This window comes from Aquila chrysaetos, chromosome 10, assembly GCF_900496995.4.
Source record: "Aquila chrysaetos chrysaetos chromosome 10, bAquChr1.4, whole genome shotgun sequence".
Taxonomy (NCBI): domain Eukaryota; kingdom Metazoa; phylum Chordata; class Aves; order Accipitriformes; family Accipitridae; genus Aquila; species Aquila chrysaetos.
Window position 1 is genome coordinate 31110806 of NC_044013.1, and position 68006 is coordinate 31178811.

Here is a 68006-nt window from a genome sequence, read left to right on the forward strand (position 1 = left end):
CTCTACCCTCTGCTCTGCACGCTTACATACTGATGGCCTTCTGGGTCCCACAGAGAAAGCCCCCATCTCCTTGGGGCAGTGCTACCAGTCGGGCAGGGCATGGCTGTTGTGTGCCTCGCCAACTCGCTGGGCGGGCAGCCAGGGAGGGCTGCCTGACTCATGGACTCTCCCTGCTGCAGTCGCTGTGGGAGAAGTGAATTGTCCCCAGTTTGTCTGTGATACAGATATTCTAGGAAACATGAGTGCGTGGCAGCCATGGTCATTCTCCATCCATTGCCATCAAGTGACTTCTAGACAAGAGGTCCATCTACTAATCTTCTGAATCATTATGTCTAGGTTCTCTACAAAGTCCTTAGCTCAGGGGAAAGGAAAAAAGAGGTCATCCTGTTCTCTATCATTTCATGGTATCATATCATTATATAACATGCCACGTCAGGGCACTGCTCTCCTTGGGGCTCCAGGCACTTCCCTCTGTGGGACTGTGTGGCACCCCTGACACAGCACTTTTTCCATTGTGTCATGTCTTTCAGCAATGTTTCCGGCATGTTTCCGTCCTCGCTTGCTGTCTCCCTCTATAAAGTGGACTGAACCCAGGGATCCCACATCAGGCACAACAAGGGGCACTCTGCAGCAGTCTAGCCTGACTCCTACAATTTATCTCCACCCAACAGGAGCATGAAGACCTCCACAGCTACCCTTGCTGTACTTCTCATGGCTGTCCTCTGCTACCAGGTCTCCTCTTCTCCAAGTAAGTCCAAGTTCTCTTCTCTGAGGAGCTCTCTCCTCTTTCTTTCTGCTGTATAAGGTCTAGTGATGCTTGGCAGCTCTCCCTTCCAAGCATCTGCTGTGGGAAAGGAGAGGCATGTCTTGCTACTCTTTGGCTTCCTGAGGGAAGGATGGCTGTGGTGGGAGCCCATGGTGGGAGCAGCACCTCCTCAGTGGGGACCTTCTGTTCTTCTGACCCTGCTTCTCCCCACTGGTCCTTTTCCTGGTCTGGTTTAATCAGAAAAACTTTACTTCTCTTCCAGGGTCTGTCAACATGTCTGGTCCCTGCTGCATCCAATACAGCACCAAAGCATTTCCCTTGAGCCGCGTGGTGATGTATGAGCACACAGACAGCCACTGCTTCCAGCCAGCTGTGATGTGAGTAGATCTGCCCAAATCTTGGGGGGCCCTGCTCCACTGAAGTGTGGCAGTGCCAGGAAACCCACATCACACCCCATCCTGGCAAGGGAAAACACCAGGTTGGGTTCTCCCATGTTAGGAGAACAGCCTGGAAACATCTCAGAGGCCAGTCCCATATTCCAGGCAGCCAGTTTGTGGACCTCACTGCTAGATCTGAGCCAAAGAGCTTCTGCTGGTCACCCCCCTTAACCCAAGATAGCAGGACTCAGGCAGGATGGTGTCCCAGCTGGAGTAGGCATTCTGGGGGCAAAGTGGCTTACATAGCAGAGAACAAGACATCTGTAATGACATTAAGCCAAGCCCCCCCCCCCTGTATTTCCCTGGGGCTGTTCTGCAGCTATAGAGGTGTCTGGTTTGGTGGGGTCACCAGTGGCAAGGAGCAGGTGGTCCTCTCCTCTCCTCTCCTCTCCTCTCCTCTCCTCTCCTCTCCTCTCTTCTCCTCTCCTCTCCTCTCCTCTCCTCTCCTCTCCTCTCCTCTCCTCTCCTCTCCTCTCCTCTCCTCTCCTCTCCTCTCTCCTCTCCTCTCCTCTCCTCTCCTCTCTTCTCCTCTCCTCTCAACTGCATTTCCTTCTGCAGATTTACCACAATCACAGGCAAGAAGGTCTGTGGCAAACCTGATGATAAGTGGGTCCAGGACATAGTGAATCACCAAAAGGACAAGGCAGGCAGTGGATGAGCAACGCCTTGCTCCCTCCAAGCATCACCTCTGTGAGGACCTTCTCTCATGGACACCTCCGAGACACGTCCCTTTTTTTCTTATTGCCTGTGAATTTGGCAGACTATTTAATACAGAGTTTAGCTCTTTTATTTAAGTTTATGCAAAGGTATTTTTAATTTATTTGGCATTTTCAGTGAAACTTTTCATTCTAATTTGTACTGATTGTGTTGAAGTTATTTTGTGTAATAAAAAGGGGCAAAACTTGCAGCTTCTCCCACTGGCTCTTGGTTTGCTTCGTGGAGGCTGTGGTGGGCAGTGGTGGCTGGGGGGGGTCCAGGCTGACACTAGATGGGTCTGCAGGGTGGCGGGGCGGCTCCCAGCTGCCCCCCAGCACAGTGAAGTGGTGCTCATCCAGACCACTCCCAGCAGGGCTCTGGGCAGCTGCCTGTGCCTCCTACCCCTTGCTTACTGGGCTGTGCTTGAGCCCTGCCCCAGACGATGCCCAAGCTTGTGGCTCTCTGCAGTGGATGGGTGTCACGAGGGATGTTTCAGCATGGGCTGCGGTGTGGTAAGGCGCGGATATCGCCAAACTCGTCTAGCACCTTCAGGCAGCTTGTGAGCACGCAGCCGGCAGGCAACACCTGGGCTCACACTGCAGCCGTGGGCTGCTTGGTTCAGCAAACACCAGAGACAACCCTGTCACCTCTGCCATCCCAGTGCCCGGGGTTATCTGTGGGCAGGGATTATTTCTGGTACTTCCTAATTTGTCCCAGTCTCCTGGCAGGGTTTTTCTTTCTCTTTGACCTGCTGGAGCTGGAGGAAGCCCCAGCCTTTAAGGCTGACTGCAGCTGTCCTGGCCGGTGCAACGCTCCTCCCCCAGCCAGTGCTGAGGCTCCCGCTGCTGGTGCCGCACAACAGCTAGGCCGGCTTCTCCTCCGGCCTCCCGTGGCACTGCCAACGCTGCCTCGCCGTGAGGCTGCTGCAACCATGCCTGCCTGCAAGCCTGTGTTTGCTGGTTGACTCTGGGGGGAAGGAAGCGCGCAGCGAGGCCAACCGGCCACGGAGGCTGCCATGGCCCTAGCGGGTGCCCTGGAGCGGCTGCAAGAGGAGGCCATCTGCCCCATCTGCCTGGAGTACATGAGCGAGCCTGTCAGTGTTGACTGCGGGCACAACTTCTGCCGGGGCTGCATCGCCAAGCACTGCCAGGAGAAGGGTCTCTGGGCCGATGGGCCCTTCTCCTGCCCGCAGTGCCGGGCCTCCTGCCACCGCAGCGGCTTCCGACCCAACAGGCAGCTGGCCAACATCGTGGAGAGCATCCGGCAGCTGGGGCTGCGGGGCGGCCCGGGGACGGAGCCAGGGATGGGGACAGGGACCCCTCTCTGTGCCCAGCACGATGAGCGCCTCAAGCTCTTCTGCGAGGAGGATGAGGAAGCCATCTGCGTGGTGTGCCGGGAGTCCCTGCACCACCGCTCGCACACCGTCTACCCCATCGAGGAGGCTGCACAGGTGTACAAGGTAGGGGAGGTTGGGGTTCCAGGGGTCCATGTCCTGCCCTGATGCACCCTGGGCACACTGGCGCCGAGGGGATCGGCCGCCAGGACCCCATCGCCCCTCTCCCAACAGCCCCAGCGGCACAGCTGGCAAAGCAGAGGAGGGGGTGGCAGAGACGGTGGCACCCACCCAGCTGCTCTCATTGGAGGAATGAGGCTGGACCCACTGGATCCCAAATTTTCCGGCACCCAGGCTCACCCCTGTCCATCCGGGTGCACGGAGGCAGCCTGGCTCCCTGCCCCTCTGTGACCCCCCAGAGAAGTGGGGGTGGTGGGTCCTGCCCTGGTGACGTTTTGCCTTGGTGGAGGGGTGCACCCAAACCACACGTCCCAGCGATGCTCCTGACAGCGTGCTGCCAGCCGCCCCGCGCCCTGGCGTTGTGGGGAGCAGTCACTTTGTTCTCCAAAACCTAAATAGTAAGAAAAATATGGAGAAAACCCAAGGAGTGCGGAAAGGGTTAATGCTGTGAGTGGAGTGAAGAGCACAGCTGCTGGGTTCGGGTGCCAGGGCTGGCACTGCCTGGTGCAGGGTCACTGTCCCCTGGCTGCCTGCTGGCACCAGCAGTCCCAGGGCAGAGAGGGCCCGGCCAAACTGCAGCGCTCGGTGGGTGCTGCTGGGGTGAGCTGAGCCCGTTTCTTCTATTTTCAGGTCAAACTCCAGAAATCCCTGGAGCATCTTTCGAAGGAAGTGGAGGACGTGAGGAAGCGTGAGTCAGTGGAAAGGATGAAAACCCAGGAGTGCAAGGCAGGTGCCTGGCTTAATTCTTAAAGAATGAGCTTCAGAGATATCGGCAATTATGATCTTATCTGTGGCCGTGAATTTGGCATACTCCTCAGGATGGGACATGTCCCCATGTCCTGCTGTTGTATGGAGGACTGGTGCTGGAAGCCAGGCTCAATGACTGTGTGTGGCTCTACTAAAAAATTAAAAAGGTTTGCAAAGAAATGCTTTGCAAAGAGCAGCACGGCAGCTCCACTGAAACGACAGGGGCTTGTCTGCCGGTTAAACAAATAGACACCGGACATTTTTTATTTGCCTTTTGTTTTACAATGTGTGCTTGAGTTACAAGCCAGGCGTGAGCCATAGGGTGAGCTCTGCTTCACAACAATAGGAACTAGAAGTGTTTTCATTAAAAAAAGGAAAAGCTGAATTACTGCACCTCTGCCTGACTCCAGGCAGTCCCGGGGAGATATGACACCAGCAAAAGAGCTGCATTTCATGTCCCTCCAGGGTGGAAGCTGGAAAGTAAAAGTAACTGCAGAAAAGGAAACGAAACTGCTGGACCGAGTTATCCAGCCCTGAGCTAGAGTTGATGATTAATCAGCTTTGGCAGGGAAAACAGGTTTCTCTGGACTCCCCTAGTTTTTTGCACAGCACCTCTGCCTGCCTGCCGCAGCCCAGCCAAGTGGGTGGTGGGTTTTTGGGGTGCCCCTGTGTGCCCACCATCCCCCTCAAGGCTGGGGATGGAGGTTGTGAAAAAGCCATGTCACTCTTGCACCACCCACCTGACTCAGGGCTCCGGAGCCGCAGCTCAGCTGCCTCTGGCTTCCTCCCAGCCCAGCGTTGTCATCCTTTTTTAGTAAAAAGAAAAAAATGTCCCTTGTGAGCGGCAGGGGGGAGGTGACTGTGACCATCCTGGCTTATCAAGCCTTTGTGACTCAGGTCCAAGAAATCATGTGCTTGGACATAAAAATAAAGGCAGTTCACTTTCCTTTCATTTATCTTCTGCATTTTGAGGTTTCATGGTCCTAGATAACCGCAGTGTGTTTTCCTGGTGCTTCAGGTTTCAAGCAAAATGCCAATTTTTAGGGCTCAGGCAAAAACCCCTAAAGCACTGGCAGACCCTGCCTGTTGCTGGCTGTAGTGAGCGGTCTCAGACAATCGGGGAGTCCTCCCTGTCTCCCTCTTTCCATCCTCCCCAGCCCCGGGGCTTCTTCCACCTCTTTCCCGTTGCTGTGGGTTTTTCCAGACGTAGACCATTTCCTCTGGGCTGCCTGAGCAGCGCATTAGCCTAAATCTAGCTGGAGGGATGAGTTGTATCACATCTAATAAAAACCTGCCCCGACACCTGATGGCATGTCCTTGCAACCTAGCAGCCCCACCAGTCCCCTGTGCTGCACGGAGACATCATTAGACATCTGAGGTCCAGCTGAGCAGAAATGCCCCAGGCAAAGTCCTACTGCTGGTAAACTGAGGATGTCCAGCGGGAACTCAGGCGAGGTGAAAGCACAGCAGTTAGCCTCTGGCTGTTTTTTTAAATACATGCACTTAGCAAAAAAATGCGGTGGTTTCCCAGGGCCTGATGCTGGGCATGGGTGCCAGAGAATCTGGCTCTGTCTCAGCTGCCTGGCTAACAGTGCCTTGCTTCACCCAGTGTATCTTCTTATTGCAAGGAGACAGTGAAGAAAAAGCGGGAGAGGATTGTGAGCGAGTTCGGGAAGCTGCATCGGCTGCTGGCCAACGAGGAGAAGCTGCTGCTCCAGAAGCTGGAGGAGGAGGAGAAGTGGATTCTGCTGATGATCAGTGAAAACCTGGCCAGGCTGGTGGAGCAGAAGTCCTTGCTGGAGGAGCTGATCCTGGAGATAAAGGAGAAGACCCAGCAGCCAGCTGACGGGCTGCTCAAGGTCAGGCTATGCCACCAGCCCCACTAACTCAGCCTCGATGCCTTTGCCATCTGGGTGGGTGGCCAGGGCCAGGCTGGCTGGTGGGCATGAGGCTCTGGAGCCTCACACACAGAATGGTTTTTCTCTTCTCCTTCTAGGACATGAAAAGCGTCCTGAGCAGGTAGGTACCCGTGCTCATTCCCTCTACTATCCTGGCTGCCTTCAGGCTCTAAGTGAGATGTTCGTGTCTGCTCCATGCCAGCCACCCCCTGTCCTCCCTACCCAGCATCTGGTTTGGTCCTCCCTGGGGCTGACAAAGAAAGGACTGAGACCAGCAGGGGCTGGAGAAGAGACTCCATCCTCTTCTTCCAGAGCCAATGGCTTGCCTGGCCTTGTGGTGTGTGAGATGCATCCTCTCCTAAGGGACATGCTGCCCAGGTGGCCTTGCTCCTTCTTTCCCAGGGACTGGTACTGCCGGTCCCCACGTCGTTTAGCTCTGGTCCCATCAGGCTTGCTGATAAGCCAGCAGTTATCCCTAGTGCTCTTCACAGCCGAAGAGCTCAAGGGAGGAGATGCCTCCATGCAGCCAACAGAAAGGCATTAAACCCGACCCCAGCAGGAGACTGGCTGTGCTGTGGGCTCTGGATACAGCCCATGGGCATCACTCTCCTTTCAGGTGTGAGGGGGTGAAGTTCCAGTCCCCCAAGGCTGTGTCCGTGACCCTGAAGGAAAACTACAGCATCCCCGAGCACTGCCTTGGCATGAGGGAAATGCTGAAGAAGTTCAAAGGTAAGGGAGCTGCTTTTGTGCCAGCTCCTGGCTCCAGTCCACCCCCCATACCCTGGGGCACGGGGAAGTTTTTTCAACAAGCTTTGTCCAGCTGGTCCCAGTTTGTGTACTGATGAGCTCAGGCTGGTTCCATGGTGGGGACACCTTCCTCATTCTGGATGGGTTGTGAGGTGACCCTGAAGGCTAGGAGGTCACTCTGGAGTTTCAGGCTCTGTGTTGCCCACAAACTCTTGCTTTCAGTGTTGGCTGTTTCTGAAGCTGTGCCGGGGGCTGCAGAGCCACCCTTATTCTGTTCCTGCTCTGCAGCCAGATGCCAAATATTTTGATATGGTTTAGAGTTAGCATGATTTTATGTATTGCAGTTCCCCACTGCCAAGCAGTGCTGGGAGCTGTGCAAAACCACAGGCACAAGCAAATAAATGTAGGAGGTAGGAAGAGCTGGAAGAGCCCAGCATCTGGGTTGCAGACACCCACTCGTGCCTGCACCTGCAGACCCCTGAAGCCCCATCTGTCCTTCCACCCTTCTCTCGCTCCAGTGGATGTGACTTTGGACCCCGAGACGGCGCACCCTGACCTTACCCTGTCCGAGGACCGCAAGAGTGTGCGGCGCGGGGGCAAGAAGCTGCTTCTGTCCCTCTTCGACAACCCCAAGAGGTTCGGCACCACTCCAGCGGTGCTGGGGAGTCAGGTCTTCTTCTCAGGCCGCTGCTACTGGGAGGTGCAAGTGGGAGACAAGCCCGAGTGGGGCCTGGGGCTGTGCCGAGAGTCTGCTAGCCGGAAAGGCAATGTACTCTTCTCCCCAGACAAGGGCTACTGGTTGCTGCGGCTGCAAAATGGGGGCAACTACGAGGCCCTCACCTCTCCTATCTCCCCGCTGACCCTGACCGTAAGACCCCGGCGCATTGGGATCTTCCTGGACTACGAGGCAGGAGAAATCTCCTTTTACAATGTGAGCGACCGCTCCCATGTTTACACCTTCACTGACAAGTTTTCAGGGAACCTCAGGCCTCTCTTTTTCCTGGGTGCCTTTTTGGGGGGCAGAAATGCAGAGCCCTTGGTGATCTCCTGGGTCAGGGACACGCAGGGGACTGGGTGCATCATCCTGTGACAGCAGCTGCTCTGGCTTCCCACCAGCAGGCAGAGACCTTGGGAGCCCAACTAGCTCCTCCTGTGAGCAGGAGGGTGATGGTGGGGCAGCACTGGGGAAATATCTGTGTGCCTTGGTGAGAGTCATGGAAAGGTCCCCACATGGTCCTGGCTACGGGAGGTCACCTGCCGAGTGTGACACCCACCTCGTGCCATGCCTGTGCTGGAAAGGGCACTTTGCAGTGGGGATGTGCCATAACCCTCTGTGCCGCTGACGGGGACAGGGGATCCCACTGACCACCACTGCCCTGCTGGTCATCTCACAGACTGCTGGAGAAGGATACATGCCCAGCCTGCTGCATAGTGCTGATTTTGGTGTGAATTGTACTGGAACAAGGCAATAAAGGGTTGATTTGGGGAGCCTTGTGTGGTTAGCACTGTGGTTTTGCGGTGCATCCATCCCTGCTCGTTAGCCCCAGCTAATCTGCAACATCTCAGAGAGCAAAGGGTGCTGCTGGACCTGGTCATCTGCAGCCCAGAGAGGGTCCTCGAGAGATCCTGCTGTGGCATCAGTGGGACACCACAGCAAGCTGGGCACCTGTCAGGCAGGGATTCGGTAGCGGCAGCTGCCTGTGTAGTTGGCCACACTTCAGCCTTGTGGTGCTGGGGCCTGTGGTGAAGGCGAGGGGACTTCTGTATGGGTGTGGGTGGTCCCTGGGCTGCTCTCTCATCCCCTGGCAGGAAGATGACCTCTAGGTCTGGTAGCTCCAGCCCCTCCACCTCCCCTCACAAGCCCCATGGGTGGGAAATCTCCAAGCATGGGAAGCAGTGAGTTGCCCACCCCAGGTGGGGGCACGTCAAGGGCTGCAAAGCCCAGGGAAAGAAAAATAACCCAGCCTCTGCTGATGTCTCCAAAGGTCACCTTTGGTCTCTCCATCCCCTGGGACATCCCTTCTCCTCCAGGCTGTATTGCTGCCCGAGGTTCTTGCCTCAATCAGTCTGCCAACCTGTCACTGGAGGAAAAGCTCTCAGGTCCTTAAGTTCAAGTGCAGCATCAGCTAGTCCTACTCATTTAAACCAACGTGCCTGTGGACCAGGGCCAGGAGGCAGGAGACGCTGCCCTGGCGGCAGACAGGGTGGAGGCAATGCCAGCAGCTGTGGACTGCCAGCTGGAGCAGCTGCAGAGCATGCTCTTTAGACAAAAATAATGATGCTGCTCAATTTAAAAACCAATTCAATTCAAATAAAATGAGATTTGATAAAGCATGGTCTGAAATGCTCAGCACCCTTTCTCTGGGTGTGTCCTGGATGGTGCTTTAGGAGTCTCCTAGTGAAAAATGATGCTGGACCTGAGATAGTTCCTCTCAGCTGAGTTTTGTTGCATTTTGGGGAGTCCCACCCTCGTCCCTTCAGCTTCAGGCTCTTTCTTTTGGAAGCTGCATGGCAGAGAGAAGAGACCAGCTAGAAGAGCCCAGTCCCAGCTTTGCCATGTCCCAGGAAGAAGGGCAATGGGTCTTGGTGGGCTCTGCAGCTCATTGACCTCCATGGAGATCTTACAGAGGGTGTTTATGGAGCCTGAGAAGGTAAGAAAGGACAGGAACTTTGAGGTCTTGACAGAAGACTGGAAGAAGAAGCAATTTGGGGAGGGGGAGTGGTGAGGACAGCCAGGGAAACCTGTTGTACAGGGTGACAGTTGGGAAGGGACCAGGCTAAATGTCACTGAACCAGGGACAGGACAAGGTGGTGGGATGGAAACTGTCCAGAAAGCAAAAGTAATCTGACCATGGCAAGTTGACAGATGAGTGGCACTCGCTGCGGTGCCGGAGGGACAAAGAGCATTTCCAGAATAGGCGGGAGGAAGTGCAACAGTTTGGAGATCTTGCAAATAGGGTGAAGAAATGAATGAGCAGAAAGGATGTGAACTCACCCCAACACAGCACCCAAAGCATTCCTAGAAATCATGAATTTGCCTCTCCCAGAAAGGAGAGGAAAGGTTGAAGGCATGAGATAACTCTGAATATGCTATAAAATTTTCCATCTGGTGGACTCTCCACATCACTTGCAACTAAGAAACTGCTTGGGGCAGATACCAGTCTGCCCTGAGATGCCCAGACTAGTTGGCAATGGGCAGCTAGAGAAAAGCCAGGAGCACTGGGACCTGGCTTTTAGAGCTCCCTGCTAACTTAAAGCTAAAGCTGTTCCTAAAGCTATTTGCAAGCAGGTTTTCTGTTTAAGTCATGACAAGTGGAGCTTGCCCCTGTTCTCAGTGGAAACACATTTATTGCCTGGCTTTGGCCTTCACACCGACCCTGCCCAGCAAGGACCAGGTCCTGCTTGGACCACCTGCCTCAGCCGTGAGGGATGGCTGCACGGCATGGCATGGTCTGACCCGAGCATGTGGGTCTTCCTGCAAGCGCTCCTGCTCCCCAGCTCCAAGCAAGCTGGTCACCCTCACATGGCATCATAAGGTTATTTATTACCAAAGGGGCTGACCAGTATGTGCCAGACTAATCACAGTCACACCAGTTCCATTTGATTTCCATATGCTGAAGGAAGATGGGCCTATACATATGTTTTGCAGGGACATTTTGGGTTGAGACAGTCTCTTGCTGTAGTCCCAGGGTCCCAGGACTGATCTGCTCAAGGTGTCTGGTTTTACTGAAGGCAGTAATCTCTTGGGATACTACATGTGGCAGAATCGCCATGGTTTGGGGTTGGGTGATGAGGGAGCTGTTTTTCTGAGCAATCTAGATTAATGTCATATTTTTAGGCTTTAGCTCCTGGGGCAGTTTGGTCACCCAGAGGCATTGACAGTGTCCCCTGTTAAGATTCTCCCCAGGAAAATTTACAGACCTGCAGTTCTTTCTCTTCTAGTATAGTGGAAAATGCTTTGTTGTCATCTTACGGGGATGTGAGTAGTCATCTGTGCCTTTCTAAGAACTAAGCAGAAATGTTCTTCCTGGTCTTCATTGCCACATCTGCCTTATGTTGGCCGTTACAGGAAAGGTGATAACCAGGCACCATTTCTAGCATAATACTTCTGTGTCTTCCTCAGCCCTGGAAGAATGGGATATAGTGCTACTTTAGGGGAACATTACTTTTGTATGCAGCATGCAAAACTATCCACTTTTACATGCCTTTTTTAGATGCTGGCCCCCCAGAAGAGACATGGTCCCCCATCTTGGTGTCTCTGGGAAGAGCTGTTTCGGGTGGAGGACTGAGCCTCTCCTCCCTGCAGCAAGCCAGGGCATAGGTCCCTGGGATGGTGAGGAACGCACAGAGCTGGCACTTCTGAGTGTACAGGTGTTTTGCCTTCAGGGTGTCTAATTCCTCTGAAAAAGTGGAGATGTAAAAGCCATCAGACCATGAACCTTATTGCCATCAATCTGTATCTCCATCACCACAGCCCAGCTCCCTCTTCTGTGCAATGCCAGACTCTGACCTCCAACTCCCCTGGCTGTTGTTATAGCTCAAAAAGCCTACGGACACACCAGGGTGATATAAACAACAAATACCTAATGTGCATGTATGTTATAATAATGATGTTATCATAGTAATGATTTTACTTCTGTTCACAGCTAGGCTTTCCTGGGGTTTTTAAAAATATTTACTTTTATATACATTGCACAAAATACTCAGTAAACACCATGCTCTGGTTTCAGGATGAGTCTCTCTTATAGTAGTTTACACATTCTGAAGCCCTTGACACCATTGCTCTTGTCTTGGTCTGAATCCAGAGGAAACCCCCTGCAAGCCACTCTCTTCTTGGGTCCCAGCCTCTCCTTTCTCTTCATCTGCTGCCTTGGGCTTAGTGCCCTCTGCTTCTTGGGTTCACCTGCCCTGTCTCCAGTGGGTGCTCCCTGAGCACCCTGCGAGGCTGTTTCTGGGAGGTATGAGCATCATGATTAGCACCTCAGTCCCATGCATGAGCACCAGGGCATCCTGGGGCTCCTCCAAGGGCTGCATGGTGTGAGGGTTTTCTTGCACCACTCAGCTCTAGCAGTGAGGTCAGCATCAAATAGCTGCATCAATGTATATGGAAAGTATATCCCCTGCTCTGGGCACAGTAATCCCTGGGTACAGATTTGAGCTAATGGCAACAAGGGTACTGTAGCCCCTGCCTGTCCCTGCTCCAGGCCACCTTCCTGCACTCCTCCTCCTCCTTTGCAAAATGTGGCAGCTCTGAAGATCACCAGGGATGCTTGCTCCATGTGCACAATGATGCTTGCAGGCCTTGGAGGCAGCTGCCGGCTTGCTGAAAGCTGCTGGCTGCCTTTGCCTTGCTCGTGCAGGCTTCGTTCACACCTCTGTGCCTGGGGGTGTGGATTAATAAGTGCGCTGTGTTCCTCGCATGCACTTGGAGGGCTCCTCTGAGCTGTCACACGTAGGTGGGTGTAAGATCAAGAAAAACACGAGCAATTCAGGACTCCCTGCAGGCTCCCAGAATAGCGGTGAGGAGTTAGCTGAGGTACCCAGCGTAGGTGTCTGCTGTGGGTGGCTTGAATGTGACCTGGCTTGTTAAGGACGTTGGCACTTGGGGTTGTTTGCAACAGGCTCAAACAGTTCACGGGCTGGATGGTGCTCCCCAGATGATCCTGCACTGTGTGTCCTTTGGCAAGAAACCCCAAGGCTGCGGGACTGCTCCCAGTGCCACAGGGACAGATGGGGCTTGTATCCAAGAGGCACTGTGGAGGCTCAAGCCATTTTGGGATGATCCTGTTGCAGGTCTCCCTGTCCTGACCCCTGCTCCTGCTGTTCCCTGGAGCAAGGGCAGCTCTGGGCACCCAGCTTTGTGCAAATCTCATTCCTCAGGGTGAAGCTACCGGGCTCTGGCACCCAGATATGGGGCTGGCTAGTACCCAACGGCCAAGGTGTCCTCACCTCCAGCATGGCCACAAGAAGCCCTCTTCCTGGAGCTGGCCCTGGGGCATGCAGCGCCTGGGGAGTCAGGGCTGTGACCAAAGCCACCTCCCCCACATGCAGGAGCAGCTTCTTGTCACCAAGGCACAGCCACCTTCGTGGTGATGTCCACCTGAACCTCCCAGCCATGGGCTCTCTCCCAGCAGCATCTTGGGGAAGGGGTCCTGCTCGCTGGCACATCTCTCTGTTTCACCCTCCTCCTCCTCCCTGGATGCTATTTTAGGCTGGGTGCAGTCAGTGCTGTAGTGGGATGACTGATGGGGTGCACGCTGCCCCGTGGGCTGAGGAGCTGGGAGCTGCAGTTCCTGAAGTGACAAGGCTCCTGACATAACTGATATGCTCCTTCCTCCACCAAACACACCCACATCCCCCTGGTCTGTTCCAGCTCCACCTGAGGCTCCTCTCACTGCATGGCTCCCACATAGCCTCTGCCCTGTGTCTGCTCATCTTCACCCTCCCCAGGAGCCCCCTTTCTTCTCTGCTCCCCCGTGTCTCACTGATGTTCATGTTTGTTCCCTCAAATTCAGTATGAAAACACTGTGGGGTGAGCTGAGTGCAGACAGGTCTCTGACCTGACTCTTTTTCATTGGGCTGCCCTATAGGCATCCGAGGTCCAGGCAGGAGGAAGCCAAACCCTCATTCATCCAACAGCGCGTGTCCAGAGCTGATCAGAGCAACCCAAATGCTGTCAGTGGTGTGGGCTCCATCTCCTTCAGCACTGGTGACAGGCCAGCCCTAGGGCTGCAGTGGAGATGTCTCCTTGCAGGGGCAGATCCTGCCCTGAGGCTGGGCTCTGGCAGGGTGATTGCAGGGGAGCACTGCATCTCTGGACGCTGTGCCTCTGGGCAGGCATCTCCAGAGATGGGCAGATTTTGGAGGCATGGAGAAAAAGCACCTTTTCTCATAAGAGGGACATATCTGCTAAGCCTCATTTCCCAGCTAAGGAGAGTTTAATGAAATAGTTCTGATACTCTTGTAGTGAAACATATTTTTTCCATCCTCAGCTCCGGGAATAGCTGATCCATTTTAGCTGCAGCTCTCAGAAAACTTTCCCTGAAACAGCCAACACGTTAAATTTCAGCCCCTGAAGGTAACATTTTAATTGACTATAATGGGACCAGCAATGGAATTTAACTAGCTGCCAGTAGTTGTAATGAGTAGTGATTAAATACCTTATCAAAAGAGTGAGCCAAGCTACCTGAATATAATCTATGCTCTTCTCACACCTCCTCCTTCATGGTTTTTCTCTTCTTATTTTGCAAACCAGGATGTTCAGATAGCAAAAGCCTGTGGGGGTTTTGACAGCGTAGAAAAGGGAATAAAGAACGTGTTGCCACTATTATAATTTCAGCTATTGTCATTGCAACTAATTGTAATAGAGGCAAAGACAGAAAGTTCTTACAAAAATATTTATTTCTTGAAATTTGAATTAAATATTACATTAAAAATACAATTAATTAAATACAGAAAATATAACCTGAGCATGAGTCTTCATTTAAAAAAATATATTAAATAATATTCTTATTTGTCTGGAGTGGACTTATTGCACCTCATCCCTCCCCTATAAAAATTAAATATGTAAATATCAAAATACTAAAGTTAGATTCTGGAACATTTTCTATTGCTCAACTAGCTTTAAATGACATTGAAACATTTCTGACAGAGCCCGCAGCTGGCTGCGGCTCGCCCATCCCGGCAGCTGGGTGACACAGGGTGGCAGGGTCTGTCCCGGCACTTCAGTTCAGCTCCAGCTCGTTCATGTACTCCTGGACCCACTCCTGCTCAGGGTTGGCGCAGACTTGGCGGCCCTTCTTCGTGATAAACCTGTGGGGTGCAGAGAGGTAAGTTTTCAGTGGGAGAGTGCTGCATGGAGAGGAGCCCTGTCCCAAACCCAGCCTCTCCCAAGGATCAGCAGAATTTGGGCATGCAGCATGCCATGCTCATCGCATCAAGCAGCCACCAGTTAGTTTGCAAAATGGTGGAGCAGAACCGGTGCGAGCCCCCTGTGTGCTGAGCTCATGGAGCATCACCTTGCACCTCTTGTCCCCCTATCCCTCCCATCCCCTGGGGCCAGCCTCCATCCCTGTCTTTTGAAAAGGGGTCTTTCCCTCTCTGGATCCTCAGCCCAAAGGGAGAGCCCACCACCACCCAGGAGGAGAGGACTTACACGACGGCTGGCTGGGGGCACTGGCTGTTGGTCTCATAGTACTCCACCACGAAGCTGCGTGGCAGCTGCCGGGAAGTGTAGGTGAAGCAGCAGGAGGTCGGTGGGTCGGAGCCAACTGTGAAGGGCAAAGACAGTCGTCAGCAGTGGCAAGGGATGGGGACCAGTGGCAGGGAGCTGGGACCGCAAACCCCCGGGTCTGGGGAGTGGGGAGCATGTGGAGGAGGAAGAGGAAAGATGAGGTCTTTTTTCTTCTTCCTTCAATTCTTTCTCTTTTGGGTTCAACCTGAGTTGGCACTAATACAGCCCATCCCGTGCTTTGAGCTGTGCCTTTCCCCTGGCAGGAGAGCCCCAAAGGCCCTGGAGCACCTGCCAGAGGGTGGTCTGACATGGGAGAGGACCCAGAGGTGTAAGGGGGACCTGTCCCATTAGCAACATCTTTCCTGTTCCCATTTAGAGAGGAGGGGGAGAGCCTGACTTACTCGGTGCAGCGGAGGTCTGGTAGCAGAGAGCGGCAATGAGAATGGTGAGGGCAGCCACAAAGACCTTCATGTCAGCTGAGAAGTGGTGGCTGGAGCTGAAGCAGGCAAGTGGAGCTTGAAAGCCTCTTTTCTGTCTGATGCTGAGACAGTCAGCAGCTGCCCAATTTATGGGGTGAGGAGGTCCGTGCAGCAGCTTGCGTAAGCATGGTGGAATTTCCCACAGAGAAGAGGCTGCTCATGGTGCAGTGTCGTGGTGGAATGGAGCAGCAGCCCCAGCCCCGGAAGGACAAAGCTCCCCCCTCAATTCAGAGCCTCCCCAGTGACACAGGATATGAAACAGTCACCATTGCTATTTCTGCTTCTTTCATGCATGTCCCTTAGTAAGAAGTTCCCCTGTGGAGGTTCCTGCATTTGTCAGCAGGCCCCTATTACCCAACCTGCCCAAGAAGCTTGGAGGCAAAAGTGCATCCTTCCAAGAGCTGTGCAAATGGACTGAAGAGCATGGATGGGATGAGGCTGGTTAGGGGAAAGGGGGCTGAGGTCTCCTCTACCCTGGACTGTTTCCCTCCCACATCTGCACAGCCCGTGCCGCCCCAGTAGCACGAGATGTGAGCTGTTACCAGTGGGCTCCATGTCCTGTATGTGCTTCACGTAGTCTAAGGGGACTCAGGGCATGTCCTGCAGTGGTGACAGCACTGCAGGCACAAACACAGGTATTGGTGGGCATGAAATAAGAGTCCCAGAAGCTGAAGCACTTGAGTTTCCTCCTCAGTGTAAGGGAAAGAAGAGCTGAGATGGGGCGTTATCTCCTGGAGGTGCCTGCCATGCTCCAGATCCTATAAGGAGACCCTAACTGACCAGTTTAGGTTCGACACTTAAATTTCAGCAGCTACTGATAGGTGAGGCATTGCTTGGCATGGAGATGCAGAGAGCCAAAAGAACTATGGAGACCTTGACTGTGACTCTGAAGATGAGGCAGGAGGGGCTCCAGGAGCAGGGTGAGAAAGAACACACTGCTTCTGAAGACCAGGGGCAGATTAACTGGAGGACAAGCGCAGAAACTGGGATTTGCCAGAAGGCAAGAAAAGAGTATCCAGTCTCAGCAGAAAAGATAAAATTGTAATGACCACAGACAAGGAGGAATGACCACGTTGTATGGGAGAGAGTAAGAGCTCACAGCTCTCCAAGGGCTGGGTGAGGGCTGTGACCAAGGATGGTTCACTGGGAAGAAGTCACCATCCTATATATGGCCTGCCATGGAGGTCTACCAAACACCTCTCTGTCCCTGAGGAGGAGATGAAAGGCCTGGCCGGGAGGTGATGGATGCTCTGGCAAGAGTTGAGGGCTGTCCATCCATAACACTGAGTGGTGATGTTTTGGCAGATGCTGCCTGAAAGTCAGTGGAGGGACTATAACGTAAAGTGGAGCAACCCAACCACACCGCCAGCACTTCTGCACCCCTACCGCAGTGCTGGGCAATGACTCACTGTGTTTCTATTAAAGGCTCCCAGCTACCGACCCAAGCGCCTTCTGTAAATAACCTGGTGTTTTCCCAATATCACTCCAATGCTGCATGGCGTGCACAGTCCTCCACCAGCTGCAGCATGTTAGCTCCATGCAGGTTAACTGCTCTGCTCCATGCAGGCAGAGAGGAGTCTGGAGCACAATGTGGTCCTGGACTTGCACAGAAGTCCCAGAGGTGGTCCACCCTCAAGGAGGCTCCTGCTGGGAGCAGTGGTAGTGTGCCTGCCTCTTGCCCTGGCTGGGGAGGGCAGATCTACCCCATGGAGCAAATGTGGCTCTTGCCAAGCTGAGCATCACGTCCTTTCTGGCCACACCATGGCCAGTCCGGTCCCCTCTCCATCTTTCCTTTTTGTCGTTTGCAGGCACCTGTGAGGCACCTCGCAGGCTCACTAACCAGTTCAGACCTCACTCCCTCCTCCGCTTGTCAGCTTGCTTGTCCCCAAATATCCTGGGCAGATGAGGAGAAAGCCTGCCTCCACAGGCAGGGCGCCCAGCCAGGCAGGAGGTGGGAACCCGGCGTTCAGCCGGATGACTGCTGGACCAGAAATCGGCTCTGAGCTAGCGTCAGCTTACTTGGCTCCTCTGTCTGGTTGCTTAGGGAATATAACTTGTAGACGTACATAAGAGCATGGTTTGCCTCTGAGCTGTTCCCTGTGATTGTACCTTCATGGTACATGGGTCATGTCTTGAGATCTGCCACCTACAGCCATCTGGTCCTGTCCTGCTCCCAAGGCACACAGTGTGGGTAGGGCAGGCAGGAGAAATGCCATTTATGGTGCAGAAATGTTCTAATAAAAACCAAGTTTCATTAAAACAGAAGAATTAGTTGGAAATCTGCATTGATTATTTGAATGTTTTCAATGAGATACTTTTCTGTTTCAGGCAGCTGAAAACCTCCATGACTTTATACCTTTGTCGGCAAGCAGATGCCAAATTATTTTGGACTGTCAGGGACCATTTTTTAATTAATCAGAAAAAATTTTTCTCAGTTTAACTGAGTCAGTTTAGGATAACCTGTGTTACAGGGGCCAGGTGAGGGCTGAAACTTTTCTACTGCTGAAAGCCAAAAATAACCCCAAAGTCAGGGCGTTTGCTTCCTAGGGGTCTGTTTTTTTCCTTAGAAATCTGACAAAAGCCCCCCCTCTGCCAGGCTGGAGGTGGGAGGCTATAGTCATATCAGTGATGCCCTGAGATGTTGCAACATGCTCCTAAAAAATGTTTCCTTACCCACTCCCCCACATTCTAGTCATGATGAAGCGAGAAAGTAATTTCTTCTAGCTCTTCCCCCTTTCAGAAAGAGGATAAGCTGTGTGTCTTGGATGAAGGACCATCTAACCCGGGATGTGCTCTGAGATGGAGAGGTGGCCAAGGAAGAGTGGGCTGGAGCACCTCAGGGGGAATGAGGTTCCTAGCACAGCAAAACAGTGGTGTAAGGTGGAAGTTTTCCCACTGTGGCTCCAGCCAGCTTCAGGATCCATGACGCAGCCTGTGGTCTCCCCTTTCCCCTACCGCCTGCAGGCAGTGCTTGGAGTCAGCAGGACAGGCTGTCTGAAGCAGTTTATATAGAGGAATATGATAGACGTTTGCTGTAAGCCCCCAAAAAACCCAGGAGAAAGTGTTAAGGAAAGCAAATGCCCAAAATAAATCTGGTGATAGCAGCAATAGGGAAATTCTCAATCTTGAATGAAAGGGGAACCCTGAAAAAAATGGTGAGGCTGGCTGATGTAAGTTGCTATTTACAGCAGGTTTTAATGCTAAGGAGTCAGGATTTGCTCAGAAAAGGAAGTACTTAAAAATGTCCTGAGTTCAGAAACTGCTTCTAGGACAAGCTCCGCTTCTACCTGCAGCAGTCTCCATCCTGCCTTGCTCAGACCTTGGGCACCGGTGACTTTTCATCAGTGTCCAGAAATTTCACCCCCACCATTCTCGACATTTCTGGAGAAATGTTGGAATTTTTGAGATGATTTCATGTCCTGGAACTGGCCCCAGTGGGAACCTGTGCGTGTGGGAGTGACTGGGAACCATCTGTCTCCACCACACCGGGTGCAGGGGAGAGCATGGCCATCCCAGCCGGGCAGCGTGAGCAAGAGCCGGCCACTGCCAGCAGCATTGCACAAGAGACCCCTTCGTGTGTTCCTGAAATCGTGTCACACCAGGAAGATGTTTGTAGTTGATAAGAAAAATGTATCTCATTAAAGGTTCAATCCTCCTCCAGCAAGGGCATTTTCTGAAAAAAATACCCCAGGGAATACTATTGCTTTCTAATGGTTGATGCCTTAAATTTTTCCTGGCCTTTCTTTTGAAACAAAATAAAACAAAGAGGATTAAGTGTATAGTATTTCAAAGCAAATTAAAGTGAAATAAAAGAGCCTCATTGCTCCACACCCCTCTCCATCCCTGGCATGAAACGAAAAGAAAGAAACAGTGAAAACTTGAGTTTTAGCAATTTTTGAGCCTTAGGGAAGCAGCTGTGGGGCTGTGCTCCTGGCTTGCCCCGACTGACGGCTCCAGGGGCTGGGGCGCACCTGACCCATACTCCTCAGCATCCCTCAAGCCCTGCAAATGCCTGGGAGGACCAGACAAAGTGTCTCTGCCCGGGCTGCGTCCTCTGCCCTGGGGGACAGCTCACCTCACTCAGATCTTTGATGAGTCCTCCACAAAGAGCAAGGAAGACCAGGCTGAAAATTCAGAGCCATGCTAAGATGAAAAATAAAACCAGTTTATAAATGAACCCACTGGGCCTTGTGTGATCATCATAACCAAGTGAAAAGGAAAAGAAGCAAGCCACAAATTGATTGTTTTCATTTTCATTAGTGCTCCTGGAGCCCAGCTCTCCAGGAGGTTTGGGTGGGCTGGCTGCAAGCAGCCCACAGAGCCACGGGTGCTTTGGGGATTGCCAAGCATCATGACCTTCCCCTGCTCATGGAGTGGGCTGAGACCAGGGTTAATTACCACTGCCGGGGAACTTCCGTGATGCATGGGCCTTGGACCTCCCAAAGACCCCATGTCCACCAGCACCGGCTTGGTCCCCTTCTTTGCAGTGTGCTGGCAGGGATGTGTCTGGTGTTGGTTCCGTCCCCCCCCCCAGCACTCATAGAGGGTAGGAAATCCCACGGGAGGTGTGAGCCCCAAGCTGCCACAGCAAGGTGTGAGCTTTCCAGCTGCAGTGGTCATGCACGGAGACTGGCAGCGGAGGTCGGATGTTTACTAGCCTCACAATTTATTTTGGGCTTGCTGCAAGGCTGCAAACCACTTCCCATGTGTGGGGGCTGTTTGTAGGTTAGGGCGCTCTGCAGCGCAGGTCCCATCATGCTGCCTGTGATGCTGGGGCTTTTGCCATCCCAGATGGGCCTGTGCCCTTCAAAAGGGCCATTGTCCAGCCGCCCTGACCAGCACGGGCTCTGCCTGGCACCCACATCCCCTGGGGGAGAAGGGAGGGCTCCAGGAGCTCTGGCACTGCTTGCTGGAGTGCCATGGCCCTGCAGCCTCCCCATGTGGCCTCCTGCATCCCTTGGGGACCATGCAGAGATGTGCAGCCACAGGAGGGACTTGCTGAGGACAGTCTGTGAGTGGGAGCGGAGGGGAGCTGGACTTGGTCAGGGATCGCCTTTGCCCCAGGCTGCAAGCAGAGGGACAAGGCTGTGACCCCCGGGGCACTGCACCTCTGCCCCAGGTGAAACCACCAGCATCTGCCACATGAAGCACCCTACACCCCAGAGCTCGCATCCACTTGTGGGCTTATGGGCAAGAGGATCAAACGGCTAGTAGGAGTGACAGGGACGGAATAATATCCCTTTACGTGCTCCAAGGTGCCGGGGCTAGGGTGGTGCAGCCCCCAGAGACGGGCTGTACACCCAGGGGAAGGCAGCCCCATCAGCCTGGGGACAGCCCTCACCATCACCTGCAAGCAGAGTACCCTGCATCCCTCTGCCCTGGGAGAATGTGCTTTGTGATCTGTGGCTCTTGGCAAGGGCAGGATTTCAGGGGGGCTTGAAGGAGTCCCAAAGCCTCTGGGCTAATCCTTGTCACTGTCTATCTCAGGGGATGAAGACTGAGCACCCACTGTAACATCCTTCCCTATAATCTTCCTCTGCATAATTCTAGCTTTCTTTTTCTACCCTGTCTGCTCCAAAACAAATCTCATGCCCCAGTCTGGGTGAGGCTAAAATGATAAAAAGTGGCTCATTTCCAGGAATAATAAAGGAAGCTTGAGAGAGGCCAGCTTATAAATACTTAAACTGCAGGAACTGTGACAGCAGAGGACTCTGGGATTTGTCAGAGAAGTGAAAACCAGTGCACAGAAACAGAAAACTGAAAACAGAAGCTGGCCTTGGAAGTCAAGGAGGGTGAATTACTCTGGGAGCAGCCTGGCAGGAGCATGCAGCCGGGGTTGCAGCCAGGGTTGCAGGTGGTGACTCAAAGCCAGAGTCCTGTGGCAGGGGGTCAGCAGTGCAGAGGAGCAGCTGGGGAGGGAGAGGTGCCCCCCCTTCCAGGAGGCATCTCAGCACTCTGGTGGAAACAACATCACAGCTGACAAAGGGCAGTTTTGTAAGCACTAATTGGTTTGTGCTGATGACACAACCAAGTGACTGCAGCTGTAGCAGCTCTTTGCAGACCATCCTCCTCCAGCTCTGTCAAATTCATTAGCAGTAAATGATGGCTTCTTTCCTTCACTGACTGACCATCTCAGGGCTTCCAGATGGAGGACAGAGCTGCCTGATACAGATCACATCACACCTCCCCACCACCCCTGGTGCTCTGCATAGCGAACGAGATGGCACTGTGTGGGCCACCGGCCCTGTGGCTTGCTCCTTGCAGGCGGCAGGCTGGAAAGCAGAAGCTGTGAAGTTGCCATGAGCAAAGCTGTCTCTGGCTGGTGTTAGCCACAAAGCTGTCTTTCTGCAGCCACAACCTTTCTCACCCAGCAATACAGTGCCGGCAGCCGGCATTTGTCATTTCCCCATGCACACGCTAGCATGTGAGTTGCAAGCACAGAAGAACATAAAACTCCCACTGTTGGTTTCTGCATGATTTATTTCCATGGCAAAAAGCCATAATTTGGTTTTGCTCTGCAGCAATTCAGCCAAAAGCTGGAACCACTTCTTGTTCTGCCATGCACCTCTGCCCAGAGCTGCTCAGACTTACCCAGGGAAAGCAGAGCTGGTTCTGCCAGGGCTTGCTATGAATCTGGCAAAATCCAATACCTTCCCCGATACCTGTGTCAGGACTTACAGAGTCTTTGGCCCCAATAAAAGCACATTCTCGGCCACTCTGGCGATGTCTCTGCCCACTTGCAGAGTGAGCCAGCAGCCTGCCACAGCCGACAGCACCAGTGTCCTGGGTTGTAACACAGGATAAGACCATGCAAGGAAGCAGGAGTGCAAAAGAGATCCTCCCTGGGGGGGTAAGTGTGGGGAGGAGCACATCATCACCTATCTCAGGAGCCCTGAACCTTCTTTCTGTCTCTGCCAGAGACAAGCCAATTTGTGAAGGACAGTGTCTCCACTGCTCTCACTTGCAGCTCCAGGATAGCCAAGCAGGGGATTTGTACTTCTGGGGATGAAAATTCAGGTCCGGGAGCCCACCCACAGGCCTGAGGATCCTCTCTGCAGTGGAGGGGGGCTTCGACTCCAGCTGCACCCCAGGCTGTGGCAGGACGTCCGGAAGCCTCAGGTCACCTCTCTCCCTGCAGAGCTGCTGCTCTGCCCTACTCCCCAGGCAGGAGCTGCCTCGAGCCAGCAACCTGTGAAGGCTTGAAAGTCTCTCCCACACCAGGCAGGTTCTTCACCACTCATTTCTCACCTTTTTGGCCAGAAAAGCCATCCTGTACTGAAGGGACCTTTTGGAGGGAGCAGTTCAGGCTGGTAAAACACCTCAGGTGTGACAAACCACCCCTTCCAGAGAACTCATTGCTACCCTGGGGGCTGAGGTTGAGGTGGCAAAAGACGCTCCCGCCTGCAAAGACCCTCCAAAGCAGGGTGAGATCCTGCCATTTGATTGCTTTGTGGAGGCCTGTGACTGTTACTGTGACTGTGAGTAGTCGGATGCCTCACCAACCTGGTAGACTTCAAAGATGAGATGGCTCACCAGGTGGATGAGGGCAGAGGAGTGAGTGGATGTTGTTTGTTTTGTCTTTAGTAAGGGTCCCATAACATCCTCATAGGCAAACTGGTGAGGTATGGATTAGATAAATGGCAGTGAGAGGGACTGAGAACTGGCTGAATGGCTGGGCTTGGAGGGTTGTGATCCATGGCACAAAGTCCAGCTGGAGCCCAGTCACCAGTGAGGAACCCCAGGGATCAGTACTGGGGCCAGTACTGTTGAATATCTTAATGACCTGGATGATGGGATGAAGTGCACCCTCAGCAAGTTTGCAGATGACACAAAGCTGGGAGGAGCAGCTGACACGCCAGAGGGACATGCTGCCTTCCAGAAGGACCTCATCAGGCTGGAGAGATGGGTTGACAAAAGACTTATGAAGTTCAACAAGGAGAAGTGCAAAGTCTTGCCCCTGTGGAGAAACAACCCCAGGCACTAGTATATGTTGGTGTCCACCAGCTGGAAAGCAGTTTGGATAAAAGGACCCAGGGGTCCTGGTGGACACCAGACTGGACATGAGTGGCAAGGTGCCCTTGCCACAAAGAAGGCCAACAGGCTCCCAGACTGAATTAGGAGGACCATTGCCAGCAGGTCAAGGAGGTGACCCTTCCCCTCTGCTCAGCACTGGTGAGGCACTCCTGGAGTGCTGGGTCCAGTTCTGGGCTCCCCAGTATGAGACATATGGACATACTGGAGAGAGTCCAGCGAAGGGCCATGAACATGATTAAGGGACAGGAGCATCCAGGAGGATCCAGGGAACTACAGGCCTGTCAGCCTGACTGCGGTACCAGGGAAGATTATGGAGTGGTTCATCTTGAGTGCGCTCACACAGCATGTGCAGGACAACCAGGGGATCAGGCCCAGCCAAAATGGGTTCATGAAAGGCAGGTCCTGCTTGACCAACCTGATCTCCTTCTATGAGCAGGTGACCCGCCTAGTGGATGAGGGAAAGGCCGTGGATGTTATCTACCCGGACTTCAGTAAGGCCTTTGACACTGTCTCTCACAGCATACTACTTGAGAAGCTGGCGGCTCATGGCTTGGACAAGTGTACTCTTCGCTGGGTAAAAAACTGGCTGGATGGCCGAGCCCAAAGGATTGTGGCGAATGGAGTTAAATCTAGTTGGCAGCCGGTCACAAGTGGCATTCCCCAGGGCCCAGTTTTGGGGCCAGTTCTCTTTAATATCTTTATCAATGATCTGGACAAGGGGATCGAGTGCACCCTCAGTAAGTTTGCAGATGACACCAAGTTGGACAGGCGTGTTGATCTGCTTGAGGGTAGGAAGGGTCTCTAGAGGGATCTGGACAGGCTGGATGGATGAGCCGAGGCCAATTGTATGAGGTTCAACAAGGCCAAGTGCCGGGTCCTGCACTTGGGTCACAGCGACCCCATGCAACACTACAGGCTTGGGGAAGGGTGGCTGGAAAGCTGCCTGGTGGAAAAAGACCTGGGGGTGCTGGTTGACAGCCGGCTGAATATGAGCCAGCAGTGTGCCCAGGTGGCCAAGAAGGCCAACGGCATCCTGGCCTGTATCAGAAATAGTGTGGCCAGCAGGTGCAGGGCAGTGATAGACCCCCTGTACTCAGCACTGGTGAGGCCGCACCTCGAGTACTGTGTTCGGTTTTGGGCCCCTCACTACAGGAAAGACATTGAGGTGCTGGACCGTGTCCAGAGAAGGGCAACGAAGCTGGTGAAGGGTCTAGAGCACAAGTCTTATGAGGAGCAGCTGAGAGAACTAGGGTTGTTTAGTGTGGAGAAAAGGAGGCTGAGGGGAGACCGTATTGCTCTCTACAACTACCTGAAAGGAGATTGTAGTGAAGTGGGTACTGGTCTCTTCTATCAAGTAACTAGTGATAGGATGAGAGGAAATGGCCTCAAGTTGCGCCAGGGGAGGTTTAGATTGGATATTAGAAAAAATTTCTTTACTGAAAGGATTGTCAGGCATTGGAACAGGCTGCCCAGGTAAGTGGTGGAGTCATCATCCCTGGAAGTGTTCAAAAAATGCATAGACAAGGCACTTCAGGACATGGTTTAGGGGGCAGGGTGGTGTTGGGTTGACGGTTGGACTTAATGATCTTAAAGGTCTTTTCCAACCTAAACGATTGTATGATTCTCTCTCTCCTAGGAGGAGAGGCTGAGAGAGCTGGGACTGTTCAGCCTGGAGAAGAGAAGACTCAGGGGGATCTTATCAATGTGTGGGGGGCAGGCAAAGTAGATGGAGCCTGACTTTTCTCAGTGGTGGCCAGTGACAGGACAAGAGGCAATGGGAAAAATCTATTTAAACACCAGATAAAACTTTATTATGAACACTGAAACAGGTTGCCCAGAGAGGTTGTGGAGTCTCCATCCCTGGAGATATTCAAAGCCCATCTGGACACAGTCCTGGACAGCCTTCCCAGCTGACCCTGCTTTGAGCAGGGGCTGGACTGGACGAATTCCAGGGGTACTTCCAGCCTCAGCTCCTTGCTGGTCCACGTCAAGCCAAGCACTACGGGACTGGTGGGGGCAGAGCGCTTTGGGTAGCACAGAGCCTGCAGTCCAGCCACCCTTCAACTCCATGTGCTGCAGTTAGCAACCTTTGATAAATACCCGACACATAACAGCACGAGCGTGCTTTGTTTTATTTTTTTCCCAGAGTTGCATAATCTTAGGCAAACATTGTGTCTTTTGCTGTACAGACTCACAGGGAAAATCCTTCCTGCAGTTAAGATAAATAGTTCTCCTCTTTGTGGCCATGCCACTTGGCACATTTTAGTTTCCTTTTGATTTGATGAAATTGAAAATGAGCACTGAGTCAGAGCTCAACATACTTGGGTCCAGTGTGGACAATATCCCAGTCTTTCTGACTTCTCTCTTTTTTTTTTCCTAATTCCCTTTGGCTGTTTTACTTTCGTGACATCCTCTGTCATCATTCTGAAATTTCCACTTGGGCTTCTCCTGGCTGCCTCCAGGACTCCCTATTAAAAGGGAACTGAATCCAGCTGCTGCAGTCTGAGCTGCATCTGCCAGAGCTTCTAGTCCTGCTCCGACTGCTCTCACCCTATGGGAAGATGAAGGTCTCTGCAGCTGTTTTTGCTCTTCTCCTCATTGCAGCCTCTTGCTCCCAAACTTTCTCTGGCCCAGGTGAGTCCTACTTTTTCATTTGTGATGGAAGAACAGATCTAAGCCTTCGTTATCATTTCTCCATTGAGCTCCTCTGGCAGATTACTGGGAATTTTTCAGCATTTGTACCACTCTCCACTCTGCACTGAGATCAGCTACATGTAGGAACCCCAGAACTAGAAAATCATCCATCCATCCATCCATCATCTGTCCACCCGTCTAGCCATCCTGGGCTCAGAGTACTTATTCCTGGTTATAGTTTATGGACTTCAGTCTCTGCCCTGGGGCTGGGGGAGGTGGGGAAACAAAGCTCTGAGCAGTGACTGGGTGGGAATTTCCCCCAGCATCTGACAATACTATTCCTGGCATTGGACCAGATGATCCCTAATGTCCATTTCAAACTTAATTATTCTCTTATTCCTCACTCCCTTCCCCACCAGCACAGCTCCCTGAGCTGATGGGCTGGCTGCTCCCAACGCACAGCCCAGCACATGCTTGCATTGTCTCTCCTTGCCTCTTCCAGTTGGATCCGACCTCCGAATCTGCTGCTTCTCTTACACACACCACAAACTCCCGCAGAGGCTCGTCCTGCGTTATTACAGTACCAGTACCACTTGCACCCTGCCAGCCATCGTGTGAGTACCAGCCCTGACTCCTGCGTGCAGACAAGCTGGGGCAGTGTGTGTACAGCTGCTGTGGGGTGTGCGCGTGTGAGTGACTGCAGGGTAGTCGTGGGCATGGGGGTCTGTGGGAACAGAGCAGGATGAGGAGAACCCCAAGGGAAAGGAGCTTGAACAGGGACTGCCAGAGGTGCTCTTGTGGGGACACCCAGGGATGTTCCTGCAGGAGTTGAGGAGGCAGTGTGGGAAAAGGGATGGGAGTGGGGGAAATTACAGCATCAGCTTAGGGCACAGGGGAGAACCTCTTGCAATGCCCTAAAGCTGAGATCCAGGCTCTCCTGGGATGCAGGTCTGAGCATAGATCTAATATGTCATTCCTGTTCCACAGGTTCATTACAAAGAAAGGGCGCCAGGTCTGTGCCAATCCCAGTGACACCTGGGTTCAAAGTTACCTGCAAAATTTGAAGCAGAACTGAGCAAAGCAAGATGGCAAGCGTAACTGCTGTCATGCACAAGTCACATTATCCTGAGCTCCTGCAATGGAGCAGGACACTGGGGCAACAGGAGCTGCACAAACCCATGTCATCTGCAGGCAGCTCCAAGGGACTGCTGGAAGGACACCACGAGACACCTTGTGTTGGGGTGCTACTGCTTGCCCTCAGCTTGCATGGACCAGTCTGCAACCTCATCCCTCTGCCCTGACACCTCCACCTGTGGCCTGGGGAGGCTCATGGGACTGCACCTCTATTGTTCTTACATTATTTTAAATTATTTAAGAAATTGTCATATGGTATAGGCAGTACTTTCTTCTGTGGATAATAATGCTATTTATGGGAGGGTGGCAGGGAGGGTATTTATGGGAGGGTGGCTTAGAGTCTCAGCATTGGATGACGGGTGGCCCTGGCTTACGTGTGAAATCATGATTCTGGAGAATAAAGGATTTGGACAAAACCTCTGCTTTTTTCCCTTTATGTGCCTCTGTGTGGTGTTCACCAGCCCAGAGACAGAACCTCACCCTAAGCCTATCTGCACAGTCCATATGGCATGTGATGATGGGGAATGGGTTGAGGCAAAACCATAAAGTTTCCATACCGCAGACATATGAATATCTTCTGACACCTCATTCCCCTACCACATACACCTCTGCCTCCCACATCCTCTACAGAATTAGACATGTTTGCACATACATACATATGGGCCTTTTACATAAATGAATATGCTCTTCACACACCCCAGGCATGTCCTATATACTTGCTTGCTGTTCCCAGCCCCACAGACTGCACCCCAAACTGGTCCCTCGGCATGCTGTGTGTGCAATGGGGTGGTGATGGGACACATTGCTGTAAGGGGTAAAATCCTGCCAGAGGCTTTGTGAGGGGAAGCACGGAGAGCGGCTCATGGTCAGATGGGAGGAAGCAGAGGGCATGGAGCTGCTGCGGTGCTGGGGCTGCCCTGGGAGCTGGCAGGTACCCGGGGCTCATGAACTGCTCGTCAGCCCTCATGCTGAGGGTGCTGGGGTGCAGAGCAGGGCCAATTCCCTGTCCATACCCACACCTGCTAGTCATTTCTGTCAGCTAAGCAGCAGTGTTTCCCACAGGCACCCACATGCACACTGTCAGCGGCCCCGTGGTGTCTCTGCTCATACATATCTGTTCCTCTGAGACATCACCACGTCTCTGCCTGCCAGCCCCTGCATGCAGCTGGGACTTCCCGAGCCTGACAGTGCTGCCTGGAGAGGGGCAGGGATCCCAGCTTTGTTTCTGACCACCCCAATGGGGGTTGTTCCTCACTTTCCCACCTGTAAAAGAAAGGGAAGGGTTCAGCTATGCTGCAGGGGTAAAACAGCCACCAGCAAACCTACTGCAGTCATTCCCAGGATGTGCCTTTGCATGGGAACATGAATGGGAGGGAGCAGGTCCCAAGCGTAAAAGCACAGTTCTGGGCACAGCTTGCCCATTGCAACCGTGCTCAGCACTCCTCTGCTTCTGCACACTAGAAGAAATGTTCCCAATAGCACAGTTACCCAGAGCTGGCTTGGCCTTGCAGCCTTCCTGTTCCTGCTGGTATTTCTTCTTCCTAATGCAAAAAAAGCCTTTCTCTTATTGTTTCATTTTTTTCTGCAGCTATAGATGAGACTTGGCAACCCTGAGGCTGGGAAAGCACCTCTGCATTGTCTTGTGATTTCCCTGTAGTCTTGTGTTTTCCAGGCTGGAAAGCTGGCTGCAGGAAGGAGGGCTCATGGGGCATCCAAGGACCAGCATTCCAGCTGAGGGCAGACCCAGCCCAGGCACCATGTGGTGTCCCAGGAGATAGTGCTGGTGCTGGGGTCCATGTGGAGGGCTCCACTCCAGCTCCATGGGGATGGCTCCTGACTGCTCTGCTGGGAGGATGCTTTGGGAAAGGCACAGGCTCTTGCTCACCCCTGGCAGGGTCCCTGTGCTCCCCTGGCACAGCAGGGTCCTAGCAGAGAGGGTCAGGTCTAAGCAGGGACAAGGTGGCTCAGCATGTTTGCAAAAAAAATCTCGTTCCACTCTATGGCCAGGGCTTACTATCGTGGGGGAGAGACAAAAATCTGCACAGGGCTGTAACCTGAGCAGGGCTTCCCCAGTCTGCTGTGAAACACAGGAGTAGAGAGTGGCCACCACAAGGTGGGGTGGATGGACAGAAGCTGCTGCCCATGGGTGGGCAGGTGAGGAGCCCAGCAAGGGGGTGCTGGGGGTCTCCTCTACCTCTGAGGGCATCTCGACCCCTCCCCACCTGATGTACACTCAGTCACCTTTTGTGCTGAGAAGCCAAGTTTGATGCTGCAGAGGAACTGCAGGAGCCCAGTATAGTCCCTGATCTGGGGCTCCATGCACTGCGAGAGGATGGAGGATGGATGTCGTGGTGAAAGGGAAGGCTGGGGGGGGGTCTGAGGTTTGCCCCAGGACTGGGGAGCAGGGGACAAGCTGGAGAGGCAGAAGGACTCGACACTGCAGCCAGCTCTTCTCTGGACAGTCCCTGGCTGCAAGCCCAGGCGCATGTGGGAATTTCCCTCTCCAGCCTTTCTGGTTTCGGTTTCCTTCCTGAAGCTCCAGAAGCAGCAGCTAAGCCAGACTGCTCCAGGAGCCCTGCTCCCCGGTATCCCAGACCCATCTCCCCTGGCATGAGCCAGGCACCATGAGGGCAGGTCCCTCTGTGTGGGGACCATGGCAGACCAGCCCAGGGCTCCCATGCCTGCCTGCACTGCCTGGCTGTCCCTGCTGGCCCATGGGGATGGGGCTGGTGGGGAGCAACACCATGGTGGGGGGCTGTAAGAGCAAAGGAGAAATCGTAGCCCAAGGGGTCAAATGTGCAGGGAGCAGCCTGCCTGCAGCTTCTCACCTGCTGCCAGCTCTGGGCAGGGAAGGGCAGGCAGGGGGGACACTCGGACAAGCTGGGATAGCTGCTGTGGGGAGAGATACTGCTGAATCCAGGGGATGTATCAGCTGCTCGTGATGGTCCTGTCTTGAGGCCTGTGGCAGCACCAGCCCTTTCTTGCCTGCTGCACGGAAATCTGCAAGAGATGTCTTGGCTATAGATCAGTCCCTGGCCCCAACACCCTTCTCCACGTCAACTCTGACAGCCCACCACTCCCTTTCCTGCAGGTGTCTTTGCTCTGCAAGCAGTTTAGGGACATCTGCGCTGCAAAATGGGGTGTGAGTTGGGATGAGCTCCACCATGAGACTGTGTGCGCGACATGAAGCACAAACAAGCATGGAGCCAGGTATTGAGTCTCAAGGTGCAAGTCAGGACTCCGGAAGGCCAAGTGGTTCACCAGCCAGATCTGAGCCAAAGGAATGAGAGTCTAGCGGAGAAGCAAGGGAAGAGTTCAGCTCCCCAGTTGCCTGCTGGAAGGTGACCATTGCTCAGCCATCAGACTTGTCATGTGCTTACAGAGGTGGACAAAAGCCAAGGCCAGCTGCTCCTGTGGGGCCTAGCAGGTTGACTTTTCTGGACCCCATGAACCACAGGCTTTTCCTTCACTGCCTGCTGTGGCAGAAGGCACCCAGAAGGTCAGAAAACCCTCATGATGCCATGGGCAATGCACCTGTTATCCTGGTTCTCTCTGGTCTTTTTGTGACCGTGAACCCTGTGGCTGTCCCCTTTCTCCCAGTGAAGCTGGAGAAGCCCTGGGAAGGGAGATGAGCCATGCAGACCCTCAGACCCGATGGCTGCATTGTGTCCCTGCTGGCCCCTGTTCCTAACTTGATTCTGTAGCTGTCCCCTTCATCAGCCCCCGCAGGGCAGTTCTCACCTCCTCTTGCTCTCGGCCATTCTCCTCAACTTGAGGAGTGCTGTTGTGGTTATTTCTAGCCAACGTTGCTGAAGCACCTGCTCTATTAAGGGATGTACATCCTGACATGGCCTCTCCCTGCAGCTCTGATAGCTGATGGCTTGAACTTGGCCTCACGGCTCAGCCTCTTTGAGTTCTGTCTTTCTAACCTACACTGGCCATGTTCTGGCAGCTCCATGTCACTCAAGAAACCTTTCTCCTAAACCCACCCATTTACATGTCCCATCACTGGTGCTTCCCTGTGGAAAGTGGGGACTGGATGGATCAGTGCTAAGCACAAACATGGTCTGTATGTCTGCTTAGTTCCTGATGGGAACATGAAGGTCTCTCTGGTTGAACATTATTGCTCTCCCTGTTGTTGCCCTCTGCTCCCAGTCTGGCTCTGCTCCAGGTGAATCCATCTCTGTCTTTGGGTTGTTATTTCCTCTCCTGGAGGAAGAAGGACTCATGATGGTGACCAGTAATGCCTGAGGAACAGGCATGACCTGCTCTGACTCCTTGGTCTGGAGCATGGCCTGCTGGGAGTGCTTATTCTCCCCTGGTTGAACACATCCACGTTGTGTCCCCTCCTGGTCATATGGATTCAGCCCTGCACCCCAAATCTCTTCAAGCCATCCCTGACACAGCTGTGTGCTGTTTTACATGCACTTGGCAGAAGCTTTCCAGGAAATATGTGAAGGACTATTTCTACACCACCAGCAGATACCAGCAGCCAGCTGTTGCATGGGTATGGGCTCTTGCCTGTGCAGGAAGCCTTTGGCTCAGCCCCACGAATCTTCCTCCCAAGGGACCAAGAGTGGGACTTGTTGGGGTGTTATTTGGGATTGGCCATCACTCAGTCCTGGCAAGGAGAGATGCTTTCCAGTTGCAAGGAGATGGCTGAGAAGGACCTGCCCACACTGATGCTGGAATGAGCCCAGTGGAGGCAGGATGAGCGGTTGTTTCTGGTATCCCATGGGGTGCAGCTGCCCCAGCACGGCTGAGAAAGTGCTCCCAAGTGAGGTGTTTGGTGGGCAGCAGGGAAATACACAGAAGGTGCCTGCCCCAGGAGACACCAACCACATGCTCTGCAGTGGCCACTTAGGTCTGTGGTCTGTTGTCCTTCTCCCTGCTGTGGGAGAAGCAGCAAGTTGAGGCAGAGCCAGGAGCCTGGCCCAGGGACCTCCTCTGGTTTCTCAGCACCTCCCCTTGGCTGGCTGTCTCCACACCAGACAACGGTCATGAAAATGACATTCCCCAGCCCTGGTGTGACTCAGTGCAGCTCTACGGTGGTGTACCCCTTCCCCACCAAAAAGGTTTCCTGGTCCTCCCCACTTCCCAGCTTTACCAACAGGAAGAAACACCAGACCTGCACTGACCCTGATGCCATCTGAGTGAAGACATTTCTGAACTTTTTTGGGACACACTGAGATGGCCACCCCTGCCTGGTCCCCCAGTGCTCCAGCTCTGGCCCCTGGGAGCTCAGCCCAGCCCCAGCTTCTTCCTCTCCTCTTGCAAAGGAATTATTTCTGTGTTGTGGACTGCTTGTGACAGTCCTGTGGGCAGGGAGGTGGGACCTGTGGCCCCAATGGGGAGTGCTGGCCCCATCAGCCCACCTCACCCAGCCTGACTCTGCAAAGGCAAGCTTGTGCCTCAGTTTCCCATCTGTAAGTGAGGGATAGCAATGCTTAAAAGCTTTCTGTGAAGTGCTCAAGGAGCCACTGTATGAAAGCAAAACAACATGAGCACTGTTTGATTATTCTCATGTTCAGGAAGACCTGGCTGATTTTATATCCCTTCCTTGCTTCCTTCCGCTGCTGGGCTGTGTCCCAGGGTCACCCTTGCCTCCTACTACAGTGGGCTGTGCTAGAGCTGCTTTGCAGGGACGCAAAACAGAAGCTTGTACCTCTCCCCTCCCGCTGAGTTACCTGCCCAGCCTGCAGAGCATTTGGGCTCCTTTGAGAGCTGCTCTGGGGCTACTCTTCCCTCTTCTACCTTGAGGGAAGGGGCATTCAGGTGTGCTGCTAATTAGCAATTTTCACCCTTATTCTGTAGACATGGTTTCACATTGTCTTTAAGGAATAAAGCCTTCTGTTCATAATGCCTGTCTCCATCACTGAGCTTGGACATTGATGGATCTCCTCTCTGATGCACAGGCTACACCTTCCCACCTACCCCCAGTAGAGTGGTCCTTTTGGGACCCCCTCCATAGCCCAGACTCCTGGATGTGCAGGGGAAGGTGTGGAGACACAGCCATGAGTCTGCTGTGAACCCCAGTTCGGGATGCAGCTGGGCCCTGGATCCCTGAAGAGCACATTGTCCCCCATTTCCTCCTGCCAGGTCTCTGTTCACTCTACAAGGCTGCCATCAGGGTGGGCTGTGGGGAAGCATCCCTGGGCCCCAGCCCCCGTGCTTGTAAATCCCACTCACCCAACAGGGCTTTTCCTATCCCATTCCTAAGCACTGAGATCCCTTCCTTTGCTGCATCCTCCCTCTCCCTCCTCTGCCTCTGTCCTCTGCTCACAGTCTCCCAGCTCCCTGCCTCATCTCCTTGATGCCCTGCTGCCCCCTGCACCCCAGGGTGCCCTGCACCCAACCCTCAGCACCCAGCTCCACTCACTTACACCTTTCGTCCCCATCCCCAGGGAAAATCACCCTCTTCTGCCTGGGCCCTGTGCTCCATTACCAAGAATTTGGGACCCCCTCCATCCCTGGGACTGCCTCCATCGCTGGGATCCTCCATCCCTCAGCACCTGGGCAGCATGCAGGCAGGTGCCCTGCCAGGATGCAGGGCCAAGATCCGTTCAGGTTGTGGCACCACCTCCTGGTGCACAGACATGTCAGGGCTCCGTCCACTGCCTGCTCTCACTGGGAGGATGCTCTGCCAGCTCAGCCTGGCAAAGCGGGTCCACCAGAGCTGCAAAGGCCCTTTGCTGACCCTGGCCTCATGGATGGGGCAGCTCCCCACCTTGTGATTTCCAGACATCCCTTTGCCAAAACCACAGTGGCAAATCCAGTGGGTCCAGCTCCACCAGCTCCTGTCCTTGGCTACTGATATGATGGGGGAAAAGGGCTGGGGGAGAGGTCGGGCTCTGTAGCAGAACAGAGTCTGGGAGGAAACAGCCCTGGGAGGTGCTGGAGTCATGATGGGGCTGCTGCTGTGGTGCTGGGAGCAGGGAGGCAATGCAGAAGGGGAGGTTTTTAGGGCTAAGGACTCTGAGGTATTTCCAGCTGGGAAGTTGGGATTCTTCCCCTGCCTCTCCCAAAATGGTTGTAGTGGGGTCCTATCAGCCCTGTTTTTCTAGGCAGGAGGGAAACAACCTCTTCCAGAGCTGACACAGAGGGAAAAAATCTTTATTCTTTGGCACCAGCAAAAGACAGCGTTTTGAGAACAAGGCTGAACAATGTGGTTCCACAATGAGCATCCTGCAAGTAACCAGCATACCACTTGCTCCATTAAGGAGACAGATCTTACTCTCAGCATCCACCGTACCATGGCAAAATTCAGCCAGCTGACTTGGAAGTCAGCCTGGGTTTACATGACAGCACTCATACCTAATTTCAACAGACCACTTCCCACAAATAGCTGTGGGGATAAAATCCCCCTCCCATTCTAGCAGCAGAGGCACAAGGAGGGGACAGTTTAGCCACATGTCACGCAGCAGGCTATGCCAAGACGGGTCTGCAAGGCCAGAAGGTCCCCAGCATCACAGCTGCCCATAAGGGTGGCTAAATTATCATGGATAAATGATATCTTTGCAAGACAAAAGGAACTTCAGGGGTCCCAAGGTGGGTCAGCAGGTCCTGGTACTCAGCAGCAGGGTTTCTAGGTCTGTGCCAAGACTCTGCTGGATGGTCTTGCAGGACTTCTCCAGGGCATAGACCTCTCAGCTCCCAGTGCTCACTGCAGCTCCAGGGTGTTCACATATTCTTTCACCCACCTGGCATCAGGGTTAGCACAGACCTCACGGTCCTTCCTGGTGATGAACCTGTCAAGGGAGGTGGGGAGGTGTTACAGCCCCAGAGGGGGAAAGGGGCATGAGGGCCTTGTGTCACTCCCTGGGCACATGCTGACCTGCCCTATGATCAGAGCTAGCTCCCAAGGGAATCACGTCCCTTCCAGGCTCCCATCCCACAAACCCCCAAGCATCAGGGGGCTGCAGAGCCTGCTAAAACCCAGAGGGGAGGGAGAGATCAGGGTCCCCTGGGAGAACTGCCCCCCATGCTCAGATGTTCCTGGCCATGTTCAGTGCAGAGGTGAGCCTGGATGCAGCACGTGGGCAGCTGGTATATCAGGTGCAAGTCTTGCAGGTGGTACATTATGTGCATTGGGCTCATCACCACTGGGAGGTCCTGCTGGCTACACAGGGACCTCCTTCCCACACCCTATTCCCAGCACCAGGATGGTTCAAGGAAACCACTTATTTCTCAGCTGAGGAGGATGAGTGCTTATGTGTTGCACATGTGACCCATGGTGGCTGCCCCATTCCCTCTTATTGCAGGTATGGTTCCTCACACCACCATGCTCTCGGCCCCATTGGACGTGAAGCAAAGAGCCCAAAGGCTGGCAGAGCCTTTCCTAAGAGCCCAGAGGAGGAGCCAGTACTTACACAACTGCTGGCTGTGAGCACTTGCTGCTAGTGTAGAAATAATCCTTCACATGACTCTGGGGCAGCTTTCGTAAGGTGTAGCTGAAGCAGCACACAGTTGTGTCAGCCCCAACTGGAAGAGATCAAGAAAGCCAACATGAGTCTATTACTCAATAAACTGCACATTCCCCAGCCGAGAGCATGGGCAACCATCCCCTTAATCAGCTGTGGCGCCCTCTTGTCTTCCTGTTTCCCCAGAAAGTCAGCAAGAAATTGCTGTGAACACCAAAGCTTAATTAGTCATTGCTAGGATTGCTTGTTAAATGTTTTGCACTTACTTCCAATGATAAAAATACTTTCAGTCACCCTGGGACCACTCCTAAAGCCCAGCAACAAAATCAGGGGAGATGAAAGCTGAAAACTTTAATACTTATTGGTAAAATTCATCCCTAAGATAAAAGGATGCGAGAAAGGAAGAGCAGACCCAAGAAAGCAGAAGCTATTCACACAGGTTTCCAAACTTTGCAGCTAACATTTTCCAGCTCTGCTTCAAATTCACTGCCAGTCAGAGCAAAAATCCACCCCAAGAGAGCAGAGAGAGATGCTGTACTCACTTGGAGCAGGAGAGGCCTGAGAAAAGAGGGCAGCAACAAGGATGATGGATAGGCACACTGCAGAGACGTTCATTATGGACAGAGATGAGCTGCAAGGGAGAGACAGAGCAGACTCCTCCTGTGTCTGATGCGTGGTGCTCGCTCAGTCCTTGCTTTTTATAGGGACCGTGGCCGGCCCCGTCAGTTAGATTTCAAGACAAACACTTGGAGTTTCCATAGTGTAACAGAGCTGATGTCACAGCACCTTTGCCTCAGAAATGCTGAAAAAAAGGAAGCAGTAGGTCTAGGAAATACCAGAATAGCTTTTGTGTGAGGTGAGGTAAGTTTGAGCAAACTGGCACCCACAAGGGCTATACTGACCAAGACAGGATATGAAACCACCCTTGAACAGCAGGTTCACACTTAGATTCACCAACATGCCAGCAGTACTCATCAACCTCAACCCAGTATCCTCCCCGAAGGTCCTTTTCAAGGACCCAGGCCTTGAGGACAAAGGTGCTTAGATCCTCAGAATGGCTCAGGGACACTGCAGGTCCAGCCAGGGAGTCCTTGCTCCTGTGGTGGGTCTGGGACATGCACAGGGTGGATGCAGGGGGGCAGTGCAGACAGCATGGGCAGCAGGCATGCTCTGAGCTCTGTGTGCAGGCAGCAAGGATGGCTGGCACCCTGGAGACTGGTTGTAGATCTGGGCACCATAAAAAGTGCAGTCTTGGCACCATAAAACACAAAATCCTCAATGCTGTGCTTCCAGTATGGAGCTCAGGACCTTCAAACCCATTGTAACACACCCCAGCATCAGTCAGTAAGGGGAGCCCAACTCGATGATCTGACTCTACAAACACTGTCTTCTCCCAGAGACACAGGGCAAACACAAGTGCCAGCATAGGTTTGGTACAAGGTGGGATGCAGAAGGCAGAGCAGGAGGTTCCCCTGCCCAGGGACTGGAGGGGAACCAGCTCTCGTGCAAGCGTGTACCCCCACCCCTTGTGCACTCTCACAGTCACAGGGCCTACGATGTGCTCTGCCCAGAGCCCCCCAGCACTGCCCTTGCCACTAAGCAATGGGCTCCCCAGGAAGCATTTCCCCTTTTTCCACCTCCCTCTTCTCTGCAACAGACATGAAATTTACCAGCTCACAGCCCGTGGTTTCTCTGGGTATTTTCACACCCAGCTCCCAGTGAAAACTGCCATTCACGAGGCACCATGAGCTCATCTCCCCGGGATTTCCTCACTGCCCCGCAGCCCCGGTAAAGCAGCAGGGACCACAGGGCAGTGCTGCTCTGTTCCCCCAGCTGGAGACCTCCTTGTGTCTTGGTGTATTGGGGCTGGCTCTTACAGTGTCCCCTTCACCACAATGTCCCCACAGGTGGGGACCAGTGCTGCAAGAGTCCATGGCTTTCCCAACTCATCCTCAGAGGAGCCATCCTCACAGTGCTGGGAGTGGTTGTGTCCTGGTACCCTGAGGACTCCTGCCTTCAAAAGCATGCAAAGGACCTGGAGCTGAACCAAGTGACTGACACGACAAGGTTGTCACAAATATGCGGTGGTAGCATTTTGGGGCAGCACAGCAACATGCTAGCAGGTAGTCAGGTTTTGCAAGGGACAAAATCTCAGCTGGAATTTGCCAAGGGACATCCCACTCTCAGGGATGGAGAGGGGGATTATTTATTGCTACTCCTGTATTACATGTCCTTCAGTATTGCAATTAGCCTGTTCTGGCTAATTTATGTATGTATTGCTCATGCCCCAGATCCATGTAGGGTTGCAAAGCAAGGCAATGTGTCTCAGCCTCATGTCCTTGCTACAGTAACAATTGCATTTTGTACTGAGCCTTGACCTGTCCCTGCTGCCCCAAGGCTGTTCCTGGGGCTGGGACTTCTCTTTCGAAGGAGCAGTGCCTGTATAAAGTAAGTATTTACATCCCCACCACCTGCCTCACCACATGCACCTGCACACTCCTCAGCTTCAACATGTAGCTTCTGGGCTGCATCGCTTCGTTGTTGCATTTGGTGGGGTGGGAGTCACTCATCTCCCCTTCCCCTGCCATCACAGACAGACTGTTGGGCTATGGGACACGCAAGTGAACCTGTTTTGGTGTGCTCAGATCTGCTGGCAGAGGAAGGAACTGCTACTGTCTATGACAAAATATCTGACAGGTCCAGATACAGATCTAAGAAACCACACGGTGATACTGACGCTCCCCCAACCGCAAGGCTGCCAGAGCTCATGCTCCGTTAGAGCTTGTAGAGGCAACCGAAACCATGACATCTGCATATCTTTCAGAAAGCGCAGGGTGCCTGGGCCTCAGCCCAGCCCAGCTCCCTCTTCCCCCCACCCGAGATGCCCAAGGGATGTCACAATTCCATCTGACCATTGCACAGCCCAGCCTTGCCCCTCACTTGGCCCCGTGCAGGTTTTTGGAGGTGTATCCCATAGCCCTAACCATCACGGCAGAGATGACAGAGTGTTGGAGAGATGCCAGAGTGTTGGAAAGATGCCAGACCATTCATCCTGGCTCCATCCTTGCTCCAGGTCAGCTTTTGCGGGAGGGTGACACTCCTCCCTGCTCTCATCCTACTCTGCACTCCTCCAAAGCTCCCCACCGGCTCCCTTTGCCCTCTTCTGCTCGCTGCAATGCAGCTCCTCAGGGAAAGGTGGGGGCAAAGGCAGCAGCCAGCAGCTGGGATCCACCAGGCATTGCAGAGAAACCTGGGCAGAGATTGGGGGGCATCATGGAGACAGGGGAGCTGGATGCCAGATGTGGCACTATGAGCCCAGACCATGAAGGGCTGCAGGGGGGACTACGGGGACCATACTGGGGTTTGGCCTCAGATGGAGAGGGGAGCTGCACGTGCCATTTTAGGGAGCTGCATGGGACAAGGTGAACCACAAGGAGGTTTCTCTACTCTGTGTGCACTGACCCCTGCAAGTCAGAGAGATTTTCTCTCTGTCGATTTACTTCCCCTCCCAACCACACACGAGCATCCAAGGAGCACCGGGCCCTCTGCCGTCTCCTGGGGGAAATGTTCCTGGAGCCCTTTCATTCATCTCCGTCTCAGCGACGGCTCATCCATCTCCCGAGAAGCCCTACAGTGCTCCCTCCTGCCTGCCCAAGTGCACGCGTAGGGGTCTCCTCCCTGCACACAGCCTGGGGCAGGCAGGGCTCCTGCCAGCACCGGGCACCCCCTGGGTGTCATCCTCTGGGTCAGTGCTCATTCCCCTCGGGTCCGAACCCTGCTGCGCTGGGTGCTGCAGGGACAGGTGACAGGGGTCTGTGCCCTAGGCAGGCGTCCAGGCTCTGCAGCATCCTGTCCTGCTGCCCATGTTGGTAGCAACCACCTGGGGAGGACGACACATTTCAAGCCCCTCTCCATCTTCCTATTCAGCAGAAAGCCTCTTTTCTAGGACGTGAGTGCAGGTGGTGGGGGAAAAGTCTGGTTTTGGTTTTGCCCCAGCCTGACTTAGCCTCTTTTCAAATTTTTTTTTTCCTTAAGTGAAATGTATGGGGCCAAGGAAAGAGGCTATGTGTGGTACGCAGGTCAAGGATAAAGGGAATCACAAGCATCACTGCTGCAGGATGCCTGGGCAATGCCAGCACATAGCTGCTGCCTGTGACTTCCGCAAGGAGGCAAAAGGCAAAAGTCTCCGCTCCCTCAGAAGGACTCTCTGGAAACCAGGATCACCTACTCTTTGCAGCTCCAGATGAAGTCTCAAAAGATGGCCCCAACAGGCTGTTTTCCCCTAGAAAAAGAAAGATGCAAATGTTACTCTAAAACCAGTAGGAATGGGGACTCCAGACACACTCCCTCTGCCGGCACAAGGGCTCAGACCCCTGTTTCACTGGAACAGGGAAGGCTCTGCTGATAACAATCAGCCTGCACCTACACTGTTCTGCTTCTCCTGAGGTGACTACAGGGAAACTCTGCCTGTGCACTGGGAGTCAGGGTTGTTGCGTCCATGAAGCTGGATCGCCTGTGCCCAGTGTGATGTGTGTCACATGAGCCTGGCAATGTATAACAGCACATATGGGGTCCATGCTCCACCATCAGCAGGACTGAACCTCCCTGGTGAACCCGCAGGGGACTGCTAAGTCTTTTCTTGAACCATTGGCCATCATTGCCTTCCCCAAACCTACCTTTGACAGTGATCAGAGACCCAGCACAGCCATCTCCTGCTGCCCAGGCTTGGCAGAGATGAGGTCCACTTGCACAGAGGGTCTTCCCAGTGCCACAGCTCTCAGAAAGGAACAGACATCCCTGCAAAGTCCCCCAGAAAGGCTGTGGCATCTATCCCATCTGGTTCTCTCTTTGGGCTGTGGGGCCCAAGTGGCCCTGTCCCTTCAAGGCTTGGTTGGTGGCCACCAACAGGTCCACCACCATCACCACCTCATCCCTGGTGGTCTAGTGGTCAGGATTCGGCACTCTCACTGCCGCGGCCTGGGTTCGATTCCCAGCCAGGGAAGGGGGTTCCTGCAGCCACCGCAGCTCCCAGCCTTTTCCTGGGTGGCTGCACTGCCCTAGAGCAGCTCCTGGGGTTCAGCACAGGGTTCAGGAGCTCCCACACCCAGTGCATGGTGCTGGGTCAGGGTTGGATGAATTTTTTTTGGGGGGTAGCAGCAGCCTCCTGTCCCCCAATGCTATCGGGCTGCACGCCCCAGCAGAAAAATACCCCAGGTGGAGTGGAGGGCAGCCAGGAGCCTGTGATGGGCTGTAGGAAGGAGGGTGTTGGGCTATAGGGAGCAGGGTGATGGGCTATAGGGAGCAAGGTGACAGGCTGTAGGGAGCAGGGTGACTCAGCTGTGTGGGGTGGACATGTTATTGCAGGTTTTCTTCTTGCGATAAGGAGAGGTGCAGGGCTGCTCCGCTGAACACGGTCTTGGCCTTCTCCTAAAGGTGAGGGGTCCCTGGGAGATCAGGGCCAGGGTGGGAATAATGCAGGGTGACAGGTCTGTGTCTGTCTGTCTCTCCTGGGGACAGGAGGGCAGGGGCTGCCAGTAAAATCTCCCGCTGTGAGCAGGATTTGAACCTGCGCGGGGAAACCCCATTGGATTTCAAGTCCAACGCCTTCACCGCTCGGCCATCACAGCAGCTTGCACAGAGTGTCTCCACAGGAGCCCGTGGCTGTCACCCTGCCCCAGGGGACAGAACAGGACCTGATCACACCCTGGATGTGGGTTGTGCCATCCTGGCTCCTGCTATACACCCAGCACAGGTACTACTGTTACTGCTGCCACCTGCCCTGCACAGAGCTAAGGCTGAAACGGAAATCAGCATCCCAGCAGCGCTGGGAAAGGCAACTGGGCACCAGTCACAACATCAGTGGTGGTGACATGGGAGACAGACATGGTGGGAGGTCTACGTTCTATCTCGTCTCCTTATATCCAACAGGAAACTTGTTCCTGAATGACCATCCCCAACCTCCTTTCTCAGTCTGGGAATGTCCCAGCCTCCTCCACCCCCCTCTCCCCCCAATATACATATATTTGTCTCTGTGAAAACAGGTCCAGACTTCACTGAGGCAGTCTGACACACAGACCAGGCAGAGTTTTGTCTTATAGCTGGCAGGATGATGTTGCAGATTTGTGTGATTTTCACCAGGTTGCTGCATGCCTTTTGGCTTTTGGAAGAGGTGATTTGGAGAAAGGAAGAAAAGGTGACTGTCGAGAGGAAATCCTTGCTAAGCGAGGTCTGGTAGTGACCTTGGCCTCTCCTTTGGAGCACAAATATCCTATTTGGAAGATAGTCCTAGAAGCACTTGCCTATCCCTGGTTTGGGTGGGAGATAGATAGCTCTGGGAACCTGAGATATCCAAGGCCCTCTCTGGGTTCCCAGAGTTATGCTCAAAAGCTGTGCAAGTGCTTTGCTATGTCATTTCCACCCCACGCCTCTTCCATGGGGTTTCATTGGCAGGGAGCAGTTTGGATGGAAACCTCACTGTGCAGGAACTGCTCCTCTGTGCTCAGCTCTCAGCCCAAAGGGCTGTCTGCACCGCCATCCTCCCTGGCCTCTGCCTCACTTAGTGGTTTGATTTCCCTCCTGCACTGGCCAGGAAGGAGCATAGTCCTGACACTGAGTCAGGCTTGGCATAGTCCCACAGGCATGGACAGATGCCCAGGCATGGGTGGCCACCTGCTCAGATACAATCACTGGACACATGAGATAGTGACTAGAGCAAGGCTAGCAAATGTAATAGAGCTCAAGAGAGGGGTGAGTGAGGGGAATACTGTCTTTGGACAATTATGGCAAGACTCAGGAGAAAGGTTAAGCTTAAATTCATCCTTTTCAGTTATCCAGGTTTCCTTCCCCCTCTTCTAGGTGCCATGTTTGTGTTCAGAGCTGGGACATACATTTCTTGAATCTCCTGAAGTGCCTGTGGGGTTCAGGTTAGGGTATGGCACAAGAGTAGAGAGCCTTCAGAGCTGCAAAGCCACTAACATCCTGATGGGCACAGTTAGTGAAGATGAGGTCTATGGTCTGGAATGAGCTATTTCTCTTTACTCCTTCTGAGGATGAAGTACTGTGCATTTGGTATCCAAAGAGGTCTGTTGAGGTGAGGTTTCATTTCAGGGTAAGAGTTTGAACATCCTTCAGATGGCAAACAGAGGAACATGGAGGGACCAGACCAGAGCACATAGACCTGCACATTACCAGAGCACAAAAGGAGGGAGCTGGAGGAGTCTGCATGGTATATGGAAAGGACGGGGGGGGGGGTCTAGACCCCAATGGAGGGACCTGGAGAGGACCAGAGGGACCCGGAGATCAGTGGTACCCTAAGAGAGGAGCTTGGAGGGGACCAGAGCTTGAAAGATATGCCTGAAGGGGTTAAGGAGGGCAAAAGGTGGGGTCTGGAGAGCTCAGGAACCCAGACAGAGGTGTCTGGGGGAGACCGGAGGAGACCGTATCCCCTAACTGGTTCTTGCAGCCTGGCTGGACTCGGACTATTATTGCACTGACCAGAATTCCCACAACATTTCTCAGAGTTGGTTTGGGTTTTTTTTTGTTGACTTTCTTTCTTATCTAATCTTGTGTCATCAGCAGGGAACACTTATTTTCATCTACAATTCTTGTGGTATTTACAGACAAAACAATCTTGCCTAGTAGAAAGATCAGGATGTGTTTATAGAAAAGTCTGAGTTCAACAGAGAACTGACATCTCTTCTCTTGTAATAAATGGCACTTTTCAGTATTATGCAATATAGAAAACCACAAAGTCTGTCATGAGACAGAACTTATTCTTCCTCAAAGAAATGTTCAGGCTCTGCTTCTACTTGCAAGTTTTCACCCTTTGATGTTGCAAGTTTCAGAAAATAGTGACTGCCTTGCTCAAGTGCTGGCTTTGCTGGACCCAGCACACAGTGGTCACCATTCACTGCTGCATCCCATTACCTGATGTAATGTTGAAGACACTTTGTCCTGACCATGAAACAGTGCTTAAGCATCTCACTGGCTGTAATATGATGACATATGATGATCAAGAGGCGACTACTACCTGTGCATTGTGACTACTAATGAACCCCTGCAAGCTCCGTCCATACAGACATTCTTTCACATGGTTAAGCATTGAATCAAACCACAGAATCTGTGATAATTTTTTACAACTATTCATGTATTCAGCCTCTCTAGAAATTAAGTTGTAGTCCAGGGAAAAGAATCCACTGCAGCGAATTACTCCCATGTCTCCCAGCTGGTGCGGCACGATGAAAACCACAGTGAGTATCTAAAGCTTCTCCCACTCTCTCTTTGTTTAAATAAATCTCTGGAGCTTTTGAAGCCATGTATTCTCCCAGTGGCTTTCTAGGGGCCTGACAACTGCTTCTGCTTTGGTGTATGGCTGTGTCCTAGATTTCCAGATAAGATGGGAAATGGTTCCAGAGCAGGAAGATAACATAAAGTGGAAAAATGGAAAAACCATCCTCCTGTTTGGCATAAATGACAGCTGAGGTCTCCTTCTAGACCTGCCAAGCCCATCTCCAGAGAAGCCATCTCCCACTCTCCAGTCTGAGCATGGGGTCACAGTCTGAAGGAAAAGTGGAAGGGTTTGAAGAGGGGTTTTATTAAAAGATGGGGCAGGAAGAAGTTTGGTTCATGAGGAGGAGCTGAAGATTTTATTCATGGAGAGGAGAGGGAGTTTGGTCCATGGGAAGGGGAATAAGGGACCAGCCCCTGGGGAAGGAGAGTTGTTCATAGGGAAGAGGTTTGCTAGCTGCTGCTCAGGACAGGAGTCATGTTTGGGCCTTGCAAGCTGAGGTCTTTCCGTGGATGGATGTGCGGTAGCTTGTCCTGGTGGGTGTGGTGGGTCCTACCACTGTGCTAGAAAGTCACAGATGGCCTTCCTCAGCTTTCCTGCCCTGGGAACTGTGCCTACTGCTTGTGGCAGAGTTAGGTCTGAGTGCCCTACCCTGCTGAGTCATGTTGAGTTGGCATAGCCCCCATGACTGCAGGGACTGCCAAGAGCGCTGCAGGTGACAGCAGTAGCAAGAGTGCTTGGGCTGTCCTACAGTACAGACTGAGAAGGCCATGGATGGTCATCGCATGGGTGTGTTTTCTGGAAAGAGGCACGAAGCAGTCTGTACTCACCGATGGCACTGCCCAGTCTGTTGGGCTCACCTATTTCTGCATGGCAGGCAGAGCCCCTGTGCACTTGCCTGGAGTACCTCATCGTGTCTATGAAGTAGTCTCCATGGCTGATGGAGGGCTGCACTAAGAAGGCTTCATAGGCTTGGGTGCTGATGAGTGGTGAACCTTTAAAGGAGGACTTCAAAGAGAGGTAATAATCTCACTCGTGGGCATCATGCAGCTGGAGAAACTCCTGAAGTGAACACCTCAGTGACGCTAGAAAGACTTGCAGTGCCACCTCCTGAGCATCCCTTGCTGTTGCTCTCACTCCCACACCAAACTGTGAAAGCTCCCACTGAGAGAAGGGTCAGGAGTGAGCTGACCATGACATGGGCATGAGGCCCTCAAGCACATCTGCAGCTACTGCAAGATGGGTACCAGCTCCTCCTGGGGGACTGAGGTTTTTGTCTCAGCAAACCTCACCAGTTACCATCCCAGGCTCGAGCGTGAGACCTCCTGGTGTGCCAGTTCCTCTCCTCTAGAGCTGCTGGCTGATGGGGGTAGATTAGTTGAACCGTGGGCAGAAGGAAAGTGCTCTGGGTGGGAGAGCTACAGCTCTAGAGTGTGATGAAGTAAAGAGGAAATAATCTCTTAGCCAAAAGCTTCTCAAGTTTTTCACATGCTTTCAACCCACATTGCTGCTCTGGGGCTGGATCCTTACATATTCTCCAGAGAGTATCCAGTCATGAGCCTGTATCCAGACCCTGGACGTACCCTTGAGCCCGTAAGAGCTATTCCAGAAAGCTGGACTGAGCTGTGCAGGGTATTCTCATTACCAGCTTTCCCCTGTACACCATCTTCTGAAACTCCTCTGCCGTCCAGAGGCTGTATTTGGCCTTGAGCATAGAACCAGATGGCCTTCTCCATAAAGAGTTAAAGTTACTTTTTAGTGCTGCAGCCTTTATATTTTTAAAGCTGGACAAACTGGTTTTATTAACTGTCACCTCTGAACTGCTGGGAACTTTTCCTCCTCTACTCACCCTACAATTTCTGTGGGGCTAAGCTACCACTTCTTACTTTTTTCCATTTTATCCTGCTCACTCCATCCCTTTACAAGCTCTGCCCTTCATCTGTTGGAGGAGAAAATGCACTGGATACAGTTTTTTAAACCTCTAATTGTTCTTCCATGCCATTGTGCCCTGGACAAGGACAGACTTGGCTTCAGGCTGTTGGGTCTCAGTAGTATGCAAATAAATCCACAGTTTGAAATATGGGAAAAATATGTCATTGGCAGGTGAAGAAGGAACTTTCTATGTTTGAAGTTGTACCTAAATTAGGTCCTTAATCACTGTTAAACTTGAGACATTGTGGTTCACACATGCATTTTATTATCATAAATGTGTCTGTGTCATGAAAATGAGTGCTAAAAATGCTTGCAGGAAAACCAGAGGTGTGTCAAATGGGAAAGGGGAGGATGTTGCTTTTTGTGATTAGAATGGGAAATAATGAATGTAATAATGAGCTGTTTCTTTTTTGTGTTGCTTAAGTTTAATGATCTTGTTGCTACAGCTGATGTTTAATCATGTATTTAGCAAACATCATCAGTGGTCACATAGCTACAGGTTGTTAGATTTACACTAGGATTTACAGGTGAAGGTCTGCAGCCTGAATAGTAATACTGAGAAGTAATGTTAGGAATACCAAGAGCCTGAAAGAGAAGAAATGTGCAGCTTCTAAATGCTCAAGACAGAGAGGACAGCTGATGGAGGAATCTGCTGCTTCATTGGCTAATTAATGGAAAATTAATGCCCTGGCTGCCCAGATGTCTTGTATGCTTTGCTAAATGAACATCAGCCTTGGTGGGCAGGATACCCTGGTTTCTCTTGAAGCTCAAAAGATTGCACCAAAACACCATAAATCCTATTTGGAGGTGACATAGGACAGCTTGCCTGTGGACATGTGAAAGCCCTGGGTACTGCACTTGCTTACACCCAGGCTTGAGTAATTGGTAGGACACGTATCACGTTAATACAACATTTGCATGGCAGATGATTCCAATCGTGGGAGTAGCATCGGGCCACCTGCAAATGTTGGTACACACCCTCAAAGGCAGACGGTGTCCCTGTACCAAGGGCAACCAGGGTTACCAAACTGTCACTGAGATGCTAATGCAATTGCAATGACACGTATCACAAATACAAAAGAAATAACAAAACCACCCTTCAGGTACCTGGACTTCTGCTTACGTACATTTTGTAGGCAGAAAGCTGGATGGACAAGGTAAAGCACCTGCCAGGGTGATCAAAGTCCCCCTGGTACTAGGGGCTAGCTTCTGCTTTTGGTTTTTCAATTTCTCTTTAGGGCAGAAATATTGACATTGTATTTTCAGCTTCTGAAAACCTGATGTTCACAAATCTTTTTTTTTTTTCCCACATTTAAAATGACACATGTTTGTTAGCAGTTTCCTTTCTCATATTTTCTTTTTATTTATTTTGGCTTAATAAGAACTGTGAAAATATTTAAACAGTAGGAAGGATTGGCTACCTAATCTTGTGAGATTTACATGGCTGATTGTCAGTAAGAATTCAGCATTGTCTTTTGTGATCAGCCTGTATAGCTGTCATCATCCACGTTGAAGTGCTCAGCTGGCCCAACACTTTGTCCTTTCCAGACATTTCAGGATGGAATCTTCCATTTTGCACCTCTGGCCTGTTCTTATTTAGACAGATATAACTTTGTCATTGTCCATATCACTGTGTATATGATTTTGCTGAAAACAGCTCGAGCTTGCTCTGTGCAACTGCCTTGTTCTTTGTCCAGTCTTTGTCATCCACAATGATCAGCAGTTATTTTTATATGCATTTCCAAATCACTGATGATCTGACTACTGTTTAATCATACAAACCATCTCACTAAGTAATTTTAAATGGGACACAACTTTGGTTTTCCTGGATACAAATTTTGGCAGGTCCACCGTTCAGACAAGCTGTATTTAGACCTTGGTATACTCCACAAGTGCATGTTGGCAAAACAACCCATTTCTGTCTTCCCAAACCATCAGAGATGTCAACCAAAAGCGAAAAAGAAGCCAAATTTCACCATCATCTTTTACCATCATAAAATTAAGCCGATCTCTTTCACTTGCAGAAAAGAAATGTGTGCCTTTATTCTTTTTCCCTTTTTACTGATTTGTCAAAAAGGAAGTCAACATTTATGCAGAAGGAATGGAGAATTGTGCACCTTTCTGCTTAATCCAGAAAAGCAAACCAGTAGATATTTCCTCTTGGCTCAATCTGGTCCCAGTTTCTCTATTTTTGGCCACACCCAGGTCAGACCAGGCTACTTCCTGTCCTGGTGCAGGTGCTATAAAGGACTGGCTTGTTTCCCAGTCCTACCAGCTCTGCAGAGATGGCAGGTAAGATCAGTGCTTTTTAATTTTATATCTGTATTTGACTGATTTGATATTTCTGGTGTGGGTATTGGTGCATTCCACGGGTGATCCCAAGGAAATGAGGAGACAGAGTAGAGCATTAGGAGCTGGTGGTCCTTCATACTTACTTCTCCCCCCATATGTGAAATACATTTACTTTGAGAAACAAGAGAAGACAGCTTTTCTGCCTCATGTAGCAATACCCTGCAATATAAGATTGCAAGGAATAAGCAGCCTTCAATCCCTGTGAAGGTGGTTGAAGAATTGCCACAGATTGTAAATGTAAAATAACCTGCCCCACTGTGAGTTCTTCCAAATTTTGTCTGTCCTTCCTGTTCTAAACAGTTAAAACATTGACTAAATTATTTAAAATATATCTAATTGTAACCTTTTTGCTAAAGATCTCCTTTCAGGGAAGGCAGTGTGTCATATGAGAACAATGGATAAACATTTCTAGCATTAATGTGAAAAAGGAATAGAGGCAAATTTCAGGGAGCATCAAGAAGACTAATGGAGGTGGTTGAAGGCTGGAGGACTGGTGCTAGACATAGCAGCTTGTTTTCCCCGGTAACAAGACAGAGGGGGCAGAGAGGGATGTGTGAGGTATAACCTCCTTTACACCAGCCACCTGAGAAGGACCCTCCCAAAGGCAGGACACTGCCCTCTTCCATTGCACCTTCCCAACAGTCTCCATCACTGAAGCCTGGACTGTAACTTGGCTGCCTCCTCCTTGACAGTTACTCAGCCCAATTTACTGAATGTCCCACATCACAGGGATGTCCCTGTGTCCTGCTAACACCTATGCCTACAGCTACAGCCCTCACCAGCCAGAGTCCCACTTACAGACCTGATCAGAGGGGTGCTGTAGTTTATTCCTGGATCCCAAAAGAAATACTCAAACCAAACCTGTCAATCTCTTCTAATGCTTCAGTGAAGCCCTGCCCATTCAGAAGATTTATGTTGCATTTCTCTCTAGGCATGAAACCAAGAATTACTCTCTTAGGATCCATCATCACTGTCTGCTTAGTCGGGGCAATGGACTCCTCCTTAAATAGTAAGTTTCTGTTCCTCCTTCAGCTGCTACTGTGCTTGAAAGGGTGTGAGTCAAAACTCAGTCTGACTTCCTAGTTAGACATAGCTCCAACACAAATTTGAAATAACCTGTAGATTGACCTGCTAACAATGAAGTCAATACCTAAGAAACTTGTCTAAGGAAATTGCCTTTTTAATCAACAGGTCTTCCAAGCACATGATCATCATTTTATGACAGGGAAACTGGGTGAGATCATATATTTGGCTCCTTCTATGCATTTCCCTTCTCACAGGGAAGAATAGCTTCAAAAATGAGGGTGAAAAATAACTCCCTAAAAGTCTCCCAAAGCCGTCAGAGCCAATTCTATGAAATGGATAATAAGCTACCACTTTACAGTCACTTCTTGTCCTGTGACTTTCAGGACCTCAGCAATGGGATGAAGCAGATGAGCAAGAGAAGCACAGATAAAGGTGTCCAGGTAGCACTAAACACACAGTGGGAACTACATGTAAAGTGAATGAGTGCACCTCAGCACCCAGCGATGGGGTGGGATGTGTAGCTCCTGGTGTACATTACAAAGTATCCTCAATTTCTGCTTTTTCTTCTTTTTTTAGTAGAGGACTCAGAGGTACTATCAGACTCCTCTCTTCTGAGCAGCATTAGTGAAGCCAGGCAGCTGGTAGACACAGCATATTTACATGCCCGAAAAAGGTGAGTCCTTTTTGCATGAGACCCCCAACATTATAAGGAAATAAGAGAAAATATGTGTGTTTCTTCTGCTTTTCAATGCATATTTATTATAGAAACGTCTTTGTTCAAGGGCTCTCCCTGTCATAGCTGGAGAGACCCTTTTGCCCAGTTTGTCTGGATTCTAGTGTCCTGTCTCAGTCCCAGGGCCACCCTTCATCACCCAAAGCTATTTCCTTCTCACCTACATTGCCATGGGCACCTCTCAGTAGTCTATAGTGGTATGGGCACACTGGACACATGTTGCATCCTCTCCTGACTGCTGAAGTTCTGCCCCTCTCCGGAAGGACCACAGTTGTGCAGATAAACACCCTGTCACAAACAAGTCTCGGTGGAAGCCAAACCCCAGGTATCCCTCCATGTATTGTCCCAAAAGTCTGGTTCCAGGAAGCAGGATGCTCTGGGGAGGAGTCTCTCTGCACCCACCCTGCAGAAGGTTTTTCATTGTGCAAGAAGGAGCCATGGGACCAGGAAGAGATGCAGCATGGCCAAGGTTGTCTCTCTGTTCACAGAATATATCTTGTGACATACTAAATGTAAAATTTTGTCCAGTCACTGAATAAGTTTTCCACTGATCTAGCTTTCCACATGATATAACAAAATTTATTGTGGCAAGGACATAATGCAAACTTGAAGTAGGGATCACAATGATTTGTTTGCAAAAATCAGTGCAAAGTGCAAAGATGATGACCAGCCAGCTTGTCCTAGGTGAGCAGAGCCTGCCTGGGACCCAGCAGCGCTGTCACATCTAAGTACACCCAGCCTACCATGACAGAGGAGGTCTGATTTCAAAGAAGGTGTTTCATGGGACTCTCTTATGTTCAGCTTAAAGAGAAAACTAGAGGAAAATGTTGCCAACCCAATGGATTTCCTGAAGCACTTAAAGGACCCAGCAGGAAGAACGAGATCTGCAGTCCGTGCTGCCGATTACTTGGAAACTACTTTGAAACTCCTCAAAATAAAGCTGCGTCTCTCTGGGAAATGGAGATGCAATGTTACAGGTAATGTGGTTTAGACCAAAATGTCTTACAAACAGCTAAGAGCAGAAAATCTACCACAGCAGGAGTGTCAGAGCGCAGCTCTGCCATGATCTAAATAACTGGTGATAAAACCCTTCCCCACAACAACCCCCGGTGAAGAGACTTTAAGCACGCTCAGAGGCAGGTCAAACCACCTGGTGTTTTATTCATCATCTTTGGCAGTGCCTGTCTCATATCTTTGATGATAAAAACAGCCTAACAATAAGTGTGATAAACCTGGGACAAAAAATGTGTGGAATGCCAGGAGAGTCTGAGCACTGAGACCGCTGAGAACAGAAGTCTATCTTCCACTTCTCATCCTCACACCCACCCGCCCAGGTTGTAACACCCTGCAGGGTCATAATTTTATTCCCAGTCTAGGGTAAAATGTTGCTGGTGACGATGCTCCCCATATTCCCCTGGAAAGTTGTTCTATGCCAACCTAGTTTCCCTAGCCCAGAGGTGAGAGCTGATCCACAAAAGGGTTTAGGCACTGAACAATTAAAATCCTCATGTTATATATACACAGCTCTGACTCAGACATTGACCTAGAATACCAAGAAGCTAAAATAAAAATGAGTAAGAGCAGATGTTATTTTGCACTGTTTCTCTTGCAGACCTCCTAGACCAAAAACAGAAAGAGATGATTTCCAAAGAAACGGGCTGTGACTATCAGATTCGTTCCATTAAATGCCCAAATCATGACATTTACCGGACCATTACTGGGGAGTGCAACAACAGGTAGAGTTTGCGTGTGGACAAGGGGAGTCCCAAGTCTGTACTTTGACCCAGGATAGATGGCTTAAGGTCATTTGTGTAAGTAGCTTTCATCAGGGCAAGAAAAGTGAAATGCTCATTTTAGTGGTCTCTGTAACAGATGTTTCATTTCTACCTACGCCTGGCAGGAAAAAGATGTCGTTTCTTGAAAATTTCAGGTTTCAGCCCATTGCCCTCCATGTGCTGCTTTGGGTGAAGGAAGGGACTTCTTGGAGTGGGGGGAGGTGAAAAGTTGAGGAAAGCAGATTTTGGGGCTATGAAAGCCACCCTCTCACTCCGCTTGAGGCTCCAGGAAATCACCCCTCCACTCTTCTGTAGCATGGATAATACAAATTTCCCCAGAATGGTTCGTATGAAAATATTCAGCTATCAACATATCTCATCTCCGTGGTTGCTGTTGTGATGCATAAGGATGGGAATTAAATAAGGCACTAATTCTTGGCTCTTCTAGCTTCATGTATTGTGTATCCTTATGCAATAGCTTCCCTCCTGGTTCAAACTGGGGATCATATATTTATTTCCTTGTTAGCTTTTTTTTTGACCAGAAGATGGCAAAATTTCTAGCCTAATACTTGGAAGTCAAGGCTTGCTGTCCTGTTCTGCCATAGACTTGCTGCCTGGTGTGCTAACTCCAGCCCCCAAGTCTGAGTGGGACTCGTATCTGATGTGCATCTGGTATGAAACAGATGTGCCAGATGTGAAGACATAGCACAACTCTGCATCACACATGCAGGGAGCTCACATGGTGCTAATGTTACAGTCAGTCTGTACATTTACCTACAGACCCCAGAGCCTTCAGCGACCCAAGGACAGCAGTGTCCATGCTGACTTTTAGGCTCCAGTTAGTTAGGGTTGTCCTTGGGCTTGCTAATCTAGTGGGTTGCCAGTGAGATAACAAGGCACTCAGAAGCGAGGGGACTCTGTGGTATGTTAACATTTTTCCAAGGATCTTGCTCAGCTTGAGATGGACACCATGGGATAGCACTTGAATATTTTGCAAAAATCTGCCTGCAAGGACAGTAATAGCAATCAAAACAAGAGCTGTGGTGATACTGGGTTCTTAATATTTGATGTAATTGCCTCAGCTATGGCGTGGCTGAGTCCTGCACATGGGTTGGGGCAATCCCAAGGACAAATACAGGCTGGTCTATGAGTGAATTGAGAGCAGCCCTGCAGAGAAGGACTTGGGGATATTAGTGGATGAAAAACTGAATATGAGCCAGCAATGTGGGTTCACAGCCCAGAAAGCCAATTGCATTCTGGGCTGCATTAAAAGAAGCATGACCAGCAGGTCAAGGGAGGTGAGTCTGCCCCTCTACTCCACTCCCATGAGACCCTACCTGCAGTACTGTGTCCAGCTCTGGGGGCCCCAGCATAAGAAGGACATGGACCTGTTAGAGCGAGTCCAGAGGAGGGACACGAAGATGATCAGGGGGCTGGAGCACCTCTCCTATGAAAACAGGCTGAGAGAGCTGGGGTTGTTCAGCCTGGAGAAGAGAAGGCTCTGAGGAGACCTCATAGTAGCTTTCCAGTACTTAAAGGGGGCCTACAAGAAAGATGGGGAGGGACTCTTTATCAGGGAGTGTAGTGATAGGTTGAGGGGTAACAGTTTTAAACTGAAATAGGGTAGATTTAGATTAGATATTAGGAGAAAATTCTTTACTGTGAGGTTGGTGACACACTGGAACAGGTTGCCCGGAGAGGCTGTGGATGCCCCCTCCCTAGAAGTGTTCAAGGTCAGGTTGGATGGGGCTTTGAGCAACCTGGTCTAGTGGAAGGTCTCCCTGCAAGGGGGACAGAGGGGCAGGGGGGTTGGAACTAGATGGTCTTTAAGGTCCCTTCCAACCCAAACCATGCTATCATTCTATGATTGCAGTTTGAGAGGTTCTGTGTTGGACATGGGGAAAAACTTGCTGAAGGGGCAGCCTTGGCACAGGTCCCTGCAGAGGTGGAGGATCTTCATCCTTGGAAGCTTCCAGCCCTCAGCTGGACAAAGGCATGGCCACCCTGATCATTGATGATGGCCCTACTGTGAGACTGATTTTGTGTGGTGCAGCAGTGGAGGCAGAGGTGCTACAGAGATTTAAATGCCAAATAAAATTAATATAATGGCATGAGAAATCTTTTTAAAAAGATTTTGTCAAAAAAGTTCATTTTTCTCTGCAGTAGTAATCTTGATATTATTTACTTCTCAGTGTTTTCTGGCTATTACCTCTGTTACCAGAGTAATCAGACACGGATTAAAGGGCTGCAAAACGTTAGTCTCTACAAGCCTGTTCATTTCTGAAATAATAACCGGTGTTTGCTTTTCTTCTTGTGATGCACCAGAAAGCATTCTCATCTGGGGTCCTCAAACCGTGCGTTTGCTCGCTGGCTCCCAGCAGCGTATGAAGATGGTGTGTCTGTTCCCAGAGGAGCAAGTGAAGGAAAGCTGTACAATGGATTTCCACTCCCGCTGGTGAGAACTGTTACTCTTGTCCAGATAACAGTAGTGGGCACTGCCCTCGCTGCATCCATCAGAAATGAAACAGTGGCAACATCTAGAGTCTAAATTGCTTGATCCTTTCCTCTGATCTCAGGTGCTAATTTGAGGCTTGTTTTCCACAACTGAGCTATGGCTTGGGGGGGTATTTTTTTGTGGAGACAGACATGAGCAAAAAGGTTGTGAATACTTTACTAAGCAGAGCATGGACCACATAACATTTTTAGAAGTGTGCATCCCAAGGTTTGATGCAGACAGCACCACAGTGTCTCAGATACACCAGGATGTTTATACAAACCATAAGGCTTGGGTGTTCCTCAGCCATCTTCTTGACTTTCTGGATGTGTGCACGTACATCAGTTTCAGCCAGGAAAGGCTTTACATGAAGATGGGCTTGGCTGACTGACTGTGGAGTCACACCTGTTTTGATAGAGCTGGTGCATGGCACGGGTCTGTTTAATGCCATAATTAACTGTTATGAGCTTATCTAAGATTATCTTATGCATGATCTCATAGTGGGTGTTATACTGAGAGGTAAATTCACCATGGTAGAGATAGTCACTCATTTTCGTTTTGGTTTTCTGCAGGTTCGAAAAGTGTCAAATGAAATTGCTTGCACAGCCAACAAGAACGTCACTCAAGATCAAGAGCTCTCTCTTGTCTTCATGCAGTGGGGCCAGTGGGTCAACCATGACATAGACTTAGCCCCTTCCAGCGGTGCAGGAGCAAGCCCAGAGCTTCACTGCGAGAATGATTGCGCCTTCAAGTCCCCTTGCTTCCCAATTAAGGTACCCTGACTTTCATTCCATCCCACGCTATCTTAAGACAGTAAAAATAAAACTCCATGACTTTCTGAGACATTGCTTATGTTTGTTTGCTTTAGTTTCCCCCTGATGACCCACGGATGCTGAGGTCGAACTCTTGCATGCCATTCATCCAATCGGCATCCATGTGCAATCCCAGGACATTTACTCGTGAGCAGATCAATGCTGTCAGCTCATTCATCGATGCCAGCACGGTGTACGGCAGCGAAGACTCTGTGGCAAAGAGTATTAGAAATCAGACAAACCAGCTAGGTTTGATGGCTGTGAACCAGAATTTTACTGATGCAGGGCTGGAATTATTGCCCTTTGAGAACAAAACAAAAAGTATTTGTGTTCTCACCAATGAGAGCATGAACATCCCCTGTTTTAAAGCAGGTAAGGTGCATCTGTGGAGTAGTTTTCAGTGGCCCATGAAGTCAAGAAGGATCATTATGGTCAGGTGTCTGATCTGTCTTTATATTTGCATGAGGAGCTGCAAGACATGATTGTGTAAGGTGAAAGACATGAGACCCTTCCCCAAATTAAAAAAGAATAATAATTGTACAATAATTGTTTAATTAAACATGAAAATTATTTTGTTTTAGTTTCCCAAAAGAGTTACAGCAAATCATCCTCCCTTTAAAAAGTCATTTCAAAGGTAGGAGATATTTTCAATAGAGTAACCACCAGCATTTAAAACTTCTCAATGACTTTTCTTCCCCCTCCTGCCTATAATTCACCATTCAGTTTCCAACTCAATCACTACTAACAATTAAATGCTCTTAATCAATTTAGTTAACTCTTCCTGGTACCACATTCTAAATTTTTAATATTTCAAATATCCCAACCTACATCAGAAGACAAGTCTAGAATTTTGTCTGAAATGTAAACAAATTGATGACTCAAAACACAGAACTTATTAAAATAGGAAGTGATCCATCATAAGCACAACATTAAAAAAAATTATAAATGTGAAGCTTGCAAAGTCAATCATAAGAATATAGAGTGTTCCCATTGCACATTATTTTCTCATTCCCTGCACACAAGAACTCCCTGCTGAGTGAGGAGATACTCAGTGCTTCTTCCGTCAGCTGTCAGAGAGTCTTCACTGCATCCCCTCCAGTTTTCTCTCAACATCTCTGCTGAAGGCACATTCACAGACCTCTCAGAGGTGTTTACAACTTGAGTGAACTGAGACAAATTTTCAATTTCAATTTTCAAAATTGATATGAAAGAAGATTGTATCCTTGAAGTATGAAAGGAAGGCAGACATGAGATTTTTTTTCAAACTGAGACATTTACAGCTGCTTCATCACCACGTGCAATATAGTTTAAATTTCCCAAAGCCTCTTCTCTAATGATTTTGGCTAAATGGTTTGGACAGAGAATGTTTTGTCTGTGCTGGAAAGAAATATATGGCATGAATAATGACTGCTAGGAATCTTAAGCATGAGCATTACTGCCAGTAACACTGACTCTTTTAACACAAAAACCTGCTGCTGAAATAAAAAGCAATTTACAAAATTCCTAAAGTATTTTCATTTGTAGGTGACAAACGGGTAACTGAAAACCTGGGACTTTCTGCACTGCACACTGTCTTTCTACGCGAACACAACCACCTGGTTACAGAGCTGAGGAAATTAAATCCTCACTGGGATGGAGAAAGGCTTTACCAAGAGAGTCGAAAGATTGTAGTTGCCATAAACCAGGTACTGATCACTGCTCACTGTTTATCATCCGCATAAGATGATAGGAATGTTTTTTCCTCCAGGAAAAGGAGGAAAACCATGCTTTGCAGACCTAGTGGAGTTATTTGTGGGAGTTGAAAATTGTGAATAAGGATGCTCCATCTGAGACAGCATGGTATCCGGAGCTTTTTTATCCATTATTTTACCAATTTATCAATTATTTATTATAGTAAATAATTTTAATATATTACACCAAACTCATGCCATTGCTACAGCTCTTTTTTCTGAAGATCTTAATGAACTCTGCTACTGGATGGAGAGTTCATGTTCATGCTCTGCACCTGACTTTGATGGCATTTCTGCTACAACTGCTGACGACTTGCTCTGCTTTTGTGCTTTTTCAGATAATAACATACAGAGATTACCTCCCACTTCTGCTTGGGGAGGAGACCAGAAAGTGGATCCCTTTGTACAGTGGCTACAATGACAATGTGAATCCTACAGTCTCAAATGTTTTTTCCCTGGCTTTCCGATTTGGTCATACGTTAGTACAGCCTTTTGTATCCCGTCTGGATGACAGTTTTCAGCCTTTGGGTTCATTCTCTCGTGTCCCTCTTCATTTGACCTTTTGCGCCACATGGAGAATTATAATGGAAGGTAAGAACATGGGGTACCCAGCAGTCCTGGTCTGGTCCTGAAGCAGACATTCAGGTGGAGATCAGCTGGTAAGACACATGAGCCTAGACTCCCAAAAATTCTTTAGCTCCATTTATTTAACTGACCTCACATGAATTACAGTGCCATTCAACTTGGAAGGTGCTCATGACATGTCTACCCAAGGGGCTGCAAACAAATCGGTGGTCTGCTAAATGTGGGGCAGCAGGACAGTCCTGCAGAATTGTCGCCAAACAGAGCCTAACATTGGTTCTGCATTGTACCCTGGCAAAGGACCCTTGCCAAAAATCATGTGCTGTTATACTCCAACCATTGAATGTTATCAAGCACCAGCTCCTCCAGAACCAGCCACATTGGAGCAAGATTTTGCATCAGACTATGCAGTTCTGTACCTTCTTTTGCACAGTTTTTCAGTGCTGTCTTCCTCAGTTCACTGCACGATAATTGCATTCATATTCTGAGCATGTCACTAAGTAACCAGAATATGTAACAGATTAAACCACCTTCTCAAGTTGCTGTACATCTCAGCTCAGCAAGATCCGACAGCGCGAGCATTGCACTTTCACTCAAATAGTGCAACTGCTCATGCTGTTGCAGGATGCATGAGGCTTATGATGCCAAATGTCAGTCAATTAAAATTTAGGTCAAGCTAAGCTGTTATATCCCTCTGTAATTAGTAGGCATTGCCAGAGGGTGGTCCATCCAGTTTAACTGAGCTAAGACAGCATAATTGCATCTTACTGGTGGCCATCTCTCTTCATGACTCCAAAGGGAGTTATAGGATCCTGCTCTTATACAGCTGATATGTACAGGCATGAATCTTTCTAAGGAAGACAAACGTCTCTTCCAAAATGAGTTATCTAACTAATTACGGAAAACATACCAAATTACACACATGCAGCCAATTTTCCTGTGTTTTACTAATACTGTCTTCTTAATGGCTATGAAAAAGACATAGACAGACAGACATTAATTGATTCTATCATTGTATTTAATATTTTAATAAATAATTGTCAATTAATAGCTAATTATAAACAAAATCAATTGCAAAACCTAAACCTTGGACAAAGCCCCCTGTATCAGTACATGCTGGGGACTGACAGGCTAAGGAGCAGTTCTGCAGAAAGTGACCTGGAGGTCCAGGTGGGCAACAAGTGGATTTAGGGCTGCAGAAGGGAAGGCTGAGGGATGGAGGTGGGGAATCTAGTTACTAAAGGGAGGCCTCATCTACTGGCATATGCAGGTATGTACCTATGCACTAGTATATGTTGAAATGGAAATATGGAGCTAGGTGAAGCCCACACAGCCCAGAGTAGAAAAGACATCTCATGCAGCACTGTTTCAGCTGCACAAAACGGACCATCGAAGCTGGAACTTCATACAAAAAGTCTTTTCCTGGTTTGGAATGGATGCAGGTGGCATTGATCCACTGATACGGGGCATGGTGGTTGATCGTGCAAAACTGATGAAACAGAATCAACTGCTTGTTGAGGAGCTCCAGAACCACCTTTTTGAACAGACAGAGATAATGGGTCTTGATCTAGCAGCCCTGAACATGCAACGGGGAAGAGATCATGGCCTTCCAGGTAAGGAGACACAAGTCCACACGTCCTGTGAACAATACTCTTTTTTCTTCTGCTGTTTATAGTAGTTCTGCAAATGTACTAAGCTTTTTCCATACCAATGGGAAGAAACAGTACCTTGATTTGAAGGTAAAGGATGGATAGACAGTCAAGCTCAGGGAAGAAAAGGTCTCAGTATTATAAAGATCTTTTTCTGAGGGATTTAAGACAAGGACAAAAGGCTTGGAAAGCAAAGATGATAGTTGGGATAATGTAATAAAGAGGGGTAGAAAAAATGGTGTATTGCAAAGAGAGGTCGTGTGGGGTACAGAAGGTACAGATGCAAACAACCAAGTTCAGCTTTCATGTGGGCTAGACAGACCATCTGTGCTTTGTTCTTTGCCCATCAATGCTTATTTTGTGTCTTCAGACAACCCACAGCTTTGAGCAGAAGTGGCTTGCACCCACAGGTATGATTGCCCCCAGGCGCTGGAGAAGAAGGGGTGCTCTTGAGTTAAGCACAACCAAATGTTGCTCTTTTCTAGGACTTTGATCCTAGAAATATTCCCTCCCCAAATGGCAAAGACTGGAGCATTCCCCTTCAGCACTAGGTAGCTCTAACCAACAGAATGCAATGAACCTGTAGTTGTGTGCAAAGACAACCCAAATTGTGTGCATACAAAAAGGACTGTTGAAAACATGGCATTTATGGTAACCGTCTAGACAATAATGTCTTCCAGATCCTTTAATGCCATGAGAAGAAGCAGACATTGCTCATGGGCCAAGAGGTCTGTTTAGCTCCTGAGCCTAGGCAGATGGTGGGGAGACATGGGTCCTGATCAGCCACTGTTCCTGCTTTTGCAGGTTACAATGCCTGGAGGCACTTCTGTGGGCTCTCCCAACCTCAAAACGTAGATGAATTCTCTGAGGTGCTAGGCAATTCCAAACTGGCCAAGAAGTTCATGAAGTTGTATGGGACACCGGACAATATTGACCTCTGGATTGGGGCAATCGCAGAGCCCTTTGTTCCCCAGGGCAGAGTTGGACCCCTCCTGGCCTGCATCATTGGCACCCAGTTCAGGAACCTGCGTGATGGGGACAGGTAGGTGGCCCTGAGAGCAAACCTTTCCCATGGCATTTATTATGGGAAAAAATGCTGACGTTTCATGTGACACACTAATCCAGCCCATCTCCAACATGCCAGTGAGTGCTCCCAGCAAAGCTCAAACTTTGATTTTAGCCCAGTTGCCGAAGGAGTCTTTTTTGCAGCCCATGTCGTTGAGGAGCACCAGCTCCAGGCCATGGGTTATCTGCAGTAGTCTTTGCCTGAGGTGACATTTGCTCTCAGGGTACAAAAGAGGAGGCTCAGTCACTGCAGCCCAGCAGCCTGGTGATGCTGTGTGGAAGAGGCAGGCTCTCTGCACTGGCGGGTAAGTGGCAGAATCCAGACCTGGCCACACTGGAGACACCTCTTTCCAAGGGGGTGTGCCTGCTGCCTGATGAATCAAGGTGGATCTGAGCAGAGACTCACCTTGCTCAGATTCCCATCTTGGGAAGTAACCAGCACCAAATGCCTTCAAGGAGACTATAAACTGCTTCTGAAAATATCATTGCAGATTCTGGTGGGAGAAACCAGGAGTTTTCACTCCGCAGCAGTTGCATGCACTGAGAAAAATCTTACTGTCAACAGTGATCTGTGACAATACTCATATCAAAAAGATACCCAGGGATGTGTTCAAGATCAACAGTTATCCGGAGAACTTTGTTGACTGCCATGAGATCAACAAGCTCAACCTCTCACCCTGGAAAGATGAGCCTCAGAGTGGCACAAAAGGTATGCAGTTGTTTGAGGTCTGTCAAAAATAATAAATGCCCTACAAGGTCAGACTCTTCCATGCCTAAAGAAATAAAAGAATTAAGGTCATTTCAGTGACTCTGCCCCCAAAAGACCTTGACCATCCCTTCAGCCCCACTCAGACACCACTGGAGGCAGAGATGCTGTTAGCCTAGTCTCCTTGCAATCCATCACCTTCGTCATCCCTTACTAGACTGCCTCTTTCTCTTCAGCTAGATAGGAAATCCCTGAAAATCCAGTCTGTTCTGGCCCTTGTGGATGTGTCCTCTAAATACCTTATTCCAGGACAACTGGAGTCTTACTTCACAGGAAGAGTGTCCATGAGGAAATTAATTGGAATTAGCCAACCTGCTCCAAATTCATACTCTGTTGCTCCAAGCCCCTGCTCTCCCCTTGCCTTCCCTAAAGCTTTAAAGCATTTTAAGGTATATCTGGAGTTGTTTTGACACTGTATGGTCTGACACACCAGTAGTTTAACACACATAGTCAGAGTTTATGATGTACCACATCCTGAAAGACAGTAAAACAGTGTCTTCATTTAAGAGATGTGGACACTAGCTGTGTCCTCTTATTGATACGCTTTTGGCATAGGCTCTCCCAGTTGAAAATGGTGTAGGGAGAACAGAGACTTGCAGAAGACAGGTATGACCTGAGCAGAATGGACTGGGTTGGATTTTTTCCTTCTGGCAACCCATTTATAGATGATCGCAATACCTGGGGATCACCTACTCTGTCCTTCTGCAAGGCACAGACCACAAAACATCTCCGTGCAGTTCCTGTATTGAGCTTGATTAACTGTATTTGAGAGAGACACTGTTGTTTAAGACAGACATTTGCACTTGATGGAAAGGCTAAATTATGGTGACGTCACCCCATTCTTTAGGAACCAAGTCCAGCTGATGCTTGCCTTCTTGATACGATAGAGGCTTCCTGATTTCTTTTATTAACTTAGTCTTACGGTCAGTAAAACTTGCTGAGCCGATTCCTGTGGCTCTTTTATCACCAGTCTGGGAGGAAGCTGAATTGTGTTTGCATAATCCAGAGATAGTGAAATCTCAGGGTGTTAAAAAGCAACTGCTAAAAGTTTAACCTTTTCAAGTGCCAAGAAATTGCCCCAAAAGCACTCATCCAAAGGGTGTCTGATGTTAGGTCACTGGAGGTACCTTTTGACAAGGCTGGAAGTACTGCGGTGTCTCAGAGGTACAAGGATACAGGGGTGACCTGGTACTCAGTTACCCATTCACCAGTGACTATTTTAAGCTATGGAGTCAAACAAAAATGTGGGGAGAAAAACTGTGTCCCGGAAACATTTTCTGCCTCTCAGTAGCTTTTTCTGCTTCATTGACAGTTTCTAATTCTGCTCATCAGACCAGCACTGGAAACTCCTAATGATGGCACTGAGCTGCTCTTGGGAAAGTGCTGCCTGTACATCATGCTCAGCTGACTGCTGTCGACTGAACCTTGGCACATGATTTCCCAGACAGGGGCTCAAGACTATGTCTACTGTTTTATTTGCTGTACTGTAATTTTTATATCATTTATTTGTAAAAGCTTCCAGTAATGTAAGTCTTCAGGTGGAAAGGTAATGGCATTTTATTGTCTGTTGCCCTAAAAAAATCTTCAGAGGTGGGCAAGAGCTGGTTAGGTGCTGGATGCTTTATGACTCTCTAAAGGCACAATCAAGACAAATTTTTTACTTCCCATCCTGAATGGGTGTCAAATCTGGAGGCTGGTGTGCTTGCATTTAAAATCAAATTCCTTATCCTTTGTACCTGTTCAGAAATTAGCAAGTTCATGTAATCTTTATCAAAGCTTTTCTTATCTCCTTCTTGTTTTGCACAAGAGCGCAAACTGTTTAGGCTGTTTCTAATTAGTAGTGAGATTTCAGTGTTTGAAGACACTGGAGAATGGCAGCTGCATCTTGAAGCCTAGAGACATCTTTTATTTAAATCCTATAGTGAACATGTGTGTGTTTGGGTGTGCTGGGCAGTAATAAAATACATTGTATGCACTCACCTACATTTGACATCAATTCTGGTATGTCAAACGTGTCCAAAATATTCTTTGGCTATGCTTCATAGCTAAACGTATCAGCATAAAAAAGCAAACCATAAGCTGGCTGGTATGTAAACTACAAGAATTAGGGCTAAAAAATAATCATCTGGCTGGGATGATCACTCCCAAGACCCTATGAAGTCAATAAATAATGAACATGTAAAAATCATATTAAGTTTCCATCTCTCCTTGGCACAACTGGGAGGGAAGGAGGGGACAGGGAGCAAGAGGGTGGCAGCCTAAGATAGACTCATGAGAGAAGCTTGTGGGTAGAGTAGGTGCCTCTCTGATGAAGACTATTAAAGGACATGCTTGGTAAAATCCCATGGCTACAGCATCAGCATACGTGCTTTGCCATGGTGGGGTATGCTGGCAAGTCATGGTCAGCCCAGCACCCCACGCTGCCCACCCATGGCCCAGGGGGTCCACAGGAGACCTGCTGGATTGCCAGGACCCCAGGTGAGTGATGGAGCTTGGGGACCATGCTGCTCCATGAGTCCTCAGCACATGGGGAGTGGGGAAAGGCTGCGGTGACCCTGGGCAGGGGAAGGCAAGACATCATCCTCTGACACATGACAGGGCAAAACCAGGCAGTATTCAGAAATCAGGAGCTGCAGCTCCTGGAGTGTATTTGAGTTGAAAAATATATAGGTCGTGTTAAAAACCATGAGGTTATCAGTGCATGGCAAGGATATTAAGCAACACATTTCTGCTGTTTGCCTCTGGTTTCTGAGTGCGCAGGCAGGTTCACCTCACACTTTCAAGATCTGCTCAACCACTGAAAGCAAAATCTTGCTTTGCTTAAAAGGAAGGCTACAAAAAAACCACCAACCCCTGCAGACACATGTAAGGTCTTTAATTCCCCTCTCCCAAATCTGCCTTGGCTTTCCCCTCTTGTGGCAGAGGTACCTCCCAATTGCTCCCTACAGAAAGAGGTAGGAGACGGTGCCTTCTGCTGAGTGTGCTTCCAGGGAAATGCGGCAGCCCTCAAACTCCAAGACAGCCACTTCCCCAGGCAGGATGGTCACAGGCTTGGGATAAATGCCTCCACCTTGTTGGTTTTGAATAGGAAAATGTGATTATAAGCATGCAGCAATGATCACAGGAAGGGTCCAGCTCTGCCTGGGGTCCAGCTGGAGAGAAGTTCTCAGGGTTACAATTACAAAGAAATGTCCAGCTACCCACCATGTGTCTGTCCATGCAGGTGGCACAGTTCTCTGGAAGGAACATGGCAAGCCTTTCACCAGCTCCACTTACAAGCTTTTCTTCCTCTGTGGACATTTTGCCTGTCTCTGCTATATCAGGGTTGCAATCCATGGTTGTCTCTGCTGCAAGACCTTCTTGTGGTTGCCATGGTCCCCGCCCCACTGCTACACACACAGCTGGAGCTGGAAGATAGGACCACTAATGGGAAGTCCCATTTGTCATTCCTGATATCCCCTGATAGGCGGTGAGCATGGAGTCACGGACATGCTCAGTGAGTTTGGGAACATCGTGTGCGGCCAAGCCAAGGGTTTACACTTCTGGCAGGATCTGGATTATGCTTTTTCCTGGAAGAGTGAGATAGGAGGGTCAGAGAGGGGCAAGAAAATATGCGAGTGGTGTAGAAGAGCAAGAGAAGACATAGCAGAGGGATCAGTGCAAACCAAGGAACAAGACAGAAACAAAGGGAAATGCCCTCTTTTCCACACCAACAGTGGTGTAGCAACCCAGCCATGTCCCAGATGCACACAGCAAAAAACCAAACCAGGCTTTTCCCATCCACAGACACAGCAAAAATCATAAATACAGAAACAACTGAATCTCTCCCCAAATACATCCAATGCAATGATTCATATAGGAGAAGTTGTCACAACAGAAAGACCTCAGGGTCTTTCTAGATCACAGCAAAGAGAATGAGATCGCTGTAATACCACACATCCAAACTGACCATGCTCTGATCTACGTATACCAAATTCAGCAGAGTCCCCCCTTCCAGAAACATACTTTGGGATGCAGAAATTGCACCCAGGACTCCCTGTTTGGCCAAGGTGTGTCATACTCCTTTTGGGAAGCATCTAAGCAATGGACTGGTGCAAACAGGAAGAATATACTGGGGAGCTATCATCATGGTTTTCTGCTCTTGCACCCAGTGGCCCTTGCTCTGGCCAGCAGAGACGAACAGTGCCTGCACAGACATGCACCTGCGGATCTAGGGACTGTCTGTGTTATTTTCTAACTTTCTTGCATGCCTTTACATGTGTGCTAGGAAATGAGATCCAGAAGTGTTGCTAGCAGAGCCATGCAAGGGAGGCAAAACAGAAGTGTAGATAAAAGCTTCACAAAAGAAGGCATGCTCCCTGCCTGCCATCTTACATCCAAAGCTAGGCTTGGTATCTCAGCAGTCTACTATGCTTCACTTTGTCCTACAGAAAAAGCTGAGTGATGACAGGGCTGTGCTGAAAGTGTAGGTCTGTTGCGGTATAACAGACTTCCAGCAAGCACCAGACTTGCTCCATGCATGACAGTGTGCACACAATAGACACAGAGTTGGGCTTTCCAGAAGCTCATCAGCATGCCCAAAGCCACTGTGGACATGGTGAACTGTCCTGACCTGAGGATCAGCCTGCTCAATGTGCAGAAGTCTTCGCCACATGTAGCACCTCTTCAGAATCAGCCCTGGCAAAACTTGCAGGTGGGAAAAGTGGGAAGATACAGGAAAAGTTAACTGGTTCTTTCTCCAGCAGTGAAGATCCTACCTGTTTAACAGCAATTTGGAAAAGAGCTTAGAGGTCAGCTAACCACTAACTCCCAGGGTGAGGTTATTATAAAGACAAATGTACGTGCAACCAGAAATAGTCTTTCCTAAAAAGCTCAGGGAGGTTGTGGAATCTCCTTCTTTGAAGTTACTCCAAACTTGGCTGGAAAAGGCACAGAGAAAACTCATCTATCTTTAGAGTTGGCCTTGCTTAAAGCAGAAGGTTCAGCTGCTTCAGAGATCCCTTCCCATTGTGTTCGTCTCTGATTTCCCAGAGCAGTGCTTGGTCTTGGTTGCCCAACTGAGCAGGGACGTGATGGGGAGGAAGCAGGCTAGCAGAGCAGGGCTGTTGTCCCTGCTCATGCTCCTATCGACACCCATGGTGGGGAATACTTCCAGTACCAAAAGGCTTTTGTGTGTCGCCAATAGAGACAGGATAGTCCCAGCAGATGAAAGATTAGTAGAAACAGACAATGCAATGTTTAACATTTGCACCAACTCTCTCTTCCAGGTGTCTGCCTGGGAGGGGATGACTACACCCAGGCACAAACAATGGGAGAAATGAGAATGTCAGATGCAAGTCCTCCCCTTAGGAAACAGCAGGGCTGGCCTGGTGGGAGGTGGAAAGTGGCAGAAGCCCATTTTGGGATGGGTGTCAGTAAAGGAAGTGGAGGAACAGGATGGGTTACCTTTCTTTGTTGGAGTTTGAAACATTTTTTTCTGCATTTTTCTTCTGAAGCCAAGACTTACATAATTTTTTTCCCCATAACATTTTATCAGTGACTAGGAGAAATTTTTGTCACCATAAATGGATGAAACATGGTAACTGGGAGGACACACACTCTCAGGGTGACTTTTGCTGAAAGCTCCATGTTTGCTTTTGTTTCCCAACTCTCCATGCACCTGCAGATCCAAGGACAGCATGGTGGGGCCGGGGGCAGGACCTGCCCCTGGGCTCCACTGCTTCTCCATGGTCCCTCGTACAGGTATTGGACAAGGTGTGAGAAATCCAAGGGGAGAGGCAAAAGTGATGCCTGGAATCTCCCATTCCCTCCCCTCCTGAGAAGACAGAAACTACTGTTGTCTGGCTGCTATCTCCACATTGCACATGGTCCTCTGCCCACCCACCTCATGGCTCCCTCCAAGGACTGAGGTTGCACCAACACCTAGCCTGTTCTTTGCCCCAGATCATCCTCACCTGGTCTAAATCCCTTCTCCTTCTGGTTGTGGAAGTCACAGTATGAAGAGATCACTACAGGAATAATGGGGACCTGGAGGGGAGGCGGTCTACAGTGAATCTACAAATTTCCAGATTTCTCCCCCAAAACGGAACTGGTGTTCTTAGGTGAATCCAGCATCTTGCTGGTAATATCCCAGTCAGCTTCATAGTAGACACTCTGAGTTTTTGGGGGGATATTTAGATCATTTAACCATATCACCCAATGTCCTCGCTGTTGGTTTTTGTGTTTTCATCTCTGTATTTAGGCCCAACAATGCATGGATTGCCAAATTAGTATGCGCAGAGGCCTGTTCAGCAGAAACTCCTCCTGGGCAGGTCCAGGGTTCTTGTCAAGGTCCTCCCACTTTTTTCACAAGCTGAGTTGTGAAGGTTTTCCACTTGTCCCAGAAACAGCCCCCTCCTGAGCCACCTGCAAGCTCCTCGTGGGGTCCTGGATATGTGCTTGATCCAAAGGAAAGCCAGGGACCAGGAGCCACATAGCCCTGGTTGCTGGTGGACCATGGCAGGCATGCCAAGGGGCAGGAGGAAGGTGGCTCTCACCTGGGCTTTCACAGCCAGCTGGAAGGCCCCACGTTTGAAGGGCAACACGGAGCTACCATGACTACAAGTTCCTTCAGGGAAGATCAAGACGCGGAACTGCAGGAGGGAGAAGATACTGAGACGGAGGGACCTCCAGTTACTATTCTAAGCCACTGCACAGGCATACTCCCCTGGGACTGATCTGTCTGCTCCTGATCATGCAGAGACATCATCTTCCTCCACTTCAAGTACTTTATGGATGTTGCCGAAATCCGGAATAAAACTCCTTAACAGCAATGAGAAGTTAAGAAGCAGGCACTCCTTATTGCAGCGCTGGGCACACGGGGGATTGCTCCACCTAGCGTGTGCACCTGTCTGATTTAACTATGCAGGTTAAATACACACCTGTTATACATATTCACTAGATTTCCGAGAAATGTTATACATAATCATTAGTTTCCTGAGAAACTATTAACATGTAAAAGTCCTTTACGCAAGCACGTTGAAGGTCTCTGGTGGTCCTCAGAAGCCCTCTGGTGGTCTTCCATAG

General features: G+C 50.3%; 6 protein-coding genes, 2 non-coding genes and 1 pseudogene across 8 annotated transcripts; 5 read left to right on the forward strand and 4 right to left on the reverse strand.

The window, feature by feature from the left end:
• Positions 1–560: 560 nt before the first annotated feature.
• LOC115347344 (C-C motif chemokine 4 homolog) lies at positions 561–2117 on the forward strand. The gene is made up of 3 exons (XM_030028622.2): positions 561–748; positions 1029–1143; positions 1762–2117. The coding sequence occupies exons 1-3, from the start codon at positions 676–678 to the stop codon at positions 1859–1861; spliced, it is 288 nt and encodes a 95-aa protein (XP_029884482.1). The 5' UTR covers positions 561–675; the 3' UTR covers positions 1862–2117.
• Positions 2118–2657: 540 nt separating this feature from the next.
• Positions 2658–8292, forward strand: LOC115347645 (E3 ubiquitin-protein ligase TRIM39-like). Its single transcript, XM_030029208.2, has 6 exons — positions 2658–3358; positions 4043–4138; positions 5788–6018; positions 6156–6178; positions 6674–6786; positions 7323–8292. The coding sequence occupies exons 1-6, from the start codon at positions 2915–2917 to the stop codon at positions 7892–7894; spliced, it is 1479 nt and encodes a 492-aa protein (XP_029885068.1). The 5' UTR covers positions 2658–2914; the 3' UTR covers positions 7895–8292.
• A 5962-nt stretch (positions 8293–14254) lies between these two features.
• Positions 14255–15701, reverse strand: LOC115347275 (C-C motif chemokine 4 homolog). Its single transcript, XM_030028466.2, has 3 exons — positions 15439–15701; positions 14960–15074; positions 14255–14616 (listed from the first exon to the last, which is right to left on the reverse strand). The coding sequence occupies exons 1-3, from the start codon at positions 15506–15508 to the stop codon at positions 14529–14531; spliced, it is 273 nt and encodes a 90-aa protein (XP_029884326.1). The 5' UTR covers positions 15509–15701; the 3' UTR covers positions 14255–14528.
• A 10350-nt stretch (positions 15702–26051) lies between these two features.
• On the forward strand, positions 26052–27689 carry LOC115347304 (C-C motif chemokine 4-like). Its single transcript, XM_030028526.1, has 3 exons — positions 26052–26184; positions 26687–26798; positions 27172–27689. Exons 1-3 carry the CDS (start codon positions 26112–26114, stop codon positions 27257–27259), a joined length of 273 nt encoding a protein of 90 aa, XP_029884386.1. The 5' UTR covers positions 26052–26111; the 3' UTR covers positions 27260–27689.
• Positions 27690–34415: 6726 nt separating this feature from the next.
• LOC115347274 (C-C motif chemokine 5-like) lies at positions 34416–36515 on the reverse strand. The gene is made up of 3 exons (XM_030028464.2): positions 36281–36515; positions 35688–35799; positions 34416–35066 (listed from the first exon to the last, which is right to left on the reverse strand). The coding sequence occupies exons 1-3, from the start codon at positions 36351–36353 to the stop codon at positions 34979–34981; spliced, it is 273 nt and encodes a 90-aa protein (XP_029884324.1). The 5' UTR covers positions 36354–36515; the 3' UTR covers positions 34416–34978.
• Positions 36516–40668: 4153 nt separating this feature from the next.
• TRNAE-CUC lies at positions 40669–40740 on the forward strand. Its single transcript has one exon. It is a non-coding gene; the product is annotated as a tRNA-Glu (tRNA).
• Positions 40741–41283: 543 nt separating this feature from the next.
• On the reverse strand, positions 41284–41365 carry TRNAS-UGA. The gene has a single exon. It is a non-coding gene; the product is annotated as a tRNA-Ser (tRNA).
• Positions 41366–49242: 7877 nt separating this feature from the next.
• On the forward strand, positions 49243–63046 carry LOC115347673 (eosinophil peroxidase-like). Its single transcript, XM_030029250.1, has 13 exons — positions 49243–49318; positions 49915–50008; positions 50870–51045; positions 51681–51804; positions 54169–54298; positions 54910–55110; positions 55206–55521; positions 56674–56834; positions 57218–57470; positions 58904–59074; positions 59915–60152; positions 60667–60884; positions 62254–63046. The coding sequence occupies exons 1-13, from the start codon at positions 49243–49245 to the stop codon at positions 62292–62294; spliced, it is 2199 nt and encodes a 732-aa protein (XP_029885110.1). The 3' UTR covers positions 62295–63046.
• A 392-nt stretch (positions 63047–63438) lies between these two features.
• The window catches only part of LOC115347674, a 7454-nt pseudogene continuing 2886 nt past the window's right edge, over positions 63439–68006 (reverse strand).

Bases quoted from the DNA above. Each gene is read 5' to 3' on its own strand.
- LOC115347344 (XM_030028622.2), top strand. From the start codon at position 676: ATGAAGACCTCCACAGCTACCCTTGCTGTACTTCTCATGGCTGTCCTC. The intron at 749-1,028 runs GTAAGTCCAAGT...CTTCTCTTCCAG, and splicing joins CCAGGTCTCCTCTTCTCCAA to GGTCTGTCAACATGTCTGGT. The intron at 1,144-1,761 runs GTGAGTAGATCT...TTCCTTCTGCAG, and splicing joins TGCTTCCAGCCAGCTGTGAT to ATTTACCACAATCACAGGCA.
- LOC115347645 (XM_030029208.2), top strand. From the start codon at position 2,915: ATGGCCCTAGCGGGTGCCCTGGAGCGGCTGCAAGAGGAGGCCATCTGC. The intron at 4,139-5,787 runs GCAGGTGCCTGG...TCTTATTGCAAG, and splicing joins TGAAAACCCAGGAGTGCAAG to GAGACAGTGAAGAAAAAGCG. The intron at 6,787-7,322 runs GTAAGGGAGCTG...CTCTCGCTCCAG, and splicing joins AATGCTGAAGAAGTTCAAAG to TGGATGTGACTTTGGACCCC.
- LOC115347275 (XM_030028466.2), bottom strand. From the start codon at position 15,508: ATGAAGGTCTTTGTGGCTGCCCTCACCATTCTCATTGCCGCTCTCTGC. The intron at 15,075-15,438 runs GTAAGTCAGGCT...TGCCCTTCACAG, and splicing joins CCAGACCTCCGCTGCACCGA to TTGGCTCCGACCCACCGACC. The intron at 14,617-14,959 runs GTAAGTCCTCTC...TGCACCCCACAG, and splicing joins TGCCCCCAGCCAGCCGTCGT to GTTTATCACGAAGAAGGGCC.
- LOC115347304 (XM_030028526.1), top strand. From the start codon at position 26,112: ATGAAGGTCTCTGCAGCTGTTTTTGCTCTTCTCCTCATTGCAGCCTCT. The intron at 26,185-26,686 runs GTGAGTCCTACT...TGCCTCTTCCAG, and splicing joins CCAAACTTTCTCTGGCCCAG to TTGGATCCGACCTCCGAATC. The intron at 26,799-27,171 runs GTGAGTACCAGC...CCTGTTCCACAG, and splicing joins TGCACCCTGCCAGCCATCGT to GTTCATTACAAAGAAAGGGC.
- LOC115347274 (XM_030028464.2), bottom strand. From the start codon at position 36,353: ATGAACGTCTCTGCAGTGTGCCTATCCATCATCCTTGTTGCTGCCCTC. The intron at 35,800-36,280 runs GTGAGTACAGCA...GATCTCTTCCAG, and splicing joins TCAGGCCTCTCCTGCTCCAA to TTGGGGCTGACACAACTGTG. The intron at 35,067-35,687 runs GTAAGTACTGGC...CTCCCTTGACAG, and splicing joins TGCTCACAGCCAGCAGTTGT to GTTCATCACCAGGAAGGACC.
- LOC115347673 (XM_030029250.1), top strand. From the start codon at position 49,243: ATGAAACCAAGAATTACTCTCTTAGGATCCATCATCACTGTCTGCTTA. The intron at 51,805-54,168 runs GTAGAGTTTGCG...GTGATGCACCAG, and splicing joins ACTGGGGAGTGCAACAACAG to AAAGCATTCTCATCTGGGGT. The intron at 55,111-55,205 runs GTACCCTGACTT...TGTTTGCTTTAG, and splicing joins CCCCTTGCTTCCCAATTAAG to TTTCCCCCTGATGACCCACG.